Below are 72,089 nucleotides of genomic sequence, written 5' to 3' on the forward strand. Positions count from 1 at the left end.
ATCACCGGTCTATCCCATTCCCCCACCCCCCTCCCCTCTGAAGTCCTCAGTTTGTTTCTCATAGTCCATAGTCTCTCATGTTTCATTCCCCCTTCTGATTACCCCCCCTTTCTTTATCCCTTTCTTCCCCTACCAATCATCCTAGTTCTTATGTTCCATAGATGAGAGAAATCATATGATAGTTGTCTTTCTCTGCTTGACTTACTTCACTTAGCATTATCTCCTCCAGTGCTGTCCATGTTGTAGAAAATGTTGAGAACTCGTTCTTTCTGATAGCTGAGTAATATTCCATTGTATATATGGACCACAGCTTCTTAATCCAGTCATCTGTTGAAGGGCATCTCGGCTCCTTCCACGATTTAGCTATTGTGGACATTGCTGCTATGAACATTGGGGTGCATATGGCCCTTCTCTTCACTACGTCTGTATCTTTGGGGTAAATACCCAGTAGTGCAATGGCTGGATCATAGGGTAGCTCAATTTGTAACTTTTTAAGGGACCTCCACACTGTTTTCCAGAGTGGCTGTACCAACTTGCATTCCCACCAACAATGTAGGAGGGATCCCCTTTCTCCACATCCTCTCCAACAATTGTTGTTTCTTGCCTTGTCTATTTTTGCCATTCTAACTGGCGTAAGGTGGTATCTCAGTGTGGTTTTGATTTGAATTTCCTTGATGGCTAATGATTTTGAACATTTTTTCATGTGTCTGTTAGCCATTTGTATGTCTTCATTGGAAAAGTGTCTGTTCATATCTTCTGCCCATTTTTTGATTTGTTTATTTGTTTCTCGTGTATTGAGTTTGAGAAGTTCTTTGTAGATCTTGGATACCAGTCCTTTATCTGTAGTGTCATTTGCAAATATATTCTCCCATTCCGTGGGCTGCCTCTTAGTTTTTCTGACTGTTTCCTTGGCTGTGCAGAAACTTTTAATCTTGATGAAGTCCCATAAATTCATTTTATCTTTTGTTTCTCTTGCCTTTGGGGATGTGTCATGAAAAAGGTTGCTTTGGCCGATGTCATAGAGGTTGTTGCCTATGTTCTCCTCTAGAATTTTGATAGATTCCTGTCTCACATTGAGGTCTTTCATCTATTTGGAGTTTATTTTTGTGTATGGTGTGAGATAGTGGTCAAGTTTCATTCTTTTGCATGTAGCTGTCCAATTTTCCCAGCACCATTTATTGAAGAGACTGTCTTTTTCCCACCGGATGTTTTTTCCTGCTTTATCAAATATTAGTTGCCCAAAGAGCCGAGGGTCCATTTCTGGGCTCTCTATTCTGTTCCATTGGTCTATGTGTCTGTTTTTGTGCCAGTACCATGCTGTCTTTGTGATCACAGCTTTGTAGTACAGCTCGAAATCCGGCATTGTGATGCCCCCAGCTTTGTTTTTCCTTGTCAACAGTTCCTTGGAGATTCGGGGCCTTTTCTGTTTCCATACAAATTTAAGGACTGTTTGTTCCAGTTCTTTGAAAAATGTCCTCAGTATTTTGCTCGGGATAGCATTGAAAGTGTAGATTGCTCTGGGTAGCATGGACATTTTAACTATGTTAATTCTTCCGATCCATGAGCATGGAATATCTTTCCATCTTTTTATGTCTTCCTCAATGTCTTTTAAGACTGATTTATAGTTTCTAGAATAAAGGTCCTTTACGTCTCTGGTTAAGTTAATTCCAAGGTAACGTATGGTTTTTGGTGCTATTGTAAATGGGATGGATTCCCTAATTTCTCTTTCTTCGGTCTCGTTATTCGTGTATAGAAATGCAACTGATTTCTGAGCATTGATTTTGTATCCCACCACATTACTGAATTGCTCTATAACTTCTAATAGTTTGGGAGTGAATTCTTTTGGGTTTTCCATATAGAGTATCATGTCATCTGTGAAGAGAGACATTTTGACTTCTTCCTTGCCAATTTGGATACCTTTTATCCCTTTTTGTAGTCTAATTGCTGTTGCAAGGACTTCTAGTACTATGTTGAATAATAGTGGCGAGAGTGGGCATCCTTGTCATGTTCCTGATCTTAAGGGAAAGGCTTCCAGCTTTTCCCCATTGAGAATAATATTTGCAGTAGGCTTTTCATAGATGGCTTTTATGAGATTGAGAAAAGTACCCTCTATCCCTATACTCTGAAGGGTTTTAATCAGGAAAGGATGCTGTATTTTGTCAAATGCTTTTTCTGCATCAATTGAGAGGATCATATGGTTCCTGAGTCTTTTCTTGTTTATATGATATATCACGCTGATCGATTTGCGAATGTTGGACCACGCTTGCATCCCAGGGATGAATCCCACTTGGTCATGATGGATAATCCTTTTAATGTGCTGTTGGATTCTATTAGCAAGTATCTTGTTGAGGATTTTGGCGTCCATATTCATTAGGGAAATCGGTCTGTAATTCTCCTTTTTGATGGGGTCTTTGCCTGGTTTGGGGATCAAGGTAATATTGGCCTCATAGAATGAGTTTGGTAGCTTTCCTTCTGTTTCTATTTTTTGAAATAGCTTTAGGAGAATAGGTATTATTTCTTCTTTGAATGTTTGGTAGAATTCCCGAGGAAAACCATCCGGGCCTGGAGTTTTGTTTTTTGGAAGGTTGTTTATCACTGACTCAATTTCTTTATAATTAATTGGCCTGTTTAAAAAATCAATTTCTTCCTGTTTCAGTCTTGGTAGTTTATGGGTTTCCAGGATGGCCTCCATCTCGTCCAGATTGCTTAATTTATTGTCATATAGCTGTCGATAAAAGTTTCTAATAATCCTTCCAATTTCAATGGTGTTGGTCGTGACCTCTCCTTTTTCATTCATAATTTTAATAATTTGGGTCCTTTCTCTTTTCTTTTGGATAAGTCTTGCCAGCGGTCTGTCAATTTTATTGATTCTCTCAAAGAACCAGCTTCTAGTCCTATTGATCTGCTCTACTGTACTCCTGGTTTCTAATTCATTGATTTCTGCTCGAATCTTGGTCAGCTGCTTCCTCGTGCATGGATTAGGCCTGTTCCTCTGTTGCTGTTCCAGCTTCTTGAGGTGAGAATATAAAAACTGCATTTTAGATTTTTCTATTCTTTTCAGTGAGGCTTGGATGGCTATGTATTTCCCCCTTAGGACTGCCTTTGCAGTATCCCATAGGTTTTGGACCATTGTGTTTTCATTCTCGTTGGTCTCCATAAATTGTTTAAATTGATTTTTGATTTCCTGGTTTATCGAATCATTCCTGTGCAGGATGGTTCTTAGTCTCCAAGTGTTTGAGTTTCTTCCAAATTTTTCCTTGTGATTGAGTTCCAATTTCAGAGCGTTGTGGTCTGAGAATATGCAGGGAATAATTTCAGTCTTTTGGTATCGGTTGAGACCTGTTTTGTGACCCAGAACATGGTCTATTCTTGAGAATGTTCCATGGGCATTAGAATAGAATGAGTATTCTTTGGTTCTGGGGTGTAGTGTTCTATATATATCTATGAGGTCCAACTCGTCGAGTATGGCGTTCAAATCTTGGTTCTTAATACCATTTTCCAGTCAAAGGAATTAGATCTACTTCGAGAAATAGCTGATTCGGTGACTAGGGCAGGAAATAAATATGAGAGATGAGCCCGGAGCATCTTACAATGTCAGAAAGGAAAAAAAAAAAACTGAACAACAAACAACACAAACCCACCTGCATACATAATGGTGGATATATGTCAAAGGGACACAGGAGCCAAGGAAACAACTCCCAGTGGCCAAAGCTAGAATGATTTGAGCAGCAAAATTAATAAAGTAGTGTTTTTTTTCCCACTTTTTTGTATGTGTTTATTTTAAAATCATTTACTTTATTCATTTCTGCAAAAATGAATAAATATATTGTTTCAATCAGGACTTTTCACATAGTTTTTCTGATGATGGTGATGTAACTAAATAAAATGCACTTGTATTTAAAATTTAAAGTATATAAAATTCAAAATATTTCTTGATAAATGCAAATAATAGAAAATATAAAAATAAAAGATCACTTCCATAGGTTTTCTGACAGTATTTTTCTAATGTATTTTAAATTATTTAGTTAAAAAAAAATCTTTCTTGATCTGCCTTCCCTTCCCTAAACTTACCCTGCTGTCTCAAAGAACTTCCAGAGTATTGCCTATACTCACAATATCCTATTCATTCCTCTCCACCCATTCTATTTTAACACTTATCCATTATGGTTTTCAAATCCACTGCTAAGCTGAGAGTGCACTTGTCAAAGCCACCAGGGAGCAACATGTAGTTCAATATGAAGACCATTCCATTGTTCTTATTATCTGCCATGTTAATAACATTTGAAATGCTGACCACACCCTGTTCATTGACACACTTTTTTTCTTGGCTTCCAGGACACCTTATCGTCTTGTTTTGCTCTGAGATTTTTACTGGTTCCTGTTTATGGAAAACAAATTTTAAGTTATGTAACTAGCTCTAGGTGTGGAGATATTGTATATCTAAGTAGAATTCATTGCTTAATTACACTTTAGTTCTAGCATATCAACAACTGGTTCATCACAAGTTTTCTACACAGAAGTCTTCATTAAAAATGTTTAATGGATCAAAGGAAGAGGATCATTAAATAATGAAGAATAAATGTTTAATCATCCATCCTATTACATAGAAAAAGAAGCTGAATTATTAAGATGTTTCTGTTATGCATACTCACATTTATTTATGGAGGTTTTATGCCTTAATTGAAATTGTACAAAATGGATTTACATCACCGGCGTTTAAAGTGGCTTAAATACTAATTAGATTTTTAGTTTTTCAGGGTTCTAGAAAAGGCATCATTAATTATTTACCATAAATGACATCAGATAATATTTCCCCATAGTTTTCTAATCAGTTGATTAGAATTAATATACAAAACAGCTTATGTTGCTTTAAAATTTACCATTTTAAAGGGAAAGTATAATTAAACTTGTTTTTCTAAGACTACCCTATGAGAGAAATACCTACGAACAGAAGAAAAGGCATAAATTCTGATATAATGTGAATTTTACCACTTATTAACTATAAGCTCTGGACAAGTTTCTCAAAAATTTAAATCTTTTTCCATCATCTGCAGAAAGAGGCTAATAAAGCCAACTATACAATATTATTATGACCATTACATGTAACAGAATGAAAAGAACATAGTGCATGACATATAGTAAGTATTCAACATCAGGAAAAGCATGGAAGAAGTCACACAATGCACAATTTAGTCTCCTATTTTGATATGCATGGATATGACTAAAGGATCTAGAAAATATAATAGATGATATAATTTACCTGTTATTTTACTTAAACCTTATCTAGAATAGAATGAGTAAGGGAATGAGAGAGAAAATTGCCTTGTCTCTATCCATGATCTACGAAAAGCCCTATTTTTTTTCTAAGAAATAAAGGAAAGTTTTGCCAATTTTAGTTTATGCATATTGTTTCTAAGTATCTGAAAGTACCTTTCTACACAGTTCCACATAAAAATTAAATGCAAATGTAGCAATTGTATGTCTTATATGTATGTGAGGAAGAGGAAGAGAGAAAGACAAATATAAATAAATGTATACCTTCGGAAATTCAGAAGGAATAAGAGTTTTGCTCAGGTATATTCTAAAATATGATTTAGTCAATAGATTTCTTTTAATAGTTTGGTTTTTTTTAATAAAAATTCACATTCCCTAGAATTTTCGTGTCTGTTTTAACAAAGTTATTTCCTTCTACTTTTTATTAATTGATAATACTTTTTGTAATTATTAATATGGGATTATATGAATATAATACCTACAGACTTTTAACCCTAGAGCTTGCTGAGTAAAATTAACTTATGGCTTTCTTTGCTTTCTCCTTATATGTCCTTGAGCTTCTTTATAAGATAGTTACTGTGGCAAATATTTTAGTTCTTCCCATTTCTAAAAATAGATTCAGTAAGATGCTATAAGTCAGAAGCTGAGGTGGGTTCAGCTTTTGGTCACACAAGGGCAAAATCTGTGTGTCAGCTGGCCTGGGCTGATCTGTAGTGACTCTGGGAGAGAGCCAGCTTTCAAACTCATTCAGGTTCTTGGCAGAATTCAATTCTTTTTGATGTAGGACTGAGGCCCCCATTTAAAGTAGTGTTTAATTATATCAAAGTATACAATAAATATCCATGATTCTATACTGATGTAAATAGAGGATTGAATATATAAAAAGTGAGGTGAATGGACAAATCTTCCATGCAGAAGAATTCCAATTTGTATAGATACTTGGTCCCAGGGAGATGGTCCATTTCTTTTCTCTCCGTAAGTGTGGGCTGTGGGTAGTGACTTCCTTTTGAAGAACACAGTAAGAGAAGGTGGAGAAAGAGCAACTTCACAACGGAGAAACCTGGCAAATACTATGTCAGCCACGTGGTCAATGTCAAAACCAAGAGTTATAAGTTATGAGGACAGTATTTGCCACTGATAGGATGTAATGAAAATGGGGATTTACCTTGGTGGCCTTTCTCCTAAAAAGCTATCCCTCCAGTCTAATCATGAGAAAATCATCAGAAGAATTCCAGTTGAGGGACATTCTACAAAAATGCCAGATTAGCACTCCTCAAAACTTACCAAGGACTTGATCAAAAACGAGGACTGTCTGAAAAACTATCACAGACAGCTGATGACTGAAGGGACGTAATAACTAAATATAAAGTGCTATGCTGAGTGGGATTCTGGATGGAAGGACACTAGGTTAAACTATGGAAATCTGAGTCAAGTATGAATATCACTTCATCATCATGTATCAATTTTGGCTCACTAATTATAACAAAGGTACCATAGTAATGTAGGCTATTAATGACATGGGAAAATGGGTGTGTCATATATGGGAATTCTCTATACTATCTTTATTATAGTCTATAAATCTGAAACTGTTCGAAAAATTTTTAAAAATTTACAGAAAGTTTTTGAGGTAAAGTTCTTGTTTCTCAGAATGAAGCCAGAGAATACGTGGGGAAAAACAATCACCAGTTTTCTACTTCCAATGATACTAATTGATTCAAATAATTATTGTCATTGGATACTAAAACTGGACATTAGGGAACAAGAAATTCGTATGGTGTCAATGCACCACCCTATAGATTAGATTTTAATAGCAAGGAAATAAGTTATCTTTATCAAAGAAAGAGCTGATGGTACCACCTTAATGGAGTGATCAGCGAACAGCATCAGTTAACAAGACAAACTAATGTGATAGACCTCATGATGGGAGAAGAAAAAACAGCACACCTGTGATTGCTGAAGTATTTAATTTCAATCTAATCATGAGCAAACCACAAAATTAGAGGTGGTGGGATATTTTACATGACGTCTGACACAAATAGTTAAAAATTTTAAATGTCATGAAAGGAAAAAAAGCAAGAAATTTCTTCTAGATTACAGGAGATTAAAGAATGATAATAAAGCAAATAGTGGTCTTTAATTGAATTCTTGATGAAAAAATAAATTGCTAGGAAGGACTATTTGGGGGAAATTGGGAAAAATTTTAATGTGAACATCATATTAGGTGATGTGAAATTTCTTGGGGATAATAGTGATATGACAGGAGCGCCTGGGTGGCTCAGTCATTACGTGTCTACCTTCAGCTCAGGTCATGATCCTGGGGTCCTGATATTAAGTCCCATGCACCTAGGGCTTCCTGCTCAGTAGGGAGCCTGCTTCTCCCTCCCTTCTGTTCTCCCCCTAACCCACTCCCGCTAGTGCTCACACTCTCTCTCATTATCTCTCTCTCTCAAATAAATAAATAAGATCTTTAAAAATGATATGACAATGTAGGAAATGTCTTTGTTCTCTGAGATACACGTTGACGAATTTATGGGTAAACTTTCATAATCTCATATATGTATGTACACATGTACATACATGTATTAAATATGTATATATACACATTTGCAGATGGATTATTGGGCATGTGTAGTGGAATGTTAGCAATAATCTTGATTTAAAAAAATTCATTGACATTTTCTCAACTTCTCTGTAGGTTTGAAATTTTTCAAAATAATCTGGAGGAAAATGTCATTGAATCACATTTTTCTTGACCCTCTGCCCTATTTCTCGGCCCACTTTACAGCTTAGTTTCTTGAGAGTTTTCCTCTCTTGCTACTTTCACTTCTCTAAGTTGTTTATAATATCACTTAGTGATTAAGAACATGGATTTTGGATTTGATCCTTAGATTTGATCCCTGAGCTCCACCTTAATATTTCTATGGACAAATTATGAAACCTCTTTGTCCTGCATTTTTCCAGTGGGGTATTGGAAATTAAAATATAGAAATAAAAATAAAAAATGTAATGTGCTGAATAGTTAAATGGATACTGATGAAAAGTTATTTGTAAGCTTAAAGAGAATTAATTTAAAATAAAGCAGAAAATGAGAGATGAGGCAAGAGACATAAATATATCAGTTAATATTTATTCAGTTGCAATAAAAGCATTTTTTCCAAACAAGTTTAACAGTAAGAAGATCTATTGGATTTAAAACGAGGAGGGATGATTAATTCCGGGGCACTGGGTCTGTTTCTCTGTGATTCCCTCAGCTATGCCCTCCCTTGTGTGTGGACTTCATCTCCAGGCTGGTTTCTCTTTTAATGGCAAACTGCTTGTAGACTGTGCCGGACTTCATATCCACAGAGCATGACGTTCAGAGGAAGAAAGACTACCTTTTTTTGTGGCTCTCTTTTAAAATAAAGGAAACATATATCCCAGACATGTCCACAAATTTACCTCTTTTGTCTCTTTGGCCCCAAATAAGTCACAGACTCTTCCCTTAAGACCTGTAGGCTTCAGTGTTGCTAAGGGTTGGAAGTGGGTGGTGCAGAAATACATAAACGGAATTTGTGTGTCCCCCGGAAAAGGGAAAGGGATCAATGCATGTGAATCTGACAACTAAAAATATCCCCTAAAATAGAGAGTGGTACAAAGGAACAGCATTCATCTAATCTGGTATCTGGACTCCTTTACACTCTTAAAAAAGTGTTTAAGACCCTGTAGAGCTTTGTGTATGTGGGTGATATCTAACAGTATTTGCAATATTAGAAATTAAAACCAAGAAATTAAAAATATTTGTTGACTTGTTTAAAAATAAAAATAACAAACCTATTATATATTAATTTAAATAATTATATTAAAATATATTAAAGGAAATGGTTAGTGAATGGCCAAATATGTCAGGTACCTTTTTAAGTATTAGTGATAGGAAATTAGATACAACTAGGTTGTTACTCACGGGAAGAAGATAGGCCTTCATTTTATTATCCAGTAGTTACAGTTTATTATTTTTCCTTTAAAATGTTGCTTATATCTGTGCACTCCTCTCCTTTTATCCTCCAGTTTCAGCTCTCATCATCTAATATATGAATTCTTGAGGTTAGCCTCATTGCTTCTAGCTTCATTCCAATTGCCAGATTAGTTTTCTGAAAAATACAATCATATTACCTGGTTCTAGGAAGAATTTGGTGTCTGATGCCTCTGATATAAATTCAGATTCCTTAGGGTGACATTTAAAATTCTTAGTAGCTTGAACCTTTTTCACCCTTATTTTCCATATTTGCCAACAGCTCTTAACAACAGTTTTGTAAGCTTTCTGACTCTGTCCATGGTTCATCTCCTTTACCTCAGTTCCAAGTGTCACACTAATTTCCATACACATTGACTGTGGTCATACTCATTCCTTTTTTCCTCCAAACAACATTTTTAAAAAACATTTTAAGACACATCTTACTTCTGATGCTGCATAATGATTAAATACCCCAGGCTACAAGGATCTTCATTTCCTGAACTCCCAAGCGTCATTGATACAAATTCTAGCTCAATCGGATGAACGTGAGCAAGATACTCAATGTTTCGAATATGAGATTTTTACTGTGAAAGTGCATGAAAAATCATGCCTAACCAGGTGGTAGGTAATATATATGAAATGTCTGGTTTGTGCCTTGCAGATAACATGTTCTCAGTAAATTATTTTTTTTCATATTTACATATTTAAGTGATCAATAAATATTTTCAGTTAGGTATTTTTCAATTTTCACTATTTTGTGCCTCATTTATGCTTTAGAGTATCTCTAACTTTTTGTTAATGCTGTGACTGTATCAGTAATTTACACTGGAGTCAGTACAGGTTGGTGGAATTCCTAGTAAAAAACAAGATAAGTAATATCCCAGAGAAAAACCCCTTCATTTAGTTTAATGTATTCAAGATTGCACTTCATTTTTGATGGACACCTAATAAAACTATATGAAAATACTCAAATCCATATTGATGTCAGTATAAATAACATCTGTTTCAACTACTGATTGATTAATCACCAGTATACAGATACTGTATTTCAGAGAACTTGAGAGTAAAATTGACTAACACTAATGATGAAGATAGTCTTTTTTTATTATACATTTTTATTAGTACTTTTTCCTTGTTTTTAATATTTTTTAATTGTGGTAAAAGGTATATACCAAAATTTCCCCTTTTAAAGATGAAAATATTCTTCATTTGAGGATTGATATTCTGTGTGAATTAATATTCAAATACCTTCTCTTGCATAAACTCAAAGAAAATTAAGAATCAAGTATATTCAGTTTACTTCTGACAGATGGTGTTGTTTAAGAAGCGATTAATTCTTGAGAACCTGGAATGTGCCAGAGTTTGTAAGATTGTGCTTTGGAATTGCAGAAATTTTCAACAATATTAGATGGAGGTGATCTTTATATATACTAACTTCTATTCCTAGTATTTGTTGTATTTGTTGAAAGTTGTAACTTATTACACTTTGAAACAATTAGTTAATAGTTTAGCTAATCTCTTTGTGACAGTTTGTGACCTTAAGAATAATTATTTACTTTATTCTTGCTGGGAGCTAGCGGTTTAGATTTTGGAATACATTATAGCAAAATCTCTCCTTGCTGAATTTACTTGACTCCTATACTATCATGTTTTAGTAATGGAATGTTTTATGTACAAAGTGGTCATTTTCTACTTCCTCAGTATTCCATTATTTTGAAAAACATTTTATCATATTTAAGTTAATCTTCCACAGGGGATGATATTTCTTTTATAATGTTATAAAATTTTCTTTATAATTTTCTTCATGGAATTTATTACTTCCTTATTTCTTAGACTGTAAATAAAAGGGTTTAATAAAGGGATTACTAGAGAATAAAAAATAGCAACAGGTATATCTTTATCCTCTTCTTTAACTGAATTTGGTCGAATGTACACAAAGAGAAGAGAACCATAGAATATTGAGACAGAGAGAAAGTGGGATGCACAAGTAGATAAGGCTTTGCCTCTTCCCTCTTTGGATTTCATTTTGAAAATCATGAAAAGTATGCAGAGATAAGAGATTAGGACTATGATAATAGAGAAGACTTGAACTGAACCTGAGAAGATAAATATCATCAATTCATTGATATAAGGGTCAACACAGGAGAGTCTGTATAATGGAAGAACATCACAAAAGAAGTGATTAATTTGATTTGACCCACAGAAAGTTAACCTAAAGAGAAACCCTATATGAATCATGGAATGCAAGTTTCCAGCTATGTAGGCCCCTGTGGTCATCTGAATGCAGAGTTTCTTTGACATCATGGTGTGGTACTGCAGTGGGCTGCATATGGCCACATAGCGATCATAGGCCATTGCTGCCAAAAGAAAGCAGTCTGCAGTTTCAGCAAGGCAGAGAAAATAAAATTGTGCCATGCATTCATAAAGGGAAATCCTTCTGTCCTTAGAAAAGAAGTTCTCTAACACCTTAGGCGTAATAGCACAAGAACAACAGGAATCCATTAGAGCCAGGTTGCCCAGAAAGATGTACATTGGTGTGTGAAGACGATGCTCCATAAAAATCAGTGCCACCAGGCCAAGATTCCCCACCATGGTGATCACATAGATAGTAAGAAACACCACAAACAGAAGGCTCTTCAATTCTGGGTGATCTGTAAATCCCATGAGGATAAATTCAGTTGTCAAGGAGTAGTTACCCTCAGTCATATCCACCTTCTGTTTTGAGATAGGAATTCTGGAGAGACAAGATTCTAATTTAGAGTGTGTATAATTTTCCTTTCAAATTTCTCTTTTTACCACAAAGAGAGGAGCTTTTTCAAACTTCCCTTACTATCTCTGGATACAGGCACACAAACTACTAGGGTATATTCATTCCCCTAAAGTGTCAACTTTATAACCTCAATTGTGAAAATCAGCAGTCCCATGAATATTTTTACAATTCCAAGAAGAATGCTTACAGTGAGAAATATTTGTCTTTATGAATTCATGCATAAATAGTGTACAAATCTAGCATAGCCATATTTGGTTCATTGTTGACAAAAAATTGCAGTGTCAGTTTTGTATTAAAGATTCTTAAAATAAATTTATAATCAATTTTCATACATACATGCTTTTCTAACTGAGCAAAATGTTTTCATATACTGTCCCTGTGGAGTGAATGCTTGAAAATTACATACAAGAGATATGCTAAATTTATATTTTAGGAATTGTATGAAGATCATGAAGGATTAAGAATAATACTTTCATCTTTAAAGAAAATTAGTTTGGTTATCCGAGGAAATAAATATCTATATATTATCACCTTTCTCATCCCTTTTCCTGGTATTAGATTTATTTCCGTAAAAACTGATTTTGTCCATGCCATCATTCCTGTTGATTTTTGCCCAGAATTCTAAATCCTTTCCTTCTTTATGTAAAGCATAGTTTACATATAATGCTACTTAGGAAAGTTTTGATTAAATACCCAGACCACACTGATTTTCACTTCCTGCATCCTTAAGCATAACTTGTATACCCAGCATAATCTAGGGTTGCTTCTGTATAATCTACATGGCTTTTTTTTTCATATATGCATGTACAGTTTCTTGATTAGAATTGTAGACATTTGAGTTTACCTATGAATTATACTTCTTATAAGAGTTGTTTAATGCTATAGAGAAAAAAATATATTGATTCCAGTCCTAGCTTCAAAGACGTGAGATAGGTGAACTTGCTGTCAGTATACTACCCCTGATCCTTAGTGACTTCTTTGGTTTCTGCAGATTGAGACTGCTAATTTTGAAGACCAGCCTACAAAGGAAATTCTTCAAAATTTATCATTAAAAAATTATGTATCATTTTCTTATCTGAATTGACCTATCTGCTATTTTCCTGTTTCATAAGAAACTTATACAAGATTTTCTAAAGTATATCACAGTACTTTAAAAGCTAATAAAAATAAGCTTGCCTGTATGTGTTAGTTTTATAACACTTAGAAAAAGAGAAAAATCTTAAATCTTAATATGATTTTTGAGATTGGGCTCCTGAGTGGCTCAGATGACTTAGTGTCTGCCTTTGGCTCAGATCATGATCTCCAGGTCCTGGGATTGAGCCCTGTGTTTGGCTCCCAGGTCAGCGGTGAGTCTTTTGCTTCTCCCTCTCACTGTACTTCTCCCCCTGCTGTGCTCTCTCTGTCTCTCTTGCTCTCAAATGAATAAATTAAGAAAAATTAAAAAAATATATGATTTTCAAGAACAAATTTTGTTTTCCCTCAATGGCTATCTTTTGTCGTTAGTTAGTGATCCATTAGGATATATTGACCAATGTGTCTAATTATGTAAATTCTATGGTCAAAATAGGTTTATTTTTCCATAATCAAGACATCAAAATAAAGGCACAGGCTGAACCTTTTATTTTCTTGTTTTAAAATATTAAATATAAGCAATTTAATTATTTAGCTATGTTACAAGTAACTTTCAGTGTACTTGCCTGAGTTATTTAACAGAATTAAACTGTATTCTTAACTGTATATTTTGAAAATTTACCTTATAATCAAAAAAGGTTAGCATGAACTGAGTTTAAATCTCATGCTGATTTGCCATAGCCTTCAGTTGTGAGACGAGCTAGATAGGTGAGAAGTTGAAATCTGAGAACAATGAAAAAGCGCTAAATAATTCAGATAAATAGATATTTTATGGATGCTCATAATAAAAGTAAAAATAAATTTGAATACTTCCTTTACCTGAACGCTCTTTGAGAAGAGTTTTATAACATCACATTGCTTCTTTTGTGGTGGTAAGTTTCATAGAACTTCAGGGTATAAATTTAGGTCTCAAAAACATTTGGGATTAAAAGAATGAAAATCTGGGAGACTACTAATAGGTCAGTGTCAGTAATTATGTTCCTTACAACGCAAAGTTAAACTTTTCCATCAAATGCTTCTGGGACTTCCCTACAATGACATCAGTGTATTTCATGGGGAGAGTCAGTTCCCAAAACGTATTAACTATGTGACATAAATTAAAGATGACTTGGGGGACAACAAGGTTAAAATAAATGACCTTCATTAAGTCACTAAGGTCATTTGATGATCATCTTGCTGATTCTTATGTAACTGACATCATTTTTACAATTCTGTTCCTTATACTGTGCATAAAATGTAAAATGATCGGAAGAGAGTCTCAGGATGGTTTGGACAGTAACTGGAGAGATTAATATGGTTCACAAAAGACAATTAGCACTTAGAGAAGAGACCAAAAGGTGTGGTAGGGTTAGCTAGGCTCATCAACTCTTTCACTCTGAGTTGAATTTGTACCCATGTATTGCAAAACTCTCATGGAAAATTTGTTGTTACCATTGAGCCCCACATATGATTTACTGAGTTGTTTTCTGTTCTTTTCAGTTCATTCCAATTCCTTTATCTTTCTTACCCTGTTTTCCCCCTTCACTCTACTAATCATATAAATATACTGTATATTTAATAAAATTTAATTTAATAAAATACTATACATAGAGTATGTCTCTAATCAGTCACTTGATGCCCACTGCTACCATTAGCTATAGACATAAGAGGGAAGGGTTTTCTCTGTGATGTTCATTCCTTCATTTCTAACATCTTGAACAGTGGTGCTTTGTAGTGCTTAACAAATATTTGTTGAATGATTTAAAAAATGATATTCCCACTGCTCAGGAATTTGCAATAGTCTCTTAGTTTTCAAACTAAATTCAATTTCCTTATTTTGGAATTCCAGATGCTCCACAGTAAGCCTGTGTCTTATCTATCACTTTGCTTTCTTCCACTACCTCAGGGCACTTGGCCTTGTGCATCTCTTTACTGCTGCTCTGTGCAGTTGTGTCAACTAATTCACTTATAACGTTTCCCTCATCTAAAGCTCCTTCTCTCTTTCCTTCCGTCTTAATACTACTCATCCTTGAGCTCAAATCACATCTCCTCCATGAGGACTTTCTTAGGTCCTTAAGTAGATTTATTCTTTTCTTTTCCTGATTTACATGATGCTTAACTACTTTTTTTTCTTTCTTTACTTTCTTCTTTTTTTTTAATGATTTTTTATTATATTATGTTAGTCACCATACAGTACATCCCCGGTTTCCGATGTAAGGCTCGATGATTCATTACTTGCATAAAACACCCAGTGACCATGCAATACGTGCCCTCCTTAGAATGCAAGTTTTGAGAGGGTCTCAGAACAAGAAAGGGCTCTTCCGCAGGTCCATGCTGACTCAGCAGACCAATCGGATTAGAAATATCTGACTTAGAGTTCATGGAAATAAATAGGATATAGAATATCCAATATTAGTGTTTATGGAAGACTCTGGTAGGGGAATCATAACATATACACTTCCGGTTTCACAGCAAGACTTTATTCTCTGCAGGAGAGAATTATAAACCATTCAAAAAATAACTTCCTGTTGTGCTATAAACTACTAGAGGAAGAGCTCCTAACCTTGGGACATCACATGACCAAGAGTCCAGAATTGCCTTCTTGAGCTGGAATTTGTCAGACTAACAAGATTGAGCGGGCGCAGGAGTAATTCACTAGGCAGTGAAAGTGGCACATCACAGGATCTAGCTGAGCAGAGTCTGAGAATGCAATAGGACCAAGACCTCTGTGTCATCCTCCACCATTGCACTGACCTCTTGTCCTCATCTCACATGTCTGACCTCAAAGGCCAGGTTGGTTTTTAGATAGTCAGCTTAGTATGTTGAGGCAAGCCAAGATGTATTGCTGCTAAAGTCTAGCTTCACCCAGGGTGACCGTAAAAGGCAGCAATAAGGGGAAATCCTCCCTTAGAGCAGTGGACTGATTACTTTTATCCATTGTACAGAAAGAGAAGTTGTCCAAGGTGAGAACATATAGATTCATAGTAGAGGTGAACAGCTTGGATGCTGGTCAGCAGTCTAGAGGGAGACAGATTAAAAGGTCAGTGACTAGAAAATCTGAGGAAGAGGCATATGAATAGTTCCACTGGAATGGGTATAAAGTGTGGTGTTCTTCATATTACATGTAAAGGAATATCAGAGAGCTTCTACCATTGAAAAAATACTAAACAACGAACTACACAGAATGACAGTCAGTTGAGTCATCCAGTTTTGTTCATCTGCTACCCCAGTACTGGCACCATGGGCAGATGAATGAAGTGCTATAGTGGCTGGGATGGAGGCATCCATGTGCCTAATCGCATAGGCTCCAACTTTTCAAGGCTAATCCAGCTACTGTTCTTGCCAGGTTCTAACTTGCCCAAAACAGAGATCATTTTGGAGCCCTCAGAAAGACTACATCCACTTGGTGGCACATTTGCTGCTATGAACCTCTTCCTTTCTGAAAGGGACAGTAATTCATCGTGATTGGAATTGACATAATACAGGTATGAGTTATCTTTCCAATCTGTAAGGGCTCAAGAAGAATTACTCTGTGAGGCTGGTACAGTGGTGCATAATATTGCACTGGACCAAGAAATCTAGTTTGCAGTAAAGGAAGTCTGGTCCTAGGCAGTGATTGGCACACTGGTTCTATTTCACACCACCTGGAATCTGCTGGCTTAATGACTTAATAAAATGGCCTTTGAAAGATATAATTAAGCTGTCAGGACTCTGTGCTCCAGGGTGCACTTTACATTGGAAATTGGTGATCATTAGATGGTGCCGTGTCTTCAGAAGGTTGAATACCTCAATCCGGGACTTGTCAAGTGATCTGCTTGGGGAATTTTCAGTCTTGTTCCCACATTCCTGAGCTGTATGGGTCTACATGTCCTGGTACTCAGAGGGGATATGTTTTTGCCAGAGAATACAACAAGAATTCTATTATATAGAAAGATCCAGCTGCCAGCCAGTCACTTTAGATTTCTTTTTCCAAGAGACCAATAGGCAAGGAAAGGAGTCCACAAGGATTACAGGGGAAATTGACTGTTATCATGAAAAGATAGGGCTGGTATTATGCAATGGGGGCAGGAAAAATTATGTTTGGCATTCATTTGGTCCCTAGGCATGTGTTTGTACTCCCTTGCTCAACAGTAAATAGACAAATACATCCACTGGGGCTGTAAGGGCATTGTGGTGAAAGGCTCAGATTCCCTGGGGATCTGATTCTGGATCACCCCACTATGTTACTAACCTGGACTGGTAGAGGTATTAGGGAAAGTTGAAGGGAATCAAAAGGAAGGAGAAAATGGGTATTAGTGTAATCATTAGCTTAGCTATAACAGTGGGAACTGCAGGTGTCCCATTAACCTTTATCTTGTAAGATTCTCCAGATCAAGAGAAAAACCCAAATCGTGGTGTGGCTTTCCCAAGAAATCAATATAAGAAATAGGGGCGCCTGGGTGGCACAGCAGTTAAGCGTCTGCCTTCGGCTCAGGGCGTGATCCCGGTGCTGTGGGATCGAGCCCCACATCAGGCTCCTCTGCTATGAGCCTGCTTCTTCCTCTCCCACTCCCCCTGCTTGTGTTCCCTCTCTCTCTGGCTGTCTCTATCTCTGTCGAATAAATAAATAAAATCTTAAAAAAAAAAAAAGAAATAAGTAGCTATGAACAGTATAAAAGGTGATCAGTAATGGATCTATGGTTCACAGCCAAGATCTCTAGCAGTAAGAGTGCCAGTAGCTGATAGTTCTCAACGGAATCCCTTATCAGGAAGTATGATTATCTGGAGATAATTATGAAGGTCATATTCCTTACTTGGAGGCAGCCTACATTTAATGACTGTTCCATGGAAAGTATAAATTCCAGGTCCCTGCCTTAGGCATGGGAACTTCGAAGGGACATCCCAAATCCCTACTTCTCCGCCAGATTGGCTACGGTCTTTGTCATGACTATAGTGAACTCATCCTTCTGCCCAATCTTACGTCCTTCACTCCTTCAATAATTATTGAGCCTGGCAGCATTCTCCAACAAACTTCTGACATGTACATCTCCATCTTATAGTAGTTTTTGTTTGTTTATTTGTTTTTAATATCTCAACCAAGTTGAAACAAAAGAAAATCACAAGGTCATGGTGGGCAGAAGACTATAGTCTTTGGAATGTATTTTTTGGTACTAATTTTTAAATTGGTTCATGAATGAAAATTAAAATGAAATCAAAGGACCAACAGCAGTGAGACCAGTCTGAAGCCACTGATATTATTTATGAGAGATGATAGAAGCATAGTGTGTGAAAGTTAGTAAAAATGGAAATATTTGGGCACATGTCAGGTATATTTCAGAGATAGAACTGATAGATGTGAGAATCAGATGTGAAAGCAGAGAGAGATGGAAGATTACAGCTAATTTCTTCTTTTCCCAACTGGTTGGAGGATGCTCTGTCAAGATGCAGAAGACCAGGGATATCCATATTTATAGGAAAATTAGAGAGGCTTTTTGATCATGTTAAATTCGGGATGTCTTTGAAACATTCAGATAACTATGTCCTGCTTGTCAATTGGATACCTACGTCTGGAGATTAAGAAGGATGTCAGAGCTGGGAAAATGCATTCTGGGTCATCTTCATATTAATGATATTAAAAGCCATAAAAATAGGGGCACCTAGGTGGCTCAGTGAATTAAGCATCTGCCTTCAGCTCAGGTCATGATATTAGGGTCCTAAGATCTAGCCCCTCATTGGGCTCTCTGCTAAGTGGGGAACCTGCTTCTCCCTCTCCCTCTACTGCTCACCATGCTCGTGCTCTCTCTCTGTGTCAAGTAAATAAATAAATAAATAAATAAATAAATAAATAAATAAATAAATCCTTTCTAAAAAGCCATAAAAGTAGATCAAGTCACATAAAAAGAAAGAATAGGAATACTAGAATAAAGAATCTCATGGCTAAACCTTATCGAATCCTATTATTTCAACTGTGGGTAGAGGCAGAAGAGTCCCAATCCTGGTACTTATTACCATTTAGTTTAATTACTCTTAAAAAAATGTCTGTCTTCCCTACCAGAATATAAATATTGGGACTGTAGCTGTCCTGTTTTTGTTGTGCAAACTACGTAGACTAGAAATAGACATCAATGCATGCATGACCATGTGAGTGTACAAACAAAAAAGGAAGTATAAAAAAATCAGTGATTAAGGAAGAGTTAGTTAAATGCTTTTAGAAGTACTGGTTAGCCATAAAAAAATCAAACTTTACTTCTCACTTTACAACGTTATGAAGTGAATGCCAGTTGAGTAAAAGTGCTATGTAATACAAATTTAAGATACAAAAAAAGAAAAAATACAAATTATGTTTGCAAAATTTCTCTGAATGAGATAGAGCTTACACATTTAACACAATGGAAGAGATAAATGGTTTATCAATTGACCTAGGACTATTCATTAAATAATTTTCTTTACTGATTGATTTATGATGGTCTTATTTTATATGGGAGTTTATTTTTGGATAATCTTTTTCCATTGATCTATCTACTCATTCTTACTGAGGGCTTCAGAGGGGAGGGAGGTGGGGGATAGGGATAGGCCGGTGATGGGTATTAAGGAGGGCACATATTGCATGGTGCACTGGGTGTTATATGCAAGTAATGAATCATGGAACATTGCATCAAGAACTGGGGATGTACTGTATGGTGACTAATATAACAAAATAAATATTATTAAAAAAAAAGAAGGGCTAAAAGAAATGCCTAAATAAAAATTTAATAAATTCATGAATAAAAAAAATAAAAATAAATAAAAAAATAAAAGGGCTTTATGTGCACTACAAAAAAAAAATAAAACCAAATTGTTTTAACTATTGGAATTTCATCATATATTTTAATATATAATACATCAAGTCTGTGTTTATTGATTATTAGCTTTCTAGGAGAATTTTAGAATTATTTTGCCAGGTTTCTAAAGAAGTACTCCTTGGATATTTATTTGAGTAACTTATTCTGTGGATTATTTTTTGGAAGAATAAGTAATTAACACAAACATATTAAAATACTGTTAACACAGACAGAAATTATTAGCCACAAATAGTTACAACATTTTAATACCTTTTGTCTGTAATGAGTGGTGCAAATAAATGAGGAAAAACAAGTATGACTTAAAAGAAAAATGATCAGATAATTTGTAGAAGTAGAAATGACCAATAAACACATAAGATATTAATACATTTTAGTGTTACTCAAAAAATATTTAAAAAAGCAACAGTGCCTTCATTAAAATGTTTTTAAATGCTTATTATTTTCTATGTATGTTGCAGTTCTATATTCCGGAATACATATATGATTATCCTTAATTAAAAAAAAATAAAGAACCTAAATCATACTATGGGTTAAAGTAGATCTTAATTTACTATAGCCAACTTGTTATAATTCACTCTTAATTCTACAAAATGTGTGTGTGACTAGGGATGTGCTCTTTCTCATTCCCTTTTTTCCCATTCTTAGAGTCTTATCTAGATCAGACTTCATTATTTTAAATATAGATTATTGCACTTAGTTAATTTGAGTCTAGCCTCTCTACCCCCACACTATCATACATGTGTCTCCCAGATCAGTTTTCTGAATGAAAATGATAATTTTATTTTCCAGCCAGGAAATCTTAAATGTTTCAAACATTCTAATAGGATCAGATATAATGTCTTCCATTAACTAGACAAGATAAATCAAGGTGACTCTTCTACACATTTAGACATTTAAATTTGATGCTATGTTGATTTATTAAAGTTTGGAACAACAGCCTAACACAATTCAGTGAGAGTAATAAGAGTTGGTAATGAAGGTTACCATTGGGTTTTCTCCTGATTCGCACTGGTAATTGTGGAATTTGCTGTAAGATTTACCTGACAATTTTGAAATTCCATCCATAATTTTAGCAGACACACTCTAATGATTTAGAGATTAGTTTTTTTAATATAAAAACAGTTTACTTTTTCTTTGTCCCTTATGTATAAAACATATTTATAAATGAAAATCAGTTTTCCATAGAAGATGAAGTTTATTTAAAAATATTATAATTCTTCATACATTTATGAAGAACACTTATCACCTCCTTATTTCTTAGAGTATAAATAAAAGGGTTTAATAAAGGAATTACTATTGTATAGAAAATTGCTACTGGTATATCTTTATCCCCTTCTTCAAACGGTCGAATATACATGAGAAGACAAATGTAAAATATTGAGACTGATCAAAAGTGGGATGCACAGGTAGAAAAAGCTTTACCTTTCCCTTCTTTGGATTTCATGTTGAAAATTGTGAAAAGGATGCAGGTATAAGAGACTAAGACAATGGCAATGGTGAACATTTGAATCGGCATTGTAAGAATATAGATCATTATTTCATTGATATAAGGGTCAGTACAAGAGATTCTGTAGAGTGGAAGAATATCACAAAAGAAGTGGTCGATTTGATTAGACTTGCAGAAAGTTAACCTTAATAGAAGCCCTACGTGGATCATGGAATGCAGGTTACTACCTGTGAAGGCCCCTATTGCCATCTGAATGCAGAGTTTCTTTGACATCATGGTGTGGTACTGCAGTGGGCTGCATATGACCACATAGCGATCATAGGCTATTGCTGCCAAAAGGAAGCAGTCTGCAGTTTCAGGTCATGATCCCAGGGTCCTGGGATCGAGACCTGCATTGGGCTCCTTGCTCAATGGGGAGCCTACTTCTCCCCCTGCCACTTCCTCTGCTTGTTCTCTCTCTCTCTCTGTCAATTAAATAAATAAAATCTTAAAAATAAATTAATGAACACTACTGTCTTCATCCATCATGCCAACATATTACTTACTGGTATTCTGATATAGTAAATATTATTCAAATTCAATGTGAAACACTCTTGAGAAAGATGCAGTTGACTTCATATAGTTGATGAATGTGTTCTTGGAGAACTACTTGAAAGAAATGTAAAGTGCATGAAAAATAGGACCTGGTAAACTTAGGACAGTTAAGAAGGGAATAATGAGAAAAATAAAAACAAATTCAATAGGTAAGAATTTGTACAATAAGAATTAGGAGGGACCCTTGGGAAAATTGGTGAAGACTTTGGACATCGTACAAAATTGCTCCATTATTAGTATTCATTATTATTATTCCTTGAATTCAAAAGTTAAGTAAAGGTTGTATCTAGTTATCATACTTTATTCTTCTGGAAAATGAGGCCAAGAAAAACACTTGACCCTTGATTGATTGATTGTAAAATTAGTACACATTTGTGATTATAACTAAATTTTGGTTAAGTGTAAGATAACATGTTTATTTCCATAAGTTTTAGTTTTGTTTTTCAAAGTAAAGTCCTAAACAAATCTCTTTTCTCCACTTACTGTGGAATATTGGTTAAGATTTTTAAAGGGTTGATTTTATGAGAGTTTTCTTCCTGTATGCAACAGTACTTAGGGGAAAACACTGTGTGTTTCTGTTCTGCCCAGTGATCATTTCTGACATTTCAGACAGTAGCTTGTACAGTTCAGATTTATTGTTTAGAGAAAGATCAGAGCACAACAATGTCAGTCTCACTTGCTTTATTCCTAAGCGTAACTTCGAAAATCCAGACAGGAAGAATAGGTTGAGAAAGGCTCACTTTTAAGGACTGTTTCAAAGTCTAAATTTATTTCATAAAATTAGATTTGGGAAGTATTTATGATAAGGTAAGAGCTAGGTGTATCACCCAAGAAATAAAGATGTAGTGAGTTGGGAGATAAAAGGAAAATCAGAGGGAAATGATTGGTGTTTGCTGAGATGGTGTTCTGTGACTTACACTCCTGGGGGGGGGGAGCTGTTCTGGGAATGAGATGGGGGGACAATCAAATGCCCATTGAAGTTTGTAGAAATCTGGAAAAAGGAAACTTCCAGAGAGACCCATGAAAAATTTCAAAATCTTACATTGAACCCATACTGCATGTCATCAAAAGTGTAAAAATGGTGTCCTTCAGCCTTCTTGTGGACTTTACTTCAGCTAGGTGCTGAAAATACCAGTTTTTCCGTCTTCTTAAATTAAATCCTAGAGGGGGAGGTCAAGAGAATTTACTCAGAAATTAGCAGAGGGAGATAGCAAGAGAGATGGAGCCAGCAGACTTGACAGAAGTCTCGTGAAATTAAAACGTAGATGTTTTAGGTGAAATCATGCTTCTCTGTCTATCCTGGAGACTAGATGTGAATGCAGAAATCAAACTGACAGTGGTACCAAGAGATAACCAAAAAGTCAGAGAGGATCAAACATCTCAAAGGGATATAGCAGGGACAGAAGTCAATCTATAATATGACACCTGTCTTCAGTGCCATGACATCAGACAAGTTACCTATACATTTAGATGCACTCAGGGAAGGATGGAGGTAGGGTTGGGCATATCTTAAATTGATGGGGTTTAAATTAGAAACTACAAGGGGCACCTGGTGGCTTAGTCAGTTGAGCCTCCGACTTTTGGTTTGGGCTCAGGTTTTGATCTCAGGGTCATGAGACAGAGCCCAGGTTGGGCTCCACACTCAGTGCAGAGTCTGTTCGAGATTCTTTCCCCCTCCTCTCCTGCTCTCCCCCTCCGCTTGTGTGCTCTGTGGCCAAAAGAAACAAACAAACAAATAAATAAAATCTTTAAAAAATTAAAATAAATTAGAAACAACCAAGAAGATCTTGAAATGTCTGAATTTCAAATCTTGAAATGTCTAATTCTATGGAATTAGCTAGATTAGATTTTTTGGAGGTTACAAATGGAAATGAAGTGATTATAAATTTGTATTCATGAGTTAGGGGATTGGAAATACATCATCTGTGTTCCTGCAACTTTTTCTAAATAGACTTAACCTGTTGATTTTCCATGTGAGGTCAGCGTCAGTGGCTGGCTAGCCTGGACCAGAGTTGTAACCTGACAATTGCCTTTTGGGAATGTAGATGTGACTTCAGAGCATCAAGAGAAGAGGTAGAAGGGGGAATTTTTCTTTTTGATATGGGTCCTCCTTGATCCAGATTAGTCATGAAAAATCATGACAATGTTCTATTATTTAAGAAGATGGAAAAGCTGGCATTTCGGTAACTGATATATCCCATCACCTCGAGTAGTGCTTCCACATAGGAAGGTCTCAATAAATCTATGTTGAATAAATAAATGAAAAGTAATTCTTTCATTTTGTCCCATTAAAATCATTTAATTCTACAAAATAAATAAATCATTTAATTCTACTTACATTCCAGGCTCCAGGTGAAAAGAAAACAAAATATGGAATTATTGTAGATAAGCCTTACCGACAGTTCAATAATCATACCTTATGTCTCTATATAATATAATATTGCCCACATAGTTAAACCCTTTCCTCACGTCTCAAGAAGGAGGATAGAGAAGTTGAATGTAGCTCACTGACAGTAGAGGCTCTTCAAATCTTACATGAAGTTTGCCTGGAACTTTGTTATGGCATCTTTATGAGTGAACATATGAGAGTAACTCTTTCTGAAGATAACTACTCTTGAAATTGACATTCTGTGTTTAATTATTCAACTCCATTGGAACTTTAACTTGGAGATATAAACTCACTTTTATTTGACACCTTCATTTTCTTATTACCTCTGTCCTAAGTATAGTGTCCCCCACAATGCTATTAAAACTGCTTCTTCAAAATTTACTTCCTTCAACTTTGTCTCTCATGTTTGTGAGAAATTTCATTGGTTCAAGGTTCCCATGCCACTAAAGTCTTTTAGTCTAACTGGAGTGCTAATGCTCCAAACTATTAAAGAAAGTGGACTGTCTGTGAATGTTAAATAGAATTTTCCATTATGTGTGCAACTGACACTTTTGTTCTTTTCCTTTTGGGGACTGATAATTCCAGTCTCTGATGCTGACATAATCCATGAGCTTGGCAATATGCTAAGCTGTTTCTTGAATGAATTTTAAGTTTGGTTTTGATTTTTGTTATTTTGAATTAAGATTTAGTAGCTTTCCCTTTCCTGTATATTTTCTCCCATAAGTATTTCTTCCAAAATTGATTTTATTTTAATATATTTTAATATTTTACACATAATTTGTTCATTTTCTCTGTATAATTTCACTTGGAAGTATTTTCCACTTTTAAATCACTAAATTATGTCATTAAGTAGATGTCATTTATTTCCAACTTTCATGAGATCTTTTTTTCTTCAGAACTTTTCTCAAGACAGTTATTATTTCCTTATTTCTCAGGCTATAAATAAAAGGATTTAGTAAGGGAACTACTATTGTAAACAAAATAGCAGCTGGTATATCTTTATTGCCTCCTTCAAGCAAATTTGGTCTAATGTACATGAAAAAAAGAGATCCATAGAATAATGAAACAGACAAAAAGTGGAATGCACAGGTAGAAAAGGCTTTGACCCTTCCTTCTTTGGATTTCATTTTGAAAATAGTAAAGAGAATGTAGAAGTAAGATATTAAGACACTGCCTATGGTGAAGACTTGAATTGAGCCTGAAAAGATAAATAGTGCCAGTTCATTGACATATGGGTCAACACAGGAGAGTCTGTATAAAGGAAGAATGTCAAAATAAAAGTGGTTAATGTGATTGGATCCACAGAAGGCTAACCTAAACAGAAGCCCCATGTGAATCATGGAATGCAGGTTTCCAGCTATGAAGGCTCCTGTGGTCATCTGAATACAGAGTTTCTTTGACATCATGGTGTGGTACTGCAGTGGGCTGCATATGGCCACATAACGATCATAGGCCATTGCTGCCAGAAGAAAGCAGTCTGCAGTTTCAACAGTGCAAAGAAAATAAAATTGTGCCATACATTCATAGAGGGAAACCATTCTGTTCTCAGAAATGAAGTTCCCTAACATCTTAGGAGTAATGGCACAGGCGCAGCAAGAATCCACAATAGCCAAGTTGCCCAGAAAGATGTACATTGGCGTGTGAAGATGATGCTCTTTTGAAATCACTATCACCAGGCCAAGATTCCCCACCATGGTGATCAGGTAGATGGCAAAGAACACCACAAACAGAAGGGTCTTCAATTCTGGGTGATCTGTAAATCCTGTGAGGATAAACTCACTTTTCATGGTATGATTTTCTTCAGCCATTCCTGCCTTCTCTGTTGAGAAAAAAATTGTGGAGTAGTGAGGTACTAATTTATAATATGCCCAATTTGACTGCTAAGCTAACTGATTCAGAAGGACAAGGAGCACATTCTACAAGGCTTTCATAGGTTATGCGGATTTGGCACATGCCCAATTCTGGGGTAGTATCAGTGTCCCAAAGCTATTACATATGCAGCTACTCTTAACATTCTTCCGGCATATTTTCAAGAAAAATATCAGATTACATGCACAGGGATGGCTTCTGAGGTCTTGAGAGGAATATTCAGTGCAAAAAACTTCTCTGTATGGTTCAGGTAAAGCTGATTCATAATTTAAGTGTCAGCATTAGCATCAGTGTTCCCAGACAATTTCAGTGATTGTATATGTACTGATTAACAATGATGTTGAGAAAACTATTTCATACACTCATGTTCAAAGCAGCATTATTTACAATAGTGAAAGCTGGAAACAACCCAAATGTCCATTGATGAATGGATGAACAAAATGTGGTATATATGTACAACGAAATGTTATTCAACCTTAGAAAGGAATGGAATTCTGACACATGTTAAAATATGGGTGAACCTTGAAGATGTCACACTAAGTGAAATAAAGTAGACACAAAAGGACAAATATTGTATGATTCCAATGACATGACTTAAAATCATCAAATTCATAGAGATAGGAAGTAGAATGATAGTTGTCAGCAAGAGGGAGGAAATGGGTGGTTATTGTTTAACATGTACGGACTTTCATTTTGGTGTGGTGAATATATTCTGAAATAGTGATGATGGTTGCAAAACAATATAAATGTATTTAATGCCACTAAATTGTATACTTAAATATGGTTAAAATTTTGTTATGTATATTTTATCACCATAAAATTTTTTTAAAAGACTATTTTCATATGCAAATTCTTAGCAACTTACTATAATCAATGATAATAAAATATACACTTAAAAATAAAATGCTTTCTGGAAAAAGTAGTGCTATTTATGAGGCATTTAAAACCCTTGGGGTTGGGAAGGAAAAGTGATGTGGATGGAAGGAGGCAGGAGAGAGAGGAAGGGGGAATAGAAAAAAAAAGCTTTATGTAAAATCTTCCAGGTCATTTATAATACTATTAATGCATGAAATGTAAAGTTTTTCATGTATATATATATATAAGAAAATATATATGCTGTCAGAAGAAATTGGAGAAATCTTAAGGGTTAACAATTGATAAATTCAATTATATAACTATATGTAAAAACATCATGAGTGAAATTGGGGTACCTGGGTGACTCAGTTAGTTAAGCATCTATCTTCACCTCAAGTCATGTTCCCAGGGTCCTGGAATCAAGCCCCACATCAAGTTTTCTGCTCAGTGAGGAGCCTGCTTCTCCTTCTTCCTCTGCCTGCTGCTCACCCTGCGCTCTCTCTCTCTCTCTCTCTGTCAAATAAATAAATTAAACCTTTGAAAAACAAAACAAAACCCATCATGAGTAAAATCAAATGTCAAATGCAAATTGGCAAATTGTTGCAATAAATATGATGTTTCTATAGTTTTATTTTAGAAATAGCTTATAGAAATCAGTAGGAATAATCACTAGAAAAAAGATAAAAGAGAGGAACAGAAAAGCGTCAAAAGAAATACACTTTTAAAAAAATAAGACATGTTTTATTTCATTACTAGTCAGAGAGACATCATTTTCAGTTATGAAGGCAAATTTATTTTGCTTATCAAGATAGAATTTTTTAAAAAAGAAATGACAATTTATAGTGTGGTCTAAAATACAGTGAGATGGAACCCAAAGCCATGCCTAGAAGTATAAATGGGTGCAATCATTGGAAAATAATTTGGTGGGAAGTTAATGAAACTCTTAACTGTTCATACCCTGTGACCAGTAACTACAAATCTTGCAGAAAGAAATAGCTGGAACTTCAGATAAGGACTTATATATAATGATGTCCATTGTAAAGTTATTTGTTTTTTTTCTAAATAATTATTTTTTGTTATATTAGTCACCATACAGTACATCCCCAGTTCTTGATGCAATGCTCCATGATTCATTACTTCCATATATGTAAAGTTATTTGTAATAGTGAAAAATTCAAAGCGCCTAAATGGTAAACATTTGCTCATTATGATTAAGTGTGAATCACCCATATGATGGTATATTGTGCAATCATTATTTAATATAATGATAAAATAGACATAAAATATGTAAAAAAAATATAATGTTCATATACAGAATAATCTTAATTTTCCAAATAAATGCTTACTATGAATATAAAGGAAAGGCAGCACAGAAATACATCAAAATGTTAATACTGGTTTTCTCTGTGCAATGGGAATTATGTCACTTTTTTCTTTATATTTTCCTCTATTTCAAATTTTCTGCAATGAATATTGCTTTTATAATCAGAATACAAAATTTTTATTAAACTCAATGACATGCTCTAGGTTTATAACTATAAGTTTTATAACTTACTGCCCCACAATGATCATTAGGAATCTAATGTTTTCTGCACTTTACAATTGTATTGTGGATAACATCACAATGGAAGTGTTGAGGAAGTATCTGCTCCATCTCTGCGATCATGACATGCACGGCTATAAATAATAATAGTTAGTTGACAGTCTTGGGTGTATCTTGAGTCATTCAGGAATATAGTCACATCTTGTGGTAATGTATTCTTAAGGAAACTTGTCTCTACGTAAAGCAATGACTCTTTGGTGTCAAGTTTTACTCTCTTTAGTGTCAAGTGTTTCCATGATATTTTAAGCTTCCATAATTTATTACACTTTGAGTATATTTTTAAAACTTCAGTGACCTATCCCTTACATTTTTCCTTATTAACAAAGTTCTAATTTATTAAAGAATGCTGTATTTCAATCTACCTTTGCTTATTTTAGTTAATTCAAGAATCATTCATTCATTGACCTGGTATTTACTAAATGCCTGCTCTGTGCTACATATTTTCTGAGAAGATCAATTGACCTCTGGACATTTCCACATTGATAGTTTTCTGGATATTCATTGACCATAATCACACTTTGTATTTCAGGAACCGAGGAAGGGCATTTTGGAGAGATGTAAGAAGATCTCTTCCCTTTTGCCTTCCTGAAAATATTATTAACTTTTAAGACTATTTTGGGTTGATTCCTTTAGGAGCAATATTTAAAAAATGAACATTTGAAGTCTCTATATTTTGAATTAGGTTTTCATTAAATGACTTACTCTTGGCAACCTGAAGTCTAAAAATGAATATTTTAAACCTATATAATTTCAATAATTTTTTTCCATTAAATGCCTTACACTTGCCAGCTTGGAGTTACATAAAATAGTAAGATTTCCTTGAGTTTTCCTAGTTGATTATAATTAGACGGAAGTAAGTTTTACACTGATATTTTATTTCTCTAAGAATCAAAAGAGAAACTAGAAAGTTCCCTCAAATTACATCAAGGTTTTAAAAGAATGGCTTAAAATTACAGCTGATCCTTGAGCAACACAGACTTGAATTGTGCAGGTCCACTTAAACATGGATTTTTTTTTCCCATACTGTAAGTGTGTTTTCTCTACCTAATGATTTTCCTAGCAGCATTTTCTTTTCTCTAGCTGACTTTACTGTAAGAATACAGTATAACGTACAAAATATGTGCTAATCTACTGTTTATGTTGTCAAAAAGGGTGCTATGAATAGTTCTGGTTAACTTCTATTAGTAGTTAAGATTTGGGAGTCAAAAGTTATATGTAGATTTTCAGCTATATATGGGGTCGGCATCCTTAGCACCCACACTGTTCAAGGGTTAATAGTACATTCCTTTCTCATACGATTTGTTTTATATATAGGGAATGTCCAAAACAAACAGTTTAAATACCATTTCATTATATAGACTAATAATCTATTTCATCTGGTAAGTTGTAAGTTATATTGCAAGCCATATTACTTAAAGAAGTTTCAAGAATACTGTAAATGTTTTCGTTATTACTATAGAAGTACACCTTTACTTATTTATTTTTAGTAAATTTAGGCTTCTCTTAAATTCAGAAGTGATACAAATGAATTATAGCCATTTGTATATTTCTTGCACAATAAACTTTACATTAAAGGAAAGACTTAAAAGAACTTAAAAGATTGAAAGATAAGAATTGCAACCAAAAAATCTTAAAGAATTTAAAGAAATGTTTCTGGCGGTTAATATTTCCAACAACAACAACAAGAGTGTTAAATCCTCACTCACCTGGATTTCCCTGTTAAGAGTTTAATAAAAGCTAGCGGTTGTCTGGTGTTGATGTTTAGAGTAGATCCACAAATAAAACTCTATCCTTCTGAATGTTTAGGGAAATATTTCTACTGACAGGTCAGTGATAATATTTGTGTCATTGATAGAGAATGGTTTAAATATTTTAAATAATCCTGAGGGGACTTACTTTGCACTGACATTGAGTATAGCCTGAGAGACCTAATTTTTTAAACATTACGGACATACTGAATGGGAATAATTAAATGTATCCTTTGAGACCTGGAGAATAAAGCAAATGCCCCTTTCCTTTTTTAAAATTTTTTTTTTCATAATAATATTTGTATTATGTTATTCACCATACAGTACATCCCTGGTTTTTGATATAAAGTTCGATGATTCATTAGTTGCATATAACACCCAGTGCACCATGCAATACGTGCCCTCCTTACTACCCATCACCAGCCTATCCCATTCCCCCACCTCCCTCCCCTCTGAAACCCTCACTTTGTTTTTCAAAGTCCATAGTCTCTCATGCTTCATTCCCCCTTCTGATTACCCCCCCTTTCTTTATCCCTTTCTTCTCCTACTGATCTCCCTAGTTCTTATGTTCCATAGATGAGAGAAACCATATGATAATTGTCTTTCTCTGCTTGACTTATTTCACTTAGAATTATCTCCTCCAGTGCCATCCATGTTGCAGCAAATGTTGAGAAATCGTTCTTTTTGATAGCTGAATAATATTCCATTGTATATATGGACCACATCTTCTTAATCCAGTCATCTGTTGAAGGGCATCTCGGGTCCTTCCACAATTTAGCTATTGTGGACAATGCTGCCATGAACATTGGGGTGCATATGGCTCTTCTCTTCACTACGTCTGTCTCTTGGGGTAAATACCCAGTAGTGCAATGGCTGGATCATAGGGTATCTCAAAACCACACTAAGATACCACCTTACGCCAGTTAGAATGGCAAAAATTGACAAGGCAAGAAACAACAATTGTTGGAGAGGATGTGGAGAAAGGGGATCCCTCCTACATTGTTGGTGGGAATGCAAGTTGGTACAGCCACTCTGGAAAACAGTGTGGAGGTCCCTTAAAAAGTTAAAAATTGAGCTACCCTATGATCTAGCAAATGCCCCTTTCCAATCAAATTCTGAGGGCTATGTTTTGATTTTAATTTATTTGTATTTGTAGCATTTATCCTTATCATCAATCTGAATATAGACTCCTAAGTGGAAAGAAAAAATTCTCACTGGATTGGTCAGTACAGGCTTATAAAAGGAGTGGAAACTAAGCTAGGGTTTGTTGCCACAGAGAGAAGAAGGTGTGGGATGAGCAGGTGTCTTAAAGTGACACTTTTCCTACCTTTTTGAAAAATCAATATACAACTTCTAGAATTATCCTTGAAAATACGTTCATAATGTGTTTAATCTAATGTCTTAGTTACTATAATAAACTTTAATTTTTTCTTGCAAATCTAGAAGCTTCTCAAAAAGCTCCTTTCCTCAAACTACTCCCTTATTTAGGACTCCCACATCATTTATAGTGTAATGAATCCCCATTGTCCATCAACCTCAATCTTAATTTGTTTGGTTAATTACTTAGCTTGATTGTCCTAAGTCTTCTTCATTTGAGCTTGTTTTCTCTCTATATATTCTGCTCTCCCCATGTTCCATCCCTATGCCAAGACCTTCTCTTTATGGTTCTCTGAATAAGTCCTTTTCATTTTTCATTTTGTGCCTTTTGCCTCATCTGTATTACATCCATCATTTTCTTTCATCTATGAAAATGCTATCCCCTTTTAATTTTCAGACCATGTCCACATAGCTTTCCTAGGAAAAACTCATCTGTTTTCTTCCCAACCTCTTAAGGTCATGTTAGCCGTATATCTCCCAGGTCTCAGTATTTGCCTTGTACCATCCCCTGGCATTTCATAGGTTAACCCTGGCTTCTCTCCACTTGATTACAACCTCACTAACATCAGGGTCATGCATATTTCTGAGATATATCCTAAGAACACAACAAAGAACAAAGCAGAAAAAAATCCTTCCCCTCCGAATTTAAATTCTAGAGCAATGTGATTGTTTGAGGTGAGGACCACATTTCTCCGACAATGTAGGACTAAGTGTGTGCGAGTATGGCAGCATGGGGAAACTTCCTCCTATAATGAGAGCTTGTTAAGAAATGATGGGGGAAGAGAATGATGAATGTTGCTTCTAGCTTACTACTCTACTCTTAACCCATGAAATAATGTGGGGTCAGTGAAAGATTCATGGAGTCAGTGAAAAGAATTGTGCAGCTCATTAATTGTTATTCTATTTTTTTCTTACAAATTTGTGAAAATTTTTATGCTTACGTAAAACTTTTGGAAAGTCTTCATGTTTAGTACCACAAATGTTAGGGGCCATTTATTGCTCCATTTACTCATACATTCATGTGATAAATACTTTATAGTGCCTACTATGAGCCATCAGAATTATAGATTCTGTGGGGGCGCCTGGGTGGCACAGCAGTTAAGCGTCTGCCTTCTGCTCAGGGCATGATCCCGGCGTTATGGGATTGAGCCCCACATCAGGCTCCTCCGCTGTGAGCCTGCTTCTTCCTCTCCCACTCCCCCTGCTTGTGTTCCCTCTCTCACTGGCTGTCTCTATCTCTGTCGAATAAATAAATAAAATCTTTAAAAAAAAAAGAATGATAGATTCTGTTCTTATGGAGCTTAAATTAGAAGAGTGGGGAAGCAGACCTACATAAATAAGAAAAATAGCAAAAATTAGTGCTATGCTGAGGGTAAAATCACATAATGTGAAAAAGACTGGCTGGGAGTTACTTTAGTTCAGATGGTTTGAAAATCTTTGTAGGTAAAAGTTAGCAGTCAAACTGAGACATGAGTAGTGAGAAGCCAGCCATAGCAGTCTGGGAAAGAGCATGACAGGTACAGAGGAGGTAATGAAAATTCCTTAAGGCAGAAATAAGATTCGCATGTTTGAAGAACCCATAAAAGCCAGGTTAAAGTGGTTGGTGATGGGATTGAAAAGTTGATCTTGTAGGGTTTGTAACACAGAGTATAGAGTTTGCATTTCATTTTCAGGGCAATGAGAAGCCTTGGAAGGGTGTATTAGCTTTTGATTGCTGCTGTAACAAACAAGTTGCCATGCACTCAGTAATTAAAATAACACAAATTTATTCTTTTACAGTTCTGGAAGTTAGAAGTCCTAATTGAGTCTCACTGGTCTAATATTAGAGTGTCAATATCCCTTATGGAGGCTGCAGGGGAGAATCTGTTTCTTTGCTTTTTCTAGCTTCTGGAGTCTGCATGCATTTCTTGGATCATGGCTCCCTTCCAGTTCAAAACCTGAAATGGACCGTGAAATCTTTTTCACATTGCAGTACTCTGTGTCTGACTCTTTTGCTTTGTTTCAATATTTAAAAAATTACTCTGGGCCCACCTGGATAATTCAGGATTATTTAATTCCCCCTTGATGTAGTGTAACATATTCACAATTTCCTAAGATTAGGATAGAAGACATCTTTGGTGCGTCATCAAACCATAGTTTTTCAGTCAGGGAAATGGCATTACCTTATTTACATTTTAATGACAAACACTCTATCAGTCTTTCAGAAAATGGATCATGAAGGGTAACAGTGGAAGTGGGGAGACCAGGTAGGAGGATATGGCAGTAGTTCAGAATTAGGATGGTAGTCATGGAGGAATGTAGATGGATTTGGATTGTGTTTTGGGGATGAGTCAGTAGGATTTGCTGATGACTTGGATTTGAGAGGGAGATGTGAGGGGTTAAAAACCTAGCAAGGAAAATGCCTAGATTTTTTTTTGCCTTGAGCATCTAAGGGAAAGATGATAGCATTTATTGAATTGAAGGTTATGAGCAGAAATACATTCTTGGTGGTGGGGGGGTGAAGGTAAAAATATGAGCTTTACTTTCTCAGTTTTATATTTGAGATGCATATCAGTTATCCAAGCAGAGAATGTCAAACAGGCAACTGAGTATGAAAGTCATTGGCATGTTCATATTTAAAGCCTTGGAACTAGGAAGAGTGGGAAGGCAGAAGAGAGACTGGTGATCAGGAGAGAGCCCTTTGGGACTTTCTGCTTTACATTAGACCAGATTATCTAACATACAAAATGCCTGGTGGGTGTAGAATGCAATGATACGGAAGTTACAGGAAGTATCCAAAAAATTATGGGGTCAGAATGCCAATCAAGGAGCTTAAAGGGAAATCAAGGACCTGACTATCAAATCTGAGTTTCAGAAAAACAGTTCTCTGTGTGACTTATTGCTTTATTCTATACGCTATTTTGAATATTGATATGGCAAGAATGATAAATTAATCAACAAATGATAAATTAATCAACAAATCAACAAATGCCCCTTACATACCATGTAAGATTACAGCTGTGGAATAAAGATGACTTTAAGATTATTTATATGTAAAAAAGTAGATACAGTAAAAAGACCCAAATTAATGTGATGAATATTGTTTTGCTTTTCTAGTCATATTTCACTCATCATCAAAAGTTGGTAGTGTCTGTTACAATGCCAAGCATAGAGCTAATAAGCAATAGTAATTCACAGCAGTATAAGACCTAATTCCTCTTTGCTGTGACTTACCGTACTGGGGAGGCAGTCATGTAAACAAATGATTAGAATGCAAAATGATAGAATCTATGGTATAATTATATATTCAGAACAGATATGAGTGACTTAATTTTCCTGGGCATGTTAAAAAGGTTTTCTGTAGGAAAACTGTCTTTTTCCAAATAAAATAATACTTTAGAGATCAACTGTCTATGTGGGAGGAGAAAATCTCCACAGCCTCCAAAGTTTTCTCCACATTTTCATTTTCTCCCTGGGGGAAGTAGTCACCACTGCTGCCAAACCCTTGGGAGCCACAAGAAGAATGTCTTCCCATTCACTGTGGCCCAAATGATTCCCTGCTGCACAGAAATTAAGAGGGATCAGTTGTACCTGTCTTGACTGGACTTGAAGATAACCAATGGGAAACAGAATGTATTAATATACAACTGGAAGAGCAGCACTCAACCCTGTCTCCCCACTGAGAGAGCAAGTTGGGAGATGTTGTTGACACTCGTCTGGTCTTCCTCCAGTAATGAGCAATTGCCAGCTGGCTAGCTATGATTCCTCTTTGTTTTCTCACATTGAAGATAGTATATTGTAACACAAAGGAGTGAGAAAGGTATTACTGAGGTAATCTGGAATTCACTCTAGTTATATTTTAAAAATATAAATCTTATTAAACTATGATACTTTATTATTGGAAACTCATTCATTGTGATGCATCTTATAACTGTTTGTGATGCATCTCATAACTGATTGTGACAGATCAGGGATCTTGATAGTCTGAAGCCTGCTGATCTTGATAATCTGGTTTATATGAGTGAGTTGCTCATCTCGTATTTATGATTTCCTATGGCAAGGCCTCCTTACCTATCTCCAAATCTAAAAGGCGGGTGCTGTCTTTTCTCAGTCACCTGGAAGTTCAGACATGCTCATCTCCAAGAGATCTATTTCTAAAAATGTGAGAAACAAAAGAGCGACCAGGTACGCCACTCCTAGTTTCTAAATCCTAGGGCTTACCTTTTCCCCTGTGATTGACATTGTATGTCCAACCCTTCAGGGGGAGCTTTCAACCTTAACCACAAGAATATAGACATATCCTCAAACTGAGCAATCACATTAAAATATCCTTCAGTTAGGCCCAGCATCTCTGTAGGGAACACACATAGACAACAAAAAATGATAGGGGGTGTTTTATTATAGATTACCCCGGAGAGGTCATTTGATCCTAGCCTTGAAAGATATGTAGACATTTTCTCGGCAGGAAAGGTTGGAAAGGGAAAGTAAGCAAAGTATCGGAGGCATGAAATTTCATGAAGTATTGGAAGAATAGAAAGTAGCTCCCAGTCTGGCTACAGTATAGGTGTAATTAGAGAACTTGGTACTCATAATTGTGTTATAGGAGGTTACTTAATGGTTGATCCGGTTTTGACATCGTCTGCCTGAAATAAATATTGAACGAGTCAGATATTTACAATAAACTAACTACTCAGAAGTTCTTAAGTCATTCAGTACATACCAGACAGGATCTCTGAATTTGTTGTTGTCAAAGTCAGACTTCCTTAGACAGATGTAGGAACTGAGAGATAGAAAGTAGTGGATGAAGCTGTGCTCAGTAGAGAAATCCATAACTGGGGATATGGAGGAACTTGCCCTTCTCCCTCCCTCCCTCCCTCCCTCCCTCCCTCCCTCCCTCCCTCCCTCCCTTCCTTCCTTCCTTCCTTCCTTCCTTCCTTCTTTCCCTCCCTCCCTCCCTCCCTTTCTCTTTCTTTCTTTCTTTCTTTCTTTCTTTCTTTCTTTCTTTCTTTCTTTCTTTCTTCTTCTTTCTTTCTTTCTTTCTTTCTTTCTTTCTTTCTTTCTTTCTCTTTCTTTCTTTCTTTCATATATTGACACATTTATTTTGTATAATTGAATTCTAATATATTGTGTGTCTATGCCAGTTCTTTCCAGAGTCCAGTTACCTTTCCAGAACCTTTGTTCTCTTTGACCTCTCAAAAGTATTTGAAAATTTAACCATTCTATCATTCTTAACACTGTTTCCATCTCAACAGAGGCATTTTTTTGAGGTTCCATCTCTGACCCTTTCTTCTGTCTTAGAAATTGGTAACTCACAGCTGGACACCACTGGCTTCCAAATCTTCACCTACAACCATGATCACTCCACATAAGTGATGCCTGTGGGATATTTCTATAATATCTAATCCTGCCTCAATCTCATCACATTGAAGGGGAAATAACTGGTACCAAGAAAGCTTTCCCTATTAAGTCCCTCAGGTTGTCACAGAATGTGGGAGATGGGAGAGAAAAAGTATCCCTGAGGAAACAACACATAAGCTGAGGCCAGTCTCTTGGGATGAGCAGTGAGCAAGTCTACCGTGGTCACTGCCCTCATGGAACTTATCATCCCATGGTGGAGAGAGAGACTCATTACAACTGTACTAAGTGCTATGATGAAAATTATACCTGATAGAGGTCTTACTCTAGTCTGGGGTAGAAGTTGGGAAAATTTCCCAGAGAAAACAGCATTTTAGCTGAAGCCTTGGCAATGTGTGAATTAACCAGATAATAGGGGAAGAAGTGAGACAAATGGCATTTATGCCATAGATAGCATTTGTAGGCTCTGAGTTCGGAGCTAGCCTGGTGTATGCTGGGAACTGAGAAACCAGTGGTATAGCACAGTAAATTAGGGGGGTAGCAGTGGCAAATGAAGCTAGAATGGGAGCCAGGGGTCAGATATCACGGGACCTCATAGTCCAGGGTCAAGATTCTCAAGTGTATCCTATGAGGAAAAGGGAGATGTTCAGCATCCCCAGGTTCAAACCCTCAGGATCATCTATGACACTACCATTGTCTGCACTCCCCATATCCAATTTGTCATCAAGTTGCCATCAAATTCCAGGGATTCTTAAAAGGTCTTTTATGTCACTCAGTATGTGTCCCATGATTCTCAGTTCATATGCTTCAGACCCTGCACAGGGGGTCACAACCTGGAGATCAATGAGCTCAATTTTAATCAAATTCTTTTTTCCTATTTCAATTAATCTGTAAAAGTAACTTTTTGTACACCTGATCATACCTTACGAGATGGTACTATGCATCAGATATTAATTGACTGGGTCATGTGGCATCATAAAGCAGTGTGTTGCCTACAGCAAATAGGTGGTCAGAAATGAAAGATTACACTGAGCTGGTACTATAGAGAAATGTTAGAATTTTATCTCATGAGTATGTAAGAGAGCTTGGCCACTCCAGTGAAGAGTTCTGTCAAGATAGAAACACTGTATGAAGGACAGGCAGGAAAAGTTTTCGTTATTATGGATACTTCTGTAGACACTATGAAACCTTATTATACTGGTATACTAATTTTGTTGTAATTATTGTTGTCTTGTTTATTGCTTTTGTGTCTTTTCATTTTTTAGAGCATGCTGCTAAAATCATTAATGTCTTTATATGAATTGGTTCATTTTAATTTTAACTGATTAACTAAGGAGAGTTGCATGAATTAATAATACCCAGTGAAACATTTAGTAATCCTGAATGTCCTCACTAGAGACTTTATTAAAAGTTTGGCCCTTAGAGACTGGGAATTGGATAAGTTCCATAACTGCAAGTGGGTTTTGCTTTGTTTTCAAACGATGCATCGTGGACATTATTAGGAAATAGATAGGGAGCTCCAGGAAGGTACATTAGTGTGACGGAGTGAGAAGAGGGTTTGTGTTGAGACAGCCCTTTAGGCCAGAGATATCATTAGCGAGAAGGGCTGAGTTCATTTTTCAAAGATCACACTTTCATTGTATGAAGCAAACAACCCTAGAAAATATCTCCTGAAGGGTGATAATCAATCTTTTTATTAAAGAAAAAATGGCCACAATCCAGTGTCAGGAAAACCACACTAGTGGCCTGACCCCAGTCTATATCAAAGGTTTCTCGTAAAGGACCTCTACCCTTTTCAGCTTTAAACTGATAATGGCTTCTCCAGTAAAGGCCCTTGAGGTGTTATTGGCCTGAATTTCTGCTGGCACCATCAAACCACAATACTTTAGTGAACAAATATTTCTTGCCCTCCTTTTGTAAAATGTTGTGAGAGTTTCCAACTACAAAAGCACTCAGTAAGAGTAATAACAGTTCTGGGAGGTGTGGCTGGCTCAGTCAGTAGAGCACACAACTGCTGATCTCAGGGTTATAAGTCTGAGCTCCCCATTGGGCGTAGAGATTACCTAAAAATAAAATAAAAAAAAATATAACAGTTATTTTCTCTCCTTTGTTCTCCCACCTAGTCTCTCTTCCACTTGTGTAAGTGTATGTGGATGTTCCTAGGCTCATTAAAGCTGGTCGCTCAACCTCCTCTCTCACTATGGAGGTTCCTGCTGGAGCTCTGAATGGGCCCAGAATCAAAGCACTTCCAGGGAATGTGAAGTGGGATGATTATGACTGGCCACTTCAAGCCCTCAGTGTTTGGGAGAAAGAGGCTGGTTCCTCTTCTGGTGAATGAGCACTACACTCACTCCATCGCTTTGACTCCGGCTGGTTTTCGAGCCAGGGATCAGGTGCTGAATCAAGCCAACCTGACTTGTCCAGATATGTCCATCTGACACTGCCATGAAAACATGAAGTGAAGGTAGATTCATGGACAGAAAATAACATCAATATTCTCTAGTTCTTTATGAGTTTACACTTATCAGAATGCAAAATTTTTTATTATAAAATTACTACTTTTATACATTCTCAGAAAAAAATGAAAAAAGACATAAAAATCAGAAATGTATAAAAGGAAATTTAAAAAATACACACACGGTGGTTACCTAAATCACTTGTATGTATCTTTTCAGAATTATTTTTCGTATTTGTTTAGGAAGGTGGAATCATAATAGAGTATTTTAGCTTAACAGTACTTTTTTTAAAAAGATTTTATTTATTTGAGAGAGAGAGAGAATTCGGAAAGGGAGAGAGAATCTGAAGCAGTCTCCACACTTAGCAAAAGGCCCAAGATGGGGCTTGATCCCACCACCTCGAGACCAAGACCTGAGCAAAACCAAGAGTTGGATGCCTAACTGACTGAACCACCCAGGCGCCCCTAACTTGATGGTATTAAAAAGAACCCTGCTTCTAGCAATAAGTAACAATCTACATCATAATTCAATTCTTGGGATAAGAAACACCTGAGTGCTCTGGTACTAGAAGCCCCTTCTTTCTGATATGTTAAGCAGTCTGGCTCATGCCGCCTATCAGTCAAATCCCAATCCTTGTTGAAGCCACATTCAAAGCTCCAGTCAGAGGCACAGTGAGAAAGCCCCTCAACCTAGGGGCCCTGCCAGGTGTGGGGGAACCAGGCTCTGGCCCAAAGGCTTTGCAGGGGCGGGATTCCCCGGGAGGAGCATGCGGGAGTGCACTACGCATGAGCGGGACCGCAAGTCTCTGTATTTCCTTCCAGGAGGCCAAAGTCTACGGGTCGGCTATGTGTGCTTCTGGCCTGTTGTGAGGAGTCCCCACTCTGAGGTCTGCCAAGTTTCAGGGTCACAGCAACCTCAGTGATTCATTCCACGACATATCCTTGGGGCCAGTTTCTCCCGGTAGCAGCAAGCTAAGACTTCATCTCAGGAGACCATGGTGCTTGTTCTGGAGCCTTTCCCCTGAAGAAGGGCCTCAGGTACATACATGATGGATTGGTACCATTACTTGTTTCCAGTTTTATTGAGATATGGTTACATATAACCGTGTGTAAGTTGAAGCTGTACAATATGATGATTTGATACATGTATATATTGTGAGCCAGTTATGACAATAGGTTAGTTAACACTTCTACCACCTCACGTAATTACCATTTTTGTGTGTGTGGTGAGAACTTTTAAAATTTACTGATAGCAACTTTCAGGTACATTTTCAACTGAGAAAAGAGGCAGAACTGAAACTGGGCTCAGTAAGCTATTAGTGTGATAGGACAAATCTAAACTCTTATATCAATTGTTGGCAATTTTGCCAGTCCAGTCCAGTTTCTCATATTTTGACAAGATCATGTCCAAAGTACAAAAACGTAGAAGTTGCTGACAACTGTTTTCACATTTTCCCCCTTGTGCTCATACTTTCCTGGAGAAAAAAATCAATAGAGTAATATTAGTCCCTTGAGGCCAGAGTGGCTTAATTTCACTCCACAACTTTTCCGGTCCTTAAAATCCATCCTGATAAAAAGCTTCTAATATGGTCATCTGAGCAAACATAAGGTGTATTGTTGAGTGAGTTACATACAGCAGAGTTTACAGTTTTTAGCAAGCATTTGGTTAACATAATAATGCATGTTATTAAGAATAATAGTAATAAACCAGTTGTGTTATCTTTCTTAACCATGATACTATTCCTGATGGTAACCAACTAAAGAGATTAATAAAATCTCCAAGTGCTGGCATGTGTTCTATCAGCTAATAGGTTGATATTATCCTTCACAGATTTTAATTCTTGTGTAATTCTGCCAGATCATCTCACATGAAAACAGCATTCTTCTGTAGGGCATATTTCCCTCCCTTGGGCTGTTTAGATCGTAAGTACCCTTCTATTCTGTAGGAGAGTTTCTACCAGGCTACCAGCTTGAGTTTGTTGTTACTCAAATGCTTGAACCGAAGCGCTGAAGGTAGTGGTCGCCATGCTATGGATAGATTATGTATTGCCTCTTTCAAGTCTGTTACTCTAATCCAAGGGAAGAATGCTCATGCAAAAGCATGACCAAGGCCCTTTCTGTCTCTAACTGCTTTGCGTCAGTCCAAAATTATAACTGTCCCAGCTTCACAGAGGTCTTTTTAATTGATATGAGAAGGATCTCAGATTTGGTGTATGAGCAGTGGAAGGAAGAATTTTTCTAATGGTGGTATCAGGAGCAAGAGCAACAATCGCACAACACCTTTTCCATTTAACAGGAAGGATAGAGTAAATATTGTTGCCACATAAATTAAAAATAAAATCTAAAACCTTCTAGGGATGAGGTGTAAGTGTGTCCCTTTGCCCTGACTCTTTTATTAGTTTCGAGGGAAGAAATCTCATGATCAAAATGTAATCATTTTCACAGGTACATGGTAATCTGATTTACTGGAATTCTGTCAGTGATCTTAAGAGCATCTTATATTTCTATATATTGAGGCAATAAATGAGCTTAATTATTGCAAATCAGATTCAGGTTAAGATATGGAAATCCTCTGGGATGAAGATAGGAGGAATTAAGTTTCTACCATGCTCCAGATTTTTTTATCAATATTCCACATTGCCCCGTTAAGGGGGATATTGCTTCCCAATATCCAGCTCCATTATAGATTTCATTTCCCCATCACAAGGATACTTTACAAGGAAGCATTTTGTAGTTGTATAGACTCCAAAGCCGAGCAAGTTCATGATCATCTGAATCATATAGAAGTGCATAGTTACAAATATTCAGTAAAAGATAACCTGATGTTTTACCTGTACCATTTATATTTTCAAAACCTAAGAAAAGATGATTGGTCAATGCCCAAATCTGAGTTAGAGGTATTCCTCTATGAGCAGGGGCAATCCAAAAGAAGGTATTTATATTCAGGGCATGTTTTCCAGATGGAGTTGGTGAATATTTTCCAAGACACAAAAAGAGAATCCTACGTTTTTTACCAGTGAAGTTTTTCCATTCCTCTGAGGATAGAAGCCAAGCTATTAATTCAGGCACATTAAGAGTATGGTTTGCTCTGACATAAATCCAACAGTCAGGTTTGTAGAATCAGGACTTTTTGCAGAATAAGAGCAAAAGGATGTGATAAGGCTTGACCATCAGCAATGAGGTTCACAAGAAAAAATAAAATGTTAACCCAGGGGCTAGAATTATTCCTAATAACAGAGGCCGTTGTAAGGAGAACTTAGACAAAGATATCTTGGCTAGTATATGAGTTCAAGGCAGGCTAGAGCAATTAAGAGGCAAGAGGTTCAGTCTGTAGGGCAGTAATCATTGTGAGAATAATGGGTTTTTCCCTCCAATACTATAAGGTTTTTACCACCACCACCACCAACAACAAAAAATCCGACTGTTACATAGCAAAAAGCATTAGAATACTTGTTGGGACAAATACCTCAAATGTTTCAGTAGTCCTTCCTAACTAATTTCCCAAAGAATCTAAGGGGTGCTCTCCAAGTTTAAATGCCAAGTATAAACACATTCTTGGAATTCTTCACTTTGTGTGAACAGCTCCATAAGAAGGAGTACAGGATACACGTTACAAATGGTGTCATAGTCCTTCACAGAAAAGTAGATAAAGGAGCTTCCCCAATAAGATGATTATGAAAAGGGTAGTAAAGAAAATACAAGTTATTGGTATAAGGAACAAAAAAAAAAAAAAAAAGGATTTGGAAGTAAACAGACCTTGTTGTAGTGTCTTGGGACAGCTGTGTACACAGATGTCCTCTGGTTCAACTCTGAGTCACTATGAGTTTTAGGTCTGCAGTTGGTTCTGATGTCCACTGAAGGGCTGGAGCTTTCTTTACATGAGAAACATGAATCCAAAAGTCAGTGCCTTTGAGCTTAGCTGTGCAAGGGTTGGTTAACAGTATCCAGTAGGGTCCTTTCCATCAGGATTGTATGGTGTCTTTGTGGAGATGTCTTTTTCAGTAGACAAAATCTCTAGGCTATAGATCATGGTGGAGGAGGTCTTCATGGGAGCATGGTGGGAGAAGGTTTTTCTACCAGGAATGCATTTTCCTTTGAAGCCTTTATTTGTCCTTTACAGTATTCAAGCATTTCTCTTTTGGGCTCATAGGTCCCAGAGCCTAGTCTCATAGGTCTTCCACCTGTGATGAAGAGAGAGAGTATATGTTTCCCAAAGGGTATGGAATTTATATTTAATAACATAAGTGGCAGAGCCATAGACCAGGGTAAATTAAAAGCTTCTAAAATTTAAGCTAAGTGTGTTTTAATTATGCCATTGGTTCTTTCTGCTGACCCCGATGTTTGAGGATGGTAGGTGCAGTGAAAATGCTATAGAATAGATTAAATTTCACACAATGCCTTGATTATTTGTTTTGTGAAAGGAGTTCCTCCATCACTATGTAATTCAGATGAATGCCCTAGTTAGGTATGATTTTCTCTAATAATGGTACCCGGGCTACTGCAGATGCAGTGACAGGCTTCCCCGCACTGAGAGTGCATGCTTACTATTACCAGTACATATTTGTATCCTGCGAGGGGGGGGCATATGGATAAAATCCAATTGCCAAACTTCAAAAGGTCCTAAAGGTAATGGGAAATACCTCATGGAACTATGGCTAGACTTCCCAGAATTATGTGTGTGGCAAGTAAAACAACAATGGGAATTTTCTGCTGCAGTTTTATGAAAGGGGTTCCAAAAATAGTGTTTTCGCCAATCTGTCATTTTATCCGTGTTACAAGGGGTCGTTTCCTGGATGAAGTTTAAAATCATTTTCTGTAGGCAGTCATGGAGGACAGGCTGCCTATTTGGGCTGTACCAAAGCTGGGTGTTGGGATCAAATTTACAGTTTGATTCTGTCTACTTCTTTATTTCATTAGTAGTGACATTCTGTTGATTATCCTTAATTAATTGTTTCAGGTCACCCAAAAGGAATTTATTTAAGGCCTCAAAGGGAGTTAAGGTAGACGTTATGTTTAATGTGAAGTGATTTTCTAAAGTTGCAATATTTTGCTGCAGCATGCCATATGATTGCCCTAATTTTCCTCTACTTTTGCTGTGTGATGACCAGAAACTTTAATTATTGGTTGCTGTTTGGGTTGCTGAGTTGATCAAGTAATTTCAAGACATTAGAACTATTTTTAATTTGGTCCCCAGTAGAAGTTAGAAATCCTGCTTCTGAAGCATTCTGAAATACTGTGCACCCCCCAAAGCATATCACCTATCTTCTGTACATGTTGGCTATTTTGTCCTTTGCCAAGAGGCAGGCCTGTGTGAAAGGAAAAAGTTCAGTCTCTTGGGCCGGAGAAGCCTCTGGTATGGGGCTTGCTTCAGTAACCTCAGTAGTTGAAGTTAGAACATGGCCTGGGTGATATTCCCTCATTTCCTCTTTCAAATATGAACCATCTTATAAATGGATAGTAAAAGGATACTCTTGTTTTCTCAAGCTTCTTCTGAACGGAAACAAAGAAGTAAGTTACCCTCATATTGCAACAATGTTGCAATAGTAGAGTCTTTGGGAACCAAAAGAACTCAGTATTGCCAATAGGAGTTTTTTGAAGATCCAGGCTGGAGGTTAGTACTTGGCCGGTCATTGCAATACAGTCATGAAGAGTCTTATCTGTCGGAAGAGGGAGAAGAGTAGCTGGGGTCAAGGATGGCACCTGGTGATGGTGACATTTGGAAGTAAAAGCAGGAGGATTTCATAGGAAATTAATCTGCTAGCAGACAGGTATTGAGCATGGTGAGAGTTAGCAGAGGTTCTACAGAACGAGGAACATCTGTAGTCAACAGGGAGCACGAGACTAATTCTTCTACACTCTCCAGCAGGCTAGCCGTTGCCGCCATGGCTCTTACATTGGGTGGCAGTCCTTTGGCCACAGAGTTTAACTGCTGACCATAATATCCTAAGGGCCTCTCTACTTTTGAGTTAAAACCTCACCCTCATCTTGCAACATAGTAGAGTCTTTGGGAAAATTTGCATCAGGTGTGTCAGCTTTTAAAATCTGAGAAAAACCAAATAGAGCTTTCAGTGTAGCCCTGTGGCATGACTGTCCAAGTATATTGCTTTTCCCAAGTTAAAGCAAATAAAAATTGGCTTTCTGGGATCCATTGGTATACTGCAAAAGGTACTACATAGATCCCTTACTGTTACTATTGAGGGAAATAGACTTAAAGTCTGAGGATTTGGGACAACTGGGTGCCAAGGTATAAGCATTATTTATTCCTCTTCCGCCCTGCACGAATCTCTATCCTTTCCTTGAGGTTTTTGTATAGGATGAATTGTGAAGTTACAAGGGCTAGTGCATGGATTAATTAAACCCTTATTTAATATTCCTCAATTGTGAGTTTAATCATTTTAACGGCTTAACGTTCAATGGGTATTGCTTAAAATTGGGAAGGGGCTTAGAAGAGTCAATCTGAATGGTTATCGAAGAAGCAGAGAGTGTGTGTGTGCAATGTCAGTAGAACATTTAGACCAAAGGATTTCAGGGACAGTGTCAAGAAGTAGTTGCTGTGTAATTTGAATTACGGGAAAGCTAGGTATTGACCCATTTGTTGTAGATTCTTTTATGCTTTGTTGATCTTTCTAGAAATATTTCTCGCTTTTGAGAGAAAGAAATATGGTCCTGCCTGATAAGTCTTGAGAGAAGCACATCCAGGGAATGAACAGGAGCTGTGGGAATGAGTAGAATGAGTGAGTGCCCAGCAATAATCCCTTGTCTTTATCTTTAGAGTACGTATTGTAGTTTTTGCTTTGTAATTACCATGAGGCTTTATGTACCATTTTAAATTCATTCCCTCTTGATAGATATCTTGCTTAATTCTATTTTCACCTATCATGAACAGGCTACTAAGTAATACCTATTTAAATATATCTTTGTTCTCTGATCTTTTAAAAGTAAAATGTCTGGATCAAAGTGCATGAATATTTCAGAGGTTTTAAATCTTTTTTGCTAATTTGCAATCCAGAAAGTTTGTATCAATCTGGGAAAAGTCCTGTTCCATGATACTCCCAACAATTTGGCCATCATCATCCCTTTTAATTTTTGCCAGTCTGATAGCTCTTCTTTCCCCTCACCCCCAAGGGTAAAAGTTCTTTCTCAAGATTCTTTCTTGTACTACTTGTATTCAGTTTTGGTTCTTACTTATTTTTTTCATACATATTTTGATATAAGGTGTGAATAGGAATCCAACCTTATTTCTAAATGACAGGCTTGTTTTCCCATCACCATCATTTCTCCATTGATTTAAAATTACACCTTGAACATATTCTGAAATTTTAAAGCCATTTGGGTTTCTTTCTGTACTTTTATTTAGTTCGATATATCTCCTTGTATATTTTGACAGTCTACCCTATTGCCTTGTGTTCTAAAAGTTGGTAGCAAGCATATATTCTTCCAGACGATTCTTAGGATAATTTTGTATAATTAGGAGAGAATGTGAGAATTAGAAGAATTGGAAATGCTTCAGGTATACATATTAAGTACCTGACAGTCTTCTTCCTACTTATGCTGTTTGAATAGACCACAGAAAAGCATATGAAAGTTTAAAGACCTATATAGCAAAACCACCATGTTGCTACCTCTCACTTAGGTTTCATGGTCACTGATCACAGTCCTAGTGAACCACTAGTACAGACTGGGGAAGAGAGGCAGGGGTCCTAGGTGAAACATTCAGAAGGAAAACCTGGATTGATAGTTTATTTGACATCTAGAAAATTTTGCTTCTGAATTAGTGATAAAAAATATTCAAAGAAAAGAAACCAAGGGAATTATTAACCCTAAAGAAAGGACACTTTTGTGGAAGAAAGGAAATATCTTCATAGTACCCTATGTGTTTTTCCTATGCACAAAATTTATGCAGTTTATACTGAATATTGATAAACTTATAATTCTAATATAGCTATATTGAAAGGGTGAGGGGATGTGAACAATTAAGTGTGGAAGTTCTCATTTTTCAATGTATGAATTTAATAATTTTTAAAACAAAAAATCAAAAAATAGTGGGGTGCCTGGGTGGCTAAGTCGGTGGCTGTCTGCCTTCAGCTCATGTCAAGATCTCAAGGTCTTGGACTGAGCCTGGCATGGGGCTCCCTGCTCAGCACAGAGTATGCTTCTCCTTCTTCCTCTGCCCCTACCCCCTACTTGTGTGCTCTCTCTTTCTCAAATAAATAAACAAAATCTTCAGAAAAATCAACAAATAGCAACATAAACATATTCAAAAATTCAGACATTTATTACAAAAGGAGAGATAAAAGATTTGAAAATGGTGTGGGAATTGATATTTCTTCATTAAAAGCTTTGAAGTTTTAGGGGACAAAGTGATCTTGAGTAAGTACATGAAATATTTAATGAATACTTATAATTAATTATGAGTAAGGATTAGCTTGCCCAATATGCAACAGTTAATAAGTGACAGAACCTGGATTGAGACCCAGGGAAAGGTTGCGAGAACTAGGGCAGAGTAAAAACCAGTCAGTAACCTAGGGCTAGAAGGGGAACTTCAACTTGATGAAGACCCTGCTCTGGCAGGGTCAGGACACGGAGGTGGTGCTGCCAGTCTATTGCCTGGCTGGGGCCACTGGGCCACAGGGTGGTGAGTAGGAAGGGCTCGGGGTTCCCAATGGGCCAGGGCTCCTCTGGATGAGCTGGTGGGCACGAACCCCAAGTATAAAGAGGAGTAAGAGCGTGGCTACTACAACTGCAAGTGCCTTGGCGTGTTCAAGAATGTACTTGCAGCCAGCTTGGGGTCATGTTCACCTCTGGCTTTCTACATGGGCCCCCTGCATATGCAACTGAGCCAGCACTGTGACGAGACCTACCGCAAGGTGAAATATGGGCTGCCTGACATCGACAGCAAGATGCTGATGGGCATCAACATGGCCATTGCTGCTTTGCTCTACACACCTGTACTCATCAGTGGCCATGAAAAGCTTGTGGTTTGGGCTCTCTGCCCACATTAAGCTGTGAAAACTGGTTGTGAGCACAGGGCTCACTTGAGACCACCAGCAAGTCCATATCTCTGCTACTCTGTCTTAGAGTCCCTGACTCCAAGGTCAGGAATTGCTACCCACGTCACATCTCCTCATAAGCTAGGACCTGGATCTGTGGCCACTCTGGTTTCAGGCCATAGTAGTCTGTGTAGGCTCACGGTGCTGACATCCCTCCCACTGCCCACAAGTTTTTTGGCACCAAGTGGATGATGTTCCTGGCTGTGGGCATTTATGCCCTCTAAAAAAAAGAAAAGAAAAAATCTGACAATTGTGCTAAGGCCATGCAGCAAATGAAATATTCATTCAAAAAATATATTAAAATTTGGTAAGAATAGAATCTACAGCATTTGAATCATAACCTACTCTCTGCCTGTGCCTTCCTAGCTCAGTGTGACTAAAGGTCCACTCTACTCAGGTGCAGCCAAGAACACAAAAGTCCCTCCCCACACCCCCCCCCCACCTCCTGGTAGTTGACTGTGTTACCTCCTAGGAGGGCCTCACATACAGCTTTTCTCAACTCCTCCCAGCTATGTATTGTGGAAGTTAAATTCTGGGTGAGTGTGGTCAAGAGTCTGGGATCCCTTCTACCCAGTCCATACTCATAAGGTAGAGACTCTACCTTAGGCATGGCACAACAAAAATACCAGAACCTGATCACTCTTGTGCCCAGCTCATTTGTAAGGCAGTTGTTCCAGACTGGAAGGGACAAGCTGAGATCAGAGGCTGCTTGCTGTACCTATCCAGTGATACCCAGAGGTATCACATGGAGAGACGTGGGTCACTATCACTACTCCCATGTCTAAGAGTTGAGTCTTAGAGATTTTACCTAAAAGGGAAGAAAGGCCTTAAGAACAGAGACCTAAAAGTGTCCCTTGAAGAAAGTGACTTTATTGGCAAAAGATGATTAAGAGGAGATTGGTGGAACCATTGGTGAAACATCCAGCTGGTTTGCCTAGAAAAATGCAGGTTGGGAGAAAATAGGGAGGAGTTTGCCTCGAGATAGAAAGAGCCTCAAATGTTATCCTCAAAAACCATGATTCAGAAGGGCCCAAATGCTTATAAATGTGGAACAATAAGGCATTCAAAGAAAAAGAGAGAGAGTTCATGCTATTGCTGGTAGGTAATGGGGCCTAACAGCTAGATATGATCAAAGGAAGATAAAGAGGACCTCTGATAAAAGTATGGTCATCCCAAGTGACTGTGTGCATGCTGCATCCTCTGGAGAGCAACGTCAGAAGCTTTACACTGCACTGGACTTCACACACACACACACAAACACACACACATTATCCACCCAGTCCCTAAACAAATAAACAAGGCTATAACAAGAACCAAGGATCAATGAGTATCCAGAGTTCTACAATATATTATCATAAATGCCCAGTTCTCAACAACAACAACAAAGTCATGAGCTAGGCAAAAAGTGTTACCCATACACCAGAAAATTAGCAGACAACACACACTGCCTGTGAGAACAGTCATGTATTGGATTCAACAGAAAAAAATTTAAAATAATCATGATAAATATGTTCACAGAACTAAAGGAAACCAGGATTAAGTAAATAAAGGAAGATCTGAATGCAATGTGATGTGAAATAGAGGCCATTGATAAGGTGAAATTATAAAGAAATAATTAAATGGAAATTCTGTAATTGAAAAGTACAACTGAAATTAAAAAATGACTGCAGAAGCTCAACCGTGGATTTAAACTTACAGAAGGAAGAATCAGTGAATTTGACATTATATCGAAAGAGAGTATGCAATCCAAAGGGTGAAGGAAAAAAAGAATGAGAAATGCACAGAACCTCAGGGAATCTAAGACAGCACTAAGTGCATCAGCATGTGCATATGGGAGTACCAGGAAAACATCTTTTGGACAAAAGACTTGTATAAAAAGATCCAAGTTGTTTGTTGATAAAAAAAAAAATGAACAAAAAGCACAGAAACAATCCAATAAAAATGGGCAAAATGTCTGAACAACCATTTTACCAAAGAAGAAATACAGATGGTAAATAGGCATATGAAAAGCTACTCTACATTATTTGCCACAGGGAATTGCAAATTAAAACAATAATGGCATATGTAAAAGAATGGCTAAAATTTAAAAAAATTAAATAAATACCAGTTGCTGGCAAGAATATGGAATGACAGCAACACAGGCACGTACCCTCACTCTATCAGCTGTCAGGGCCTAGAAGCAATGACGTTGCAGAAAAAATTAGCATACCTATAGCCCAGATCTTGGCTCTTAATACCATTTTCCAGTCAAAGGAATTAGAAATACTTAGAGAAATAGCTGATTTGGTGACTAGGGCAGGAAATAAATATGTAAGATGAGCCTGGAGCATCTTGTAATGCCAGAAAGTAAAAAAATAAAAAATAAAATAATAGCTAAACAACAAAGAAACACAATCCCACCCTGCATACACAGTGATGGACTATGTCAAAGGGACACAGGAGCCAATGGAAACAGCTTCTAGTGGCCAGAGCTAGAATGATTTGAGTAGCAAAACTAATAAAGCACTATTTAATTATATAAAGTATAGAATACATATCCATGATTCTATACTGATGTAAATAGAGGATTGAATATATAAAAAGTGAGGTGAATGGACAAATCTTCATGCAGAAGAATTCCAATTTGTATAGATACTTTGCCTCAGGGAGGTGGTCCATTTCTTTTCTCTCCGTAAGTGTGGGCTGTGGATAGTGACTTCCTTACGAAGAACACAGTAAGAGAAGGTGGAGAAAGAGCAACTTCACAACAGAGAAACCTGGCAAATACTATGTCAGCCACGTGGTCAAGGTCAAAACCAAGAGTTATAAGTTATGAGGACAGTATTTGCCACTGATAGGATGTAATGAAAATGGGGATTTACCTTGGTGGCCTTTCTCCTAAAAAGCTATCCCTCCAGTCTAATCATGAGAAAATCATCAGAAGAATTCCAGTTGAGGGACATTCTACAAAAATGCCAGATTAGCACTCCTCAAAACTTACCAAGGACTTGATCAAAAACGAGGACTGTCTGAAAAACTATCACAGACAGCTGATGACTGAAGGGACGTAATAACTAAATATAAAGTGCTATGCTGAGTGGGATTCTGGATGGAAGGACACTAGGTTAAACTATGGAAATCTGAGTCAAGTATGAATATCACTTCATCATCATGTATCAATTTTGGCTCACTAATTATAATAAAGGCATCTTAGTAATGTAGGGTATTAATGACATGGGATAATGGGTGTGTCATACATGGGAATTCTCTATACTTTTTTTAATAAGTAAAAATATGATTTATTTATAGATAAAAATATGCAAATAACCCTAGACATATATAATGTACAGATTCTAGTCTCAGTTCTAGTTTTTTTTTTTAATATTTTTTATTATATTATGTTAGTCACCATACAGTACATCCATCCCTGGTTTTTGATGCAAAGTTCGATGATTCACCAGTTGCGCATAACACCCAGTGACCATGCAATAAGTGCCCTCCCCACCACCCACCACCAGCCCATCCCACTACCCCACCCCCCTCCCCTCTGAAGCCCTCAGTTTGTCCCTCAGAGTCCATAGTCTCTCGTGCTCCATTCTATCTTTATTATAGTCTATAAATCTGAAACTGTTCGAAAATTTTTTTTAAATTTACAGAAAAGTCTTTGAAGTAAAGTTCTTGTTTATCAGAATAAAGCCAGAGAACATGTGGGGAAAAACAATCGCCAGTTTTCTGCTTCCAATGATACTAATTGATTCAAATAATTATTGTCATTGGATACTAAAACTAAACATTAGGGAACAAGAAATCCACACAGTGTCAATGTACCACCCTACAGATTAGATTTTAATAGCAAGGACATAAGTTATCTTTATCATAGAAAGAGCTGATGGTACCACCTTAATGAAGTAATCAGCGAATAGCATCAGTTAACAAGACAAACTAATGTGATAGACCTCATGATGGGAGAAGAAAAACAGCACACCTGTGATTGCTGAATTATTTCATTTTAATCTAATCACGAGGAAACAGCACAAAAATAGAGATGGATATTTTACATGATCTCTGATACAAATATTTAAGAATTTTAAATGTCATGAAAAGAAAAAAAAGCAACAATTTCTTCTATTACAGGAGATTAAAGAATGATAATAAAGCAAATAGTGGCCTTTAATTGAATTCTTGATGAAAAAATAAATTGCTAAGAAGGACAATTTGGTGAAAATTGGGAAACATTTGGGGTAATAATGATATGACAGGAGCGCCTGGGTGGCTCAGTCAGTTAAGTGTCTGCCTTCAGCTCAGGTCATGATCCTGGGGTCCTGGAATCAAGCCCAAGTGAATCTAAGGCTGCCTGCTCAGTGGGGAGCCTCCTTATCCCTCTCCTTCTGTCCTCCCCCCAACCCCAACCAGGTCTTTCTCACTGTCTCTCTCTTGCTCTGTCTCTCAAATAAATAAAATCTTTAAAAGAGTGATATGAATTTGTAGGAAATGTCTTTGTTCTTTTGAGACATATGTTGAAGAATTTATGGGTAAATTAGCATAATCTCATGTATACCCATATACACATGCACATGCATGTATTAAATATGTATATATACACATTTGCAGATGGATTATTGGGCAAATGTTGTGAAATGTTAATCTTGATTTAAAAAAAATTCATGGGTATTTTTTTAACTTTTCTGTATGTTTGAAATTTTTCAAAATAAATCTGGAGGAAAATGTCACTGATTCACATTTTTCTTGACCCTCTGCCCTATTTCTCTGCCCACTTCCCAGCTTAGTTTCTTGAAAGCTTTCCTCTCTTGCTACTTTCACTTCTCTAAGTTGTGTATAATATGACTTAGTGGTTAGGAGCATGGATTTTCGTTTTGATCCATAGAATTGATTCCTGAGCTCCACCCTAATATTTCTGTGGACAAATTATGAAACCATTTTGTCCCCATTTTTTCAGTGGGGTATTGGAAATTAAAATATAGAAATAAAAGTAAAAAATGTAATAGATGTGCTGAATAGTTAAATGGATACTGATGAAAAGTTATTTGTAAGCTTAAAGGGTGTCTGGAATTAATTTAAAATAAAACAGAAAATGAGAGATGAGGCAAGAGACATGAATGTATCAGTTAATATTTATTCCGTTGCAATAAAAGCAGTTTTTCCAAACAAGTTTAACAGTAAGAAGATTTATTAGATTTTAAAATGAGAAGGGTTGATTAATTCCGGGGACACTGGGTCTATTTCTCAGCAATTCTCTCAACTATGCCCTCCCTTGTATGTGGACTTCATCTCCAGGCTGGCTGGTTTCTCTTTTGATGGCAAAATGGTTGTAGACTGTGCCAGATTTCATATCCACACAGCATGACGTTCAGAGAAAGAAAGACTACCTTTTTTTGTGGCTCTCTTTTAAAATAAAGGAAACATATATCCCAGACATGTCCACAAAACTACCTCTTTTGTCTCATTGGCCCCAAATAAGTCACAGGCTCTTCCCTTAACAGACCTGTAGGCTTCATTGTTGCTAAGGGTTGGAAGAGGGTGGTGCAGAAATACATAAACAGAATTTGTGGTACCCCCGGAAAAGGGAAGGGATCAATGCATGTGAATCTGACAACTAAAAATATCCCCTAATATAGAGAGTGGATACAAAGGAACAGCACTCATCGAATCTGGTATCTGGACTCCTTTATGCTCTTAAAAAAAGTGTTTAGGACCCTGTAGAGCTTTGTGTATATGGGTGATATCTAACAGTATTTGCAATATTAGAAATTAAATCCAATAAATTAAAAATATTCTTGATTTGTTTAAAAATAACAAACATTTATATATTAAGTTAATTACATAAAATATATTAAAGGAAATGGCTAGTGAATGGCCAAATGTGTCAAATACCTTTTTCGGTATTTATCAAGGATAAATTTTTAAGTATTAGTGATAGGAAGTCGGTTATAACTAGGTTGTTACTCATGGGAAGAAGATAGGCCTTCATTTTATTATCCAGTAGTTACAGTTTACTATTTTTTCTTTAAAATGTTGCTTATATCTGTGCACTCCTCTCCTTTTATCCTCCAGTTTCAGCTCTCATCATCTAATATATGAATTCGTGAAGTTAGCCTCATTGCTTCTAGCTTCATTCCAATCAATTGCCAGATTAGTTTTCTGAAAAATACAATTGTATTACCTGGTTCTAGGAAGAATTTGGTTCTGATTCCTCTGATATAAATTCAGATTCCTTAGGGTGACATTTAAGATTCTTAGTAGCTTGAACCTTTTTCACCCTTATTTTCCATATTTGGCAACAGCTCTTAACAACAGTTTTGTCAGCTTTCTGACTCTGTCCATGGTTCATCTCTTCCCCCACCCCGCTGTTCCCAGTGTCCCACTTATTTCCATACACATTGACTGTGGTCATACTCACTTCTTTTTTCCTCCAAACATAACTCTTTTAAAAATCATTTTTAAGGCACATTTTACTTCTGATGCTGCGTAAGGACTAAATACCCCAAGTGACAAGTATCTCCCTTCCCTGAACTCCCAAGCAGCATTGATACAAATTCTAGCTCAGTCTGAATCACCTGGATGAACTTGAGCAAGCTACTCAGTGTTTCAAAATATGAGGTTTTTACTTAGAAAAAGCATGAAAATTCATGTCTAACCAGGTGGTAGATAATATATGTGAAAGATCTAGCTTTGTGCCTGACAGATAACATGTTCTCAGTAAATTATTTTTTTCTTTCATGTTTGCATATGTAAGTGATCAATAAGGACTTTTGTTTAGGTATTTAGAATTTTCACTATTTTGTGCCTCATTTATGCTTTACAGCATCTCCAACTTTTTGTTAACACTGTAAATATATCAGTAATTTACACTGGAATCACTACAGGTGGGTGGTATTCCTAGTAACAAAGGAGATAAGTAGTATGAGAGAGAAAAACCCCTTCAATTAGTTTAATGTATTCAGGATTACACTGCCTTTTTGATGGACACCCTAATCAAACTACATGAAAATACCCAAATCCATATGGATATCCAATCCACAAATACCATCTATTTCAACTACTGATTGATAAATCACCAGTATACAGATACCGTATTTCAGAGAACTTGAGAGTAAAATTAACTAACACTAAAAATGAAAATAGTCTTTTTTTATTATACATTTTTATTAGTATTCTTTTTTTGTTCTTAATATTTTTTAATTGTGGTAAAAGATATATACCAAAATTTCCCCTTTTAAGGATGAAAATATTCTTGATTTGAAAATAGATATTCTGTGTTAATATTCAAATACCTTCTCTTGCATAAACTCAAGGAAAATTAAGAATCAAATATATTCAGTTTACTTCTGACAGATGGTGTTGTTTAAGAAGGGATTAATTCTTGAGAACCTGGAATGAGCCAGAGTTTGTAAGATTATGCTTTGGAATTGCAGAAATTTGTTGACAATAATAAATAGAGGTGATCTTTATACATACTGACTTCTATTCCTAGTATTTGTTGTATTTGCTGAAAATTGTAACTCATTATCCTTTGAAACAATTAGTTAATAGTTGAGCTAATCTCTTTGTGACACAGTTTGTGACCTCAAGAAAATTTATTTAGTTCATTCCTGCTGGGAGCTAGTAGCTTAGATTTTGGAATACATTGTAGCAGAATCTCTCCTTGCTGAACTTATTTATTTGATTCCTATACTATCATGTTTTGGTAATTGAATATTTTATGTATGAAGTGGTCATTTTCTACTTTCTCAATATTCCATGATTTTGGAGAACATTTTTTCAAATTTAGGTTAATTTTCCACAAGGGATGATATTTCTTTTAGAATGTTATAACATTTTCTTTATTATTTTTTTCATAGCATTTATTACTTCCTTATTTCTTAAACTATAAATAAAAGGGTTTAATAAAGGGATTACTAGAGAATAAAAAATAGCAACAGGTAAGTCTTTATCCTCATCTTTATCTGAATGTGGTTGAACGTACACAAAGAGAAGAGAACCATAGAATATTGAAACAGAGAGAAAGTGGGATGCACAAGTAGATAAGGCTTTGCCTCTTCCCTCTTTGGATTTCATTTTGAAAATAGTAAAGAGAATGTAGAAGTAAGATATTATGACACTGCCTATGGTGAAGACTTGAATCGAGCCTGAAAGAATAAATACTACCAGTTCATTGACATAAGGGTCAACACAGGAGAGTCTGTATAATGGAAGAATATCACAAAAAAAGTGATTAATTTGATTTGACCCACAGAAAGTTAACCTAAAGAGAAACCCTATATGAATCATGGAATGCAGGTTTCCGGCTGTGTAGGCCCCTGTGGTCATCTGAATGCAGAGTTTCTTTGACATCATGGTGTGGTACTGCAGTGGGCTGCATATGGCCAGATAGCGATCATAGGCCATCGCTGCCAAAAGAAAGCAGTCTGCAGTTTCAGCAAGGCAGAAAAAATAAAATTGTGCCATGCATTCATAAAGGGAAATGCTTCTGTCCTTAGAAAAGAAGTTCTCTAATGTCTTGGGAGTAATGGCACAGGAACAACAGGAATCCATTAGAGCCAGGTTGCCCAGAAAGATGTACATTGGTGTGTGAAGATGACACTCCATAAAAATTAATGCCACCAGGCCAAGATTCCCCACCATGGTGATCACATAGATAGTAAGAAACACCACAAACAGAAGGCTCTTCAACTCTGGGTGATCTGTAAATCCCATGAGGATAAATTCAGTTGTCAAGGAGTAGTTATCCTTAGTCATATCCACCTTCTCTGTTGAGATAGGAATTCTGGAGATATAAGATTCTAATTTAGATTGTGTATAATTTTTCACCCAAATTTTTCTTTTTCAAAAAAGAGAAGAGCTTCTTCAGTCTTCCCTTACTATCTCTGGATACAGGCACAGAAACCACTAAGGGATGTTCATTCCCCTAAAATGTCAGCTTTATAACCTCAACTCTGAAAATCATCATTCCCATGAATATTTTTACAATTCTAAGACGAATGCTTACAGTGGAAAAGGTTTGCTTTATGCATTCATACATAAATTATATAAAAATCTAGAATAGCTATATTTGGTTCATTGTTGCTAAAAAATTGCAGTGTCAATTTTTGTATTAAAGATTCTTAAAATTGGGGCACCTCGTGTCTCAGTTGTTAAGTGTCTGCCTTTGGCTCAGGTCATGATCCCAGCGTTCTGGGATTGAGTCCCGCATTGGTCACCCTGCTCAGTGGGAAGCCTGCTTCTCCCTCTCCCACTCCCCCTGCTTGTGTTCCCTCTCTCACTGTCAAATCAATAAATAAAATCTTTTAAAAAAATCCTTAAAATAAATTTACAATCAATTTTCATATATACACAGTTTTTTAACTGAGCAAAATGTTTTCATATACTGTCCCAGTGGAGTGAATCCTTGAAAACAGCATAGAACAGATATGTTAAATTTATATCTTAGGAATTGTATGAAGATCATGAAAGATTAAGAATAGGACTCTCATGTTTAAAGAAAATTAGTTTGGATATCCAAAGAAATTAATATCTATATATAATCACCTCTCTCATTCCTTTTCCTGTTATTAGATCCATTTCCGTAAAAACTTATTTTGTCCGTGTCATCATTCCTGTCGACTTTTGCCCAGATTTCTGTACCCTCTCCTTTATGTAAAGCATAATTTACATGTAATGTTACTTAAGAAAGTTTTAACTAAATGCCCCAGACCATAGTGATTTCCATTTCCTGCATCCTCAAGCATATCCTATACCCAACACACTCTAGTGTTGCTTCTGTATAATCTACATGGCTTTTTTTCATATATGCATGTACAGTTTCTTGATTAGAATTGTAAACATTTGAGTGTAGCTATGACTTATACTTCTTATTAAAGTTGTTTAATGCTATAGAGAAAAAAATGTATTGATTCCAGTCCTAGCTTCAAAGACCTGAGATAGGTGAACTTGTCTGTATACTACCCTGATCCTTAGTGACCTCTTTGGTTTCTGCAAGCTGAGACTGCTAATTTTGAAGACCAGCCTACAAAAGAGATTCTTCAAAATTTATCATTAAAAAAATTACGTATCATTCTCTTATCTCAGTTGACCCATGTACTATTATCCTGTTTCCTAAGAAAATTATATAAGATTTTCTGAAGTATATCACAGTTGTTTAAAAGGTAATAAAAATAAGGTTGTCTGTATATTTTAGTTTGATAACACCTAGAAAACAAAGAGAGAAACCTAAAATCTTAATATGATTTTTGAGATGGGGCACCAGCATGGCTCAGATGGTTAAGCATTTCCCTTTGGCTCAGATTATGATCTCCAGGTCCTGGGATTGAGCCCCATGTCTGGCTCCCAGCTCAATGGGGAGTCTGCTGTTTCTTCTCCCTCTGCCTCCTGGTGCTCTCTCTGTCTCTCTCTCAAATAAATACATTTTAAAAATCTTAAAAAAATATGATTTTCAAGAACAAATTTTTTTCCCTCAAAGACTATTTTCTCTCACTACTTAGTGATCCATTAGGATGATATAGTGAGCAATGTTCTAATTATGTAAATTCTGTGGTCAAAATAAGTTTATTTTTCCATAATCAAGACATCAAAATAAAGGCACAGGCTGAACCTTTTATTTTCTTGTTTTAAAATATTAAATATAAGCCATTTAATTATTTAGCTATTTTACAAGTAACTTTCAATGTACTTGCCTGAATTATTTAACAGAATTAAGCTGCATTCTTCACTGTATATTTTGAAAATTTACCTTATAATCAGAAAAGGTCAGCATGAAATGAGTTTAAATCTAATACTGATTTGCCGTAGCCTTCAGTTGTGAGAAGAGCTAGAAAGGTAAGAAGTTGAAATCTGAGAACAACGCTAAATAATTCAGATAAATAAATATTTATGGATGCTCATAATAAAAGTAAAAATAAATCTGAATACTTCCTTTACCTGAATGTTCTTTGAGAAGAGGTTTATAACATCACATTGCTTTTTTATTATGGTGTTAAAACTCCTAGAATTTCAGGGTATAAATTTAGGTCTCAAAAACATTTGGGATTAAAAGAATGAAAATCTGGGAGACTACTAATAGGTCAGTGTCAGTGTTCCTTACAATGCAAAGTTACACTTTTCCATCAAATGCTTATGGGACTTCCCTACAATGTCGTCAATGTATTTCTATGGGGAGAGTCAGTTCCCGAAACATATTAACTATGTGACATAATTAAAGGTGACCTGTGAGACGATGAGGTTAAAGTAAATGACCTTCACTAAAGTCACTTGCTGATTTTTATGTAACTGACATCATGTTTACAATTCTGTTCATTATCCTGTGCATAAAGTGTAAAATGAGCAGAAGAGAGTCTCAGGTTGGTTTGGACAGTTACTGGAGAGATTAATATGGTTTATGAAAGATGATTGGCATTTAGAGAAGAGGCCAAAAGGTGTGGTAGGGTTAGCTAGGCTCATCAACTCCTTCACTCTGAGTTGAATTTGTTCCCATGTATTGACAAACCCTCATGGAAACTTTGTTGTTACCATTGAGCCCCACCTACGATTTACTGAGCTGTTCTCTGTTCTTTTCAGTTCACCCCAATTCCTTTATCTTTCTTACCCTGTTTTCCCCCTTCACTCCACTAATGATATGAATATACTGTATATTTAATAATATTTAATTTATCAAAAATACTATACATAGAGTATGTCTATAATCAGTCACTTGATGTCCACTGGTACCATTAGCTATAGACATAAGAGGGAAGGGATTTCTCAGTGATGTTCATTCCCTCCTTTCTAATGCCTTGAATAGTGGTACTTTGTAGTATTTAACAGATATTTTTTGAATGAATAAAAAAAAAAGAAGATACTCTACTACCTAGGAATTTGCAACGGTCTCTTAGTTTTCAAACTAAATCCATTTTCCTTATTTTCGTATTCCAGATGCTCCACAGTGAGCCTGTGTCTTATCTATCACTTTGCCCTCTTCCTCTTACCTCAGGGCACATGGCCTCGTGTATCCCTTCACTGCCCCTCTGTGCAGTTACTTCAGCTAATTGGCTTATAATGTTTCCTTTATCTAAAACTCCTCTCTTTCCTTCCATCTCCATACTACTCATCCTTGAGCTCAAATCACATCTCCTCCATAAGGACTTTCCTAGGTCCTTTAAATAGAATTGGTTTTTTTCTTTTCCTGATTTACATGATACTTAACTGCTTTTTTAATGCATTCACCACTGTATCAAGTGTGACTCATATGTGTCTTGACTGTAAAAGTCTCCACTTACTAAGTCACCAATCATATCATACATCTTTTGAGCACCTGACAACAAACTGAGCTAGATCCTCAATACGTGCTGCATTAATTACTAAAATTTCCATTCTGTTCAACTTTTATTAAGTACTTTCAATATGCAGGGTTTTGGAAAAGACAATGGGGGGGGTGTGGGTGCACAGGATGTGAAAATCATGGGGATACATTCTTAGTTTTTATATACAGCTCCAGACAAGAAGCTCATCATCTAGTGGGGAGAAAGAAAGGCACTTACATTGATAACTAGTGTGCAATTTAGGCTGTAATACATAAAAGTAGAAACATGTTATATAAAAATATAATGAGGGAAGTGAACAGTGACCTGGAAGAAGAAAGGAAATTTCTCCGTGGAAGTATAATTTCAGATAACTTTACAGGGTAAGCAGGATAATAATTGATGAAGAACATGAGGAAGAGCAGTAGACTGAGGATACCATGTGTAAAAGCCAGGACTCCTAAAAAAGCCAGACCTAATTTTTTAAAAAAAGGACAATAAGCTACAGTGGTTGATGTTCTCTCGTACATGGTACAAGGAGACACAACAGGTTATATAAAAAGAATGGGAAAATAGATTGGGAATTATCCTATTCGATTCCTTCCCATCTATTTTCTCTGCTCTGCCAATTCACTAAGACCCTCTGTCTCCAAAGCCACAACCAACTTTAGATGACTACCTCAAAGATTATTTGATTATTTTCCTAACCAAGTGTAGTATTTGGTACTATGAAAGTCTTCTTTGGCTTCTTATGTTAATCCTCTCTGCTTCTGTCTTCTTGATTGCTCCATCTCAGTCTTAATGCTGGGTCATGTTTCTCACTTTGCCCTTAAAGGTGCTTCTTTCTGATTATATCCTTGACCTCCCTCTTCTTTCATTCTAGAGTTTTCCCCCCATATTATCTCATCTACTCTTGTGTTTTCAACTATCTTTCATCTGCTCATGGCTTCACTAGAGGAGATATTTCATACCACTATTGTGTACATTCATATTAATAAGATCATTTGTAATATGTTGTGTGTATATATATATGTATATATATTCTTACCTACACATTAGATAGTTGTACCACTATACTAAAATATTATGTATTATAAAACATGAAAAGAGAAATTAAAAAAAAAAGACTAAGGAAATGGGATTAAAAAATTTTTTTTTAAAGATTTTATTTATTTATGTGAGAGAGAGCCAGCGAGAGAGGGAACACAGCAGGGGAGTGGGAGAGGAAGAAACAGGCTCCCAGCAGAGGAGCCCGATATGGGACTTGATCCTGGAATGCCAGGATCACACCCTGAGCCGAAGGCAGACGCTTAACGACTGCGCTACCCAGGCGTGCCGTGGGATTAAAATTTTTAACTTTATGTATTAACACTATTAAAACATTTACTCCTCACTAACACTATCATTAATTAAATAATAATACTATTCAGATAAAATGTGATATATGGCTTATTATTTCAATTGTAGTTTAGCACTATGATACAGCAATTCAAGCACTTGGTTGAATTTATTTCCAGACATCTCTTAATATCCTACAATGTTAGAAAGATTCTACACACAGATAGATCAGCTCAAATGGGAGAAGAATGCATGTTTTGAGTGTGTCTCAGAACAAGAAAGGGTTCTTCAGCAGGTCCATGCTGACTCAGCAGGCCAATACTATTAGAAATATCTGAGTTAGAGTATGGAAATAAATTGGCTATAGAATATCCAATATTAGAACTTATGGAAAACTCTGAAAGGACAATCATATCATATACTTTCTGGTTTCAGGGAAAGACTTTATTCTCTGCAGGAGAGAATTAGAAACTATTCAAAAAAATAACTTCCTGCTGTGCTGTAACCCTGCTAGAGGAAGAGCCCCTAACATTGGGATATCACATGACCAAGAGGCCAGAATTGCCTTCTTGAGCTGGAAATTGTCAGACTAACAAGATTGAGCGGGCCCAGAAGTGATTCACTGGGCGATGAAAGCGGCACATCCCAGGATCTGGCTGAGCAGAGTCTGAGATTACAACAGGACCGAGATCTCTGTGTCATCCTCCACCATTGCACTGACGTCTTGTCCCCATCTCACATGTCTGGCCTCAAAGGCCAGGTTGGTTCTTAGATAATCATCTTGGTACATTGAGGCAAGCCAAGATGTATTGCTGCTAAAGTCTAGCTCCACCCAGGGTGACCTTAAAAGGCAGCAATAAGGGGAAATCCTCTCTTAGAGTAGTGGGCTGATTACCTATATCCATTGTACAGAAAGAGAAGTGGTCCAAGGTGAGAATATATAGATTCATAGTAGAGGTGAACAGCTTGAATGCTGGTCAGCAGTCTAGAGGGAGACAGATTAAAAGGTCAGTGACTAGAAAATCTGAGGAAGAGGCATATGAATAGTTCCACTGGAATGGGTATGAAGTGTGGTGTTCTTCATATTACATGTAAAGGAATATCAGAGAGCTTCTACCATTGAAAAAATACTAAACAACCAAGTACACAGAATGACAGCCAGTTGAGGCATCCAGTTTTGTTCATCTGCTACCCCAGTACTGGCACCATGGGCACATGAATGAAGTGCTATAGTGGCTGGGATGGAGGCATGCATGTGCCTAATAGCATAGGCTCCAACTTTTCAAGGCTAATCCAGCTACTGTTCTTGCCAGGTTCTAACTTGCCCAAAACAGAGATCATTTTGGGGCCCCCAGTAAGACTGCATCCACTTGGTGGCACATTTGCTGCTACAAACCTCTTCCTTTCTGAAAGGGGCAATAATTAATCTTGATTGGAATCGACATAATCAAGGTATGACTTATCTTTCCAATCTGTAAGGGCTCCAGAAGAGTTCCTCTGTGAGGCTGGTACAGTGGTGCATAATATTGCGCTGGACTAAGAAATCTAGTTTGCAGTAAAGGAAGTCTGATCTTAGGCAGTGATGGGCATATGGGTTCTATTTCACACCACCTGGAATCTGCTGGCTTAATGAGTTGATAAAATAGCCTTTGGAAGGTATAATTAAGATGTCAGCACTCTGTGCTCCAGGGTGCACTCTCCATTGGAAATTGTGACCATTAGATGGTGCCGTGTCTTCAGAAGGTTGAATACCTCACTCTTGGACTTGTCAGGTGATCTGCTTGGAGAATTTGCTATCTCGTTCCCACATTCCTGAGCTGTATGGACCTAGAGGTCCTGGTACTCAGAGGGGATATGTTCTTGCCAGAGACTACAATAAGAATTCCATTGTATAGCAAGGTCCAGCTGCCAGCCGGTCACTTTAGGTTCCTTTTGCCAAGAGACCAACAATCAAGGAAAGTAGTCCACAAGGATTACAGGGGAAATTGACTGTTATCAGGAAAAGATAGGGCTGATTTTATGCAATGGGGGCAGGAAAAATTATGTTTGGCATTCAGGTGGTCCCTAGGCATCTGTTCCTACTCCCTCACTCAACCATAAATAGACAAATACATCCACTGGGGCTGTAAGGGCATTGTGGTGAAAGGCTCAGATTCCCTGGGGATCTGATTCTGGATAACCCCACTATGTTAGTCACCTGGATCAGTAGAGGTATTAGGAAAATTGGAGGGAATCAAAAGGAGGGAGAAGATGGGCATTAGTGTAGCCATGAGCCTATATGTAAACAGTGGGTACTGAAGGTGTCCATTAACCTTCATCGTGTAAGACTCTCCAATCAAGAAAAAGACCCAAGTCGTTGTGAGGCTTTCCCTAGAAATTATAAAAAATAAATAGCTATGAACAGCAAAAAAGTAATGGATCTATGGTCACAGCCAAGATCCCTAGTAGTAAGAGTGCCAGTAGCTGATAGTTCTCAGCTGAATCCCTTATCAGGAAGTATGATTATCTGAAGATAATTGTCTTATGAAGGTCATATTCCTTCTTTGGAGACAGCCTACATTTAATGACTATTCCATGGAAAGTATAAATTCCAGGCCTTAGGCATGGGAACTTCCAAGGGACATCCTGAATCCCCACTTCTCCGCTAGATTGGCTAAAGTCTTTGTCGTGACTATATCAACTCATCCTTCTGCCCAATCTTACTTCCTTCACTCCATCAATAATTATTGTGCCTGAGAGCATTCTCCAACAAATTTTTTTTTAAATTATGATATGTTAGTCACCATATAGTACATCATTAGTTTTTTATGTAGTGCTCCATGATTCATTGTTTGCGTGTAACACCCAGTGTTCCATGCAATACGTGCCCTCCTTAATACCCATCACTGGGCTACCCCATCCCCCAACCCCTTCCCTCTAAAACCTCAGTTTGTTTCCCAGAGTCCATAGTCTCTCGTGGTTCATTTCCTCTTCTGTTTACCCCGCCCTTCATTGTTCCCTTCCTTCTCCTACCAGTCTCCCTTCTATTCCTTATGTTCCACAAATGAGTGAAACCATATGATAATTGTCTTTCTCTTCTTGACTTTTTTCACTTAGCATAATCTCCTCCAGTCCCATCGATGCTCCAAGAAACTTCTGACATGCACATCTCCATCTCAGAGTTTTTTGTTTGCTTTTTTGTTTGTTTTAATATCTCAAACAAGTTGCTACAGAAACAAAAAAAAATCTCAAGGTCATGGTGGGCAGAAGACTATAGTCTTTGGAATGCATTTTTTGATGCTAATTTTTAATTGGTTCATGAATGAAATAAAATGACCAACAGCAATGAGAACAGTCTGAAGCCACTGATATTATTCAGTGAGAGATGATAGAAGCATAATGTGTGAAAGTTAGTATAAATGGAAGGATTTGGGCACATGTCAGGTATATTTCAGAGATAGAGTTGATAGATCTTGTGAGAGGTCAGATGTGGAAGCCGAGAGAGATGGAAAATTACAGCTAATTTCTTCTTCGCCTAACTGGTTGTAGAATGCTCCATCAAGATGGAGAAGACTGGGGATATCCATATTTATAGGAAAATTAGAGTGGCTTTTTGGTCATGTTAAATTTGAGATGTCTTTGAAACATTCAAATAGCTATGTCCTGCTTGTCAATTGGATACCTAAGTCTGGAGATTAGGGAAGATGTCAGAGCTGAAAATATGCATTACGGGTCATCTTCATATTAATGATATTAAAAACAATAAAAATAGGGACGCCTGGGTGGTTCAGTGGGTTAGGCATCTGCGTTCGGCTCAGGTCATGATCTCAGGGTCCTGGGATGGAGCCCCACCTCAGGCTACGTGCTCAGTGGAGAGCCTGCTTCTCCCCCTTCCTCTGTTGCTCCCCCTGCTTGTGCTGTCTCTCTCCCTCTGTCAAATAAATAATAAATAAATAAATAAATAAATAAATAAATAAATAAATAAATAATATTTTTTTAAAAAGCCATAAAAATAGATGAAGTCACATTAAAAGAAAGAATAAGAAGACTAGAATAAAGAGTCTTGTGGCTAAACCTTATTGAATCCTGTCATATCAACTGTGGGTAGAGGCAGAAGAGTCTTTCCAAATCCTACTACTTATTACCATTTAGTTTAATTACTCTTAAAAAAAATCTGTCTTCCCTACTGAAATATAAATACAGGGACCAGAACTGTCCTGTTTTTGTTGTGCAAACTAGGTGGACTAGAAATAGGCTTACCATTGTATGCATGTGCATGTGAGAGTATGAACAAAAAAGGAGGCATAAAAAATCAGTGAGATAAATAAATGCTTTTTTTAAAAGAGTTAAATAAATGCTTTTAGAATTATGGTTAGCCATAAAAAATCAAAGTTTAATTCTCACTTCACAACATTATGAATTGAATGCCAGTTGAGTAAAATTGCTATGTATAAAAATTTAAGATACAAAAAATAGAAAAAATACAAATTATGTTTATAAAATTTCTCTGAATGAGATGGAACTTATACATTTAACGCAATGGAAGAGATAAATGGTTAATCAATTGACCTAGGACCACTCATTAAATAATTTTCTTTACTGTTTGATTTATGGTGTGCTTGTTTTATATGGAAGTTTACTTTTGGATAATCTTTTTCCATTGATCTAGCTACTCATTCTTGATTTAAAACCAAATTGTTTTAACTGTTGGAATTTCATCATATATTTTAATATATAATACATCAAGTCTGTGTTTATCGATTATTAGCTTTCTCAAAAAATTTTAGAATTATCTTACCAGGTTTTTAAAAAAGTCCTCCTTGGATTATTTGAGTAACTTATTCTGTGGATTATTTTTGGAAGAATAAGCCAAATAAAGTTATATCCTCAATTCATGCCATATACCAAATAAATTCCAGGAAAAATTAAGAGCCTAGTGCAAAAAATTTATTAAGAAAATGAAAGATGAGGAAGATAAGGAGGAAAAAGAGGAGTAGGAGTTAGAAGAAAAAAGTTAATAGTAGATGTCAGATGAAGAAAAATTCTAAACAAAGCATGAAAGAGATCACATAAGATAAAAATTATAAATGTGAGTATATCAAATTATAAAATTTATCAATTGTAATTAACACAAACATATGTTAAAATACTGTTAAAACAGAGATAAATTATTAGCCATAAATAGTTACAACATTTTAATATTATTTGTTTGTAGTGAATGGTACAAATAAATGAGGAAAACCAAATAAGACTTAAAGGAAAAATGATCAGATAATTTGTAGAAATAAAATAACCAATAAACACATAAAATATTAATATTTTGCTGTTGCTCAAACATATAAAAAATGCAACAGTAACTTCATTAATATGTTTTTAAATGCTTATTGAGTATTTACGATATACATTGCTGTTCTATATTCCATAATACATAATATGATTGATCCTTAATAAAAAAAGTAAAGAATCTTAATCATAATAGAGGTTAAAGTAGATCTTAATCTACTGTAGCCAACTTGTTATAATTCACTGTTAATTATTCTACAAAATGTGTGTGTGACTATGTGTGTGTTCCTTCTCATTCTCTTTTTTCCCATTCTTCGAGTCTTATCTAGATCAGACTTCATTATTTTAAATATAGATTATTGCAATTAGTTAGTTTGAGTCTAGGCTCTCTCCCCCCAGACTAACTTACATGTGTCTCCCAGATCAGTTTTCTGAATGAAAATGATCATTTTATTCTCCTGCCAGGAAATCTTAAATATTTCAAACATTCTAATAGGATCAGATGTAATGTCTTCCATTCACTAGACAAGATAAATCAAGGTGACTCTTCTACACATTTAATCGTTTAAATTTAATGCTATGTTGATTTATTAAGGTTTGGAACAACAGCCTGACAAATTCAGTGAGAGTAATAAGAGTTGGTAATGAAGGTTACCATTGGGTTTTCTCCTGATTTGCTCTGGTAATTGTGGAATTTGCAGTAAGATTTGTCCGACAATTCTGAAATCACATCCATATATATTTTAGCAGACACACTTTAATGATTTAGAGATTAATATTTTGTATAAAACAGTTTTTTCTTTGTCCCTTATGTATAAAACATTTTTATAAATGGAAATCACTTTTCCATAGAGGATGAAGTTTATTTAGGAATATTATAATTTTTCATAAGTTTTTTAAGAACACTTATCACCTCCTTATTTCTAAGACTATAAATAAAAGGGTTTAATAAAGGAATTACTATTGTATAGAAAATTGCCACTGGTATATCTTTATCCCCTTCTTCAAATGGTCGAATATACATGAGAAGACAAATGTAGAATATTGAAACTGATAGAAAGTGGGATGCACAGGTAGAAAAAGCTTTACCTCTCCCTTTTTTGGATTTCATGTTGAAAATTGTGAAAAGGATGCAGATATAAGAGACCAAGACAATGGCAATGGTGAAGATTTGAATTGGCATTGAAAAAATATAGATCATTAGTTCATTGATATAAGGGTCAGTACAAGAGAGTCTATAGAGTGGAAGAATATCACAAAAGAAGTGGTCAATTTGATTAGACCTGCAGAAAGTTAACCTTAATAGAAGCCCTACGTGGATCATGGAATGCAGGTTACTAGCTATGAAGGTCCCAATAGTCATCTGAATGCAGAGTTTCTTTGACATCTTGGTGTGGTACTGCAGTGGGCTGCATATGGCCACATAGCGATCATAGGCCATTGCTGCCAAAAGAAAGCAGTCTGCAGTTTCAGCAAGGCAGAGAAAATAGAATTGTGCCAAGCATTCATATAGGGAAATGCTTCTGTCCTTAGAAAAGAAGTTTTCTAACATTTTGGGGGTAATGGCACAGGAACAACAGGAATCCATGAAAGCCAGGTTGCCCAGAAAGATGTACATTGGTATGTGAAGACGATGCTCCATAAAAATCAATGCCACCAGGCCAAGATTCCCCACCATGGTGATCAGATAAATGGCAATGAACACCAAAAACAGAAGAATCTTCAGCACTGGATGATCTGTAAATCCTATGAGGATGAACTCTATTGTCAAGGATTGATTTTCCGTAGTCATTCCTGGCTTTTCAACTGAGATAGAAATTATAGAGAAATGAAATTCTAATTTAGAGTGTGTTTATTCTCCCCTCGAATTTTCCCATGTACAAAAAGAAAGAAGCTACTTTTAAATCATCTTATGCTGTCACTACAAACTAGCACATGCACAGTAGGTCAAGTCTGTGAGAAGAAACGTATCACAGATTGTGTACCCAGGGATCATCTAAAAATGACTGTGTGAATTCCCAGTTCAGAAAGGTGTTTTTTGCATAAGTTATCGGATGTTAATGTACAAATGTCTGGTCAGTGTATCATTTGGCATTTCCAAAATTAGAAGACATTTTCTTATGGTGTCTTTTTCTCCAAGAAAAAAAAAAACAAAACACATTTTAGCTACTATCCCATGGAATTGATATAATGTTTAGAAAGAAATAAATTATTTTAGACATTTTAAATGTCTAAGTGTATTATTTTTAAAATTTCACAGAAGCACAGTGGGTTTTAAAAATGATTTCTCTAACTTAGTATTCCTTCATGGAGAAGCTTACCAAGGGATATTTTAATACTTATTCATCCTTTAAGATGGGGTAAAAATATAGATAGAACATTTAAAAAATTTCTTAGTAAGTTAATTTTGATACTGTTCTTATTTTTATTTCAATACATTCTAGATCCTACTCCCATGGAGGTGTGATACACCCTCCCAATAAGTTATTACTCTTAAATATTCATTTATCCTAACACTTTCTAGTTTTAAGTGTCTTACATGCATGTCTAACGTGAGATTTGGCTACCAAGTCTCCATTCAGAATGTTATTATAAATACCTATCTTGTATTCTTTTATACTTCTGTAGAAACTGATGTTCTCATTTTTGTGAACCACATGAAGATTCTACATTTAGTTTTTGATTATTTGTGTTTATAAACTCATTATTTACTCCTAATCCACTACAGATTTATTAAAATTCAATGAGCACTAAATTTATATTTATTATAGGTTAGCAACATAATATTACAAGAAACATGGGTTTTAAAGAATGCTAAAATTTCTTTTCTTTTCTTCCAAAAATTGTTAAATCTTTGGCCTCACCATTTTTCAGTTACACAATTTTGGAGAAGAGCCTGTAAGTTCTTCAAAATATATTGTTTTAAAAACACATTTTGGTTAGCCTTTTCTCTATTTCTTACCTTTTTCTACATTGAATTTAATATAGTATTTTTTCTATTTGCTCACATAGTAAGGTAAGGTTTTCTGGAGTTGTATCACTAGAGGATAAAATGAATAAAATAAGTTTGCCTTTTATATCTTAGGTCTATAACACTGTAAAAAATCTTTCAGAATTATACTGTTTTGGAAAAACAATAAAAATGCTCAAAGACAACTTTTTATCATTATTTTCACAAAACCTAGTTGTAAAGCAACTGAATAAATGTGTGGAATTTGGGCTAGTTTTCAATAATCACTATTTTATATAGAAGATACTGAATCAGGGTAATAATGAAAATTAATTTCTCTCCCTTAATTTAAAATGTAAATTATTCAGCTGAATTAGAAATCAATTTTATTCTTCTCTCAGAATTATACTACAGAATCATTTATATCCTTACCTGTATATTTATTGATAAAGAATGGTACTTTTGAACTCAGAATAGGTCAGAATGATCCATTGTACTGTGTCTTGTTATGGCTTTTCATAGTATCTTCAATTTAGAGACAAGCTGAAAAGTTATTAAGTAGATAAAATGCATCACCAATTAAAATGCTGAGTGTTTCAGGGAAATGTGTATTTCTGTATTATTAATATTTTAAATATATTAGAAATCAGTTCTCATATTTTTGAGTTCATTGACATCTTATAGTAGCTGATTGGCCATGTGATATTTGTTATTAGAGAAATTAAGAATAAATATCTTGGTCTTTAAAACATTTGGGAATAAATTATTATGATCTAGGATACTCTACCAGTAGGTCAGTGACAATAATTATGTTAGCCTTATGGCAAAGTTAGTTTTCCATTGATTCTAGAGGGATTTCCTTGGCACTGGCATCTGGGTATTTCTGCAAAAACTCTTAATCTGAGAGATTTGGTCCCCAAAACACAGGTAAACCAAAAGGCATCAATTAAAGATGGATATCCTTTGGGATTCTGAAGTTAAATCAAGTGGCTGTTACTAAAGTTAGACTAAGTATCATGTAGATTTTTTTGCACAATCTCTTCCAATCTCTCTCTCTCACAAATCTTCTTTACTTGAAAACAATAATGAAGAGAAAAAATTCATGTTGATCAATAATGGAAGAAGTGGGAGTTAAATTAAGATTGGGAGAGAGATTAGGATTTATGGAAAAGAGGCAAAAATGTGAAATGATCCACCAGAGTTGCAGTCTTCTTCATTCCCTTTGAAGAATCTGACCAAATCCTATAGATTCATCTCCTGAAGCAACTCTGACATTGTCTTGTTTCATTTCACTCTTACAGCATAGAGAACTTTTTAATTGGTTTTCTATAAAATCTTTTTCTATTGTACATATGTTCTTATGGACTGGAAATGTTTTTAGCTCTTCATCACTATCCAAACCAAATTTTTGTACTTTATCTCAGTATTCCAAGGACTTCATAGATGGGGGTTTATAATACTTTATGACTTTATTTTCTACCATTCACCTTTAAGAATCTAACTCCAGAGACATACCAATCACTTCTCAATTCATTGATGCACTAGAGCTACCTCCTAACTTAGAATATTTACTCACAATCTAT

At 36.1% G+C, this 72,089-nt stretch overlaps 5 protein-coding genes across 5 annotated transcripts; all 5 read right to left on the minus strand.

Annotated features, from left to right (window-relative positions):
* Positions 1-11,041: 11,041 nt before the first annotated feature.
* On the minus strand, positions 11,042-11,986 carry LOC123784312 (olfactory receptor 5K1-like). The gene has a single exon (XM_045785641.2). The coding sequence runs from the start codon at positions 11,969-11,971 to the stop codon at positions 11,042-11,044; it is 930 nt and encodes a 309-aa protein (XP_045641597.1). The 5' UTR covers positions 11,972-11,986.
* A 9,175-nt stretch (positions 11,987-21,161) lies between these two features.
* On the minus strand, positions 21,162-21,773 carry LOC123784265 (olfactory receptor 5K16-like; the record flags this gene model as incomplete). The annotated part of the gene is given in 1 exon segment (XM_045785612.2): positions 21,162-21,773. A coding segment is annotated over 1 exon segment (612 nt), but the record flags the coding sequence as incomplete, so codon positions are not given.
* Positions 21,774-25,256: 3,483 nt separating this feature from the next.
* Positions 25,257-26,204, minus strand: LOC123784314 (olfactory receptor 5K1-like). Its single transcript, XM_045785642.1, has one exon. It carries the CDS (start codon positions 26,202-26,204, stop codon positions 25,257-25,259), a length of 948 nt encoding a protein of 315 aa, XP_045641598.1.
* Positions 26,205-56,493: 30,289 nt separating this feature from the next.
* Positions 56,494-57,438, minus strand: LOC123784315 (olfactory receptor 5K1-like). The gene has a single exon (XM_045785643.2). It carries the CDS (start codon positions 57,421-57,423, stop codon positions 56,494-56,496), a length of 930 nt encoding a protein of 309 aa, XP_045641599.2. The 5' UTR covers positions 57,424-57,438.
* Positions 57,439-68,418: 10,980 nt separating this feature from the next.
* LOC123784316 (olfactory receptor 5K4-like) lies at positions 68,419-69,348 on the minus strand. The gene has a single exon (XM_045785644.1). It carries the CDS (start codon positions 69,346-69,348, stop codon positions 68,419-68,421), a length of 930 nt encoding a protein of 309 aa, XP_045641600.1.
* Between the last annotated feature and the right edge of the window lie 2,741 nt (positions 69,349-72,089).

The sequence above is a fragment of the Ursus americanus genome, chromosome 4 (assembly GCF_024610735.1).
Source record: "Ursus americanus isolate L20-20 chromosome 4, mUrsAme1.1.p, whole genome shotgun sequence".
Lineage (NCBI taxonomy): Eukaryota > Metazoa > Chordata > Mammalia > Carnivora > Ursidae > Ursus > Ursus americanus.

What these genes read in the sequence shown, in the direction of transcription:
- LOC123784312 (XM_045785641.2), bottom strand. Translation starts at nt 11,971, where the DNA reads ATGACTGAGGGTAACTACTCCTTGACAACTGAATTTATCCTCATGGGA.
- LOC123784314 (XM_045785642.1), bottom strand. Translation starts at nt 26,204, where the DNA reads ATGGCTGAAGAAAATCATACCATGAAAAGTGAGTTTATCCTCACAGGA.
- LOC123784315 (XM_045785643.2), bottom strand. Translation starts at nt 57,423, where the DNA reads ATGACTAAGGATAACTACTCCTTGACAACTGAATTTATCCTCATGGGA.
- LOC123784316 (XM_045785644.1), bottom strand. Translation starts at nt 69,348, where the DNA reads ATGACTACGGAAAATCAATCCTTGACAATAGAGTTCATCCTCATAGGA.